Source organism: Myotis daubentonii, chromosome 2, assembly GCF_963259705.1.
Source record: "Myotis daubentonii chromosome 2, mMyoDau2.1, whole genome shotgun sequence".
Taxonomy (NCBI): domain Eukaryota; kingdom Metazoa; phylum Chordata; class Mammalia; order Chiroptera; family Vespertilionidae; genus Myotis; species Myotis daubentonii.
In genome coordinates, this window is record NC_081841.1 from 97,274,098 (window position 1) to 97,330,302 (window position 56,205).

The following is a 56,205-nucleotide window of genomic DNA, read 5'->3' on the forward strand; positions in this document are numbered from 1 at the left end:
CCCACAACCCAGGCATGTGCCCCTGACTGGGAATCGAACTGTGACCTCCTGGTTCATAGGTTGATGCTCAACCACAGAGCCATGCTGGCCGGGCAACATCAGTACTTTTTAATGGAAACAACTTGACCAAAAATCTGTCACAGAATTTTGAAATTCATTAAAACAAAGTTAATGAGAAAAAATATTTTAGTAGTTCAAGTGAAAGGTAATGAGACCTGCAGTGGAAATAAATAAGAAGATATATATTTAATAACCAACATGAAGATAAGATCACCATGATTTGCTTTTTAAAAATGTAGAGGCACCCTAGCCAGTTTAGTTCAGTGGATAGAGCATCAGTCTGCAGACGGAAAGGTCGCAGGTTCAATTCCAGTCAAGGGCATGTACCTTGGTTGCAGGCTCCTCCAGGCCTGGGCCCTGGTCAGGGCACATACAGGAGACAAACAATCAATGTGTTTCTCTCACATCAAAGTTTCTCTCTGTCTCTCCCTCTCTTTTCCACTCTCTCTCTAAAAATCAATGAAAAAATATCCTGGAGTGAGGATTTAAAAAAAAAAAAAAAGGAGGGGCCAAAAGAGAGAAATATATATTGAACCAAGGTGTCTGGGAAGATCTTGATGTAACTAATAACGAAAATCACAAAAGGGGAAAAGTCAGGTTTAGGAGACGATGGCAAGTTTCTTTTAGACATCCTTAGGTCTAATTTCAGTGAAGAGTCTCAGCTTTTCCATAGCAGTAGCTGCAGCTCTGAGACTAAAGTTTCTTTCCCCTGGCCAGAAACATTGGTTAGAGCATTGTCCTGATACACCAAGGTTGGGGGTTCAATCCCTGGTCAGGGCACATACAAGAGTCAAACAATGAATGCATAAATAAGTGGAGCAACAAACTGATGTTTCTCTCTCTCAAACAATTTTTTTTTTAAGTAAAAAAATTAAGTTCCTTTTCCTCTACCCCTGGGACACCTTCTCTTCTGGAAAGATGAAACCACAATTGGCTTTTTAGCTAGCTTATATTATTAAAGCCAAGTTTTCACATCTCAGGAATCTGCTATCTAACAAAAATAACAGCATTTATATACAGAATCCCCTGACTGTACAAATTAAGCCACAGGCCTTCTGTTGGCTCAAGACACCAGTGTACTGAAGGAGAAACTATCTTATCTTCACCTGCTTGTACGTTACAACACATAATAGTCCTGTGATCCTTTCCATGACTATGCATCGCGTTTCTGCATCATTTTTTCATGAAAACCAAGTCGTTGAGCAAAAATAAACTTGGAGGGCCCAGAACTAGTTGGTTCTGACCTCAAACATCACACCGGGAGAGCTGGCTTATAGGCTCCTTACATCCTCCGCCCAGAGAGCAGTGTGCAGAAATAAACTACATTTCCCAGCATCTCTGCGCGGTAAGAGGCGGGCAAGGGTGGAGTGGGGCGTGCCCCTATGTGAATAACCTTCCTATTGGTGCGCACACCCATGGGTGTGTAAAGTTGTGGGCGATTGGGCGAATTCGTGCACGTTCGGTGGCGCCGCGACGCTCCCCTATTTAACTTCTGTTTTTCCGTTGGGTTCTGCGACCCGGTGGCTTGGCGTGGCGTGAGTACAGTTTCGGGTTCCGGGGAGGGGGCTAGGCTAGGGGCCTTGGGGAGGAAAACCAGGTGAGGGAGAAGTAACTGCGGAAGAGAGGGGTCTGAGCCTGTAGTATGGGGGGGAAGGGGGTCGTCAGGAGGGCTGGGGACCGGAAGGGGAAAGTTACAAGATGCTAGGGTTTCGGGGTGCTAGAGCATTGAGGAGCTATAGCGACGAGGGAGTTGGAAACGGGATGGAATTGAAAAAAGAGTACAGAATTAGGACGTCCTGGAGATGGGTTCCGGTATGCCCTCACGCCAAGCTAGTCTAATTAAGCTTCAGTCTCATTTGTTAAATTAAGGGATAATAAAAAGTACTTTACAGAGTTGTTGTGGGCTTAGATAAAGTAAATGTCAAAGTGCTAAACAAATGTTAATTGTAAGTAGATAGGCTCTAAAAAATATACCTAAACAAGGGTGTCACAGAGGAGTAGGAATACAAGTTAGCTGAAACCCATCAAGCAAGGGCATTAGTTTTTTGGGGGGAGGGGGTACAATGAAGAGTGAGGCACAGTTTCTACCTGCAAGGGACGTGCACTATCATGGAAGAAATGGTAGCAGCAAAGAACTCTAATATGTTAACTTTTAGAGAATTACAGCTGCAGTCCTTTCGCAGTTAGATAATTTTGATAGATCATTTTGGATGGAGGGACTCGGGAAAGAGCTGAAGGAGGTACTATTGGAGTTTTTATGGACAGACTGGATTTCATTAAGTGAAATTATGAAAGTGGAGGGAGCTCTGTTCCAGTTGGAGGAACTGGAGGCGAGGAGGCGAGAAAGCTATCTGGAAACCAAGGATATGCTTAGAGGGAGTATAGGGAACTCAGGCAGGCGAGATAGGTTTGGTCCTTAGAAAGAAAGCAGTGACCTCTAGGCTGAGTTTGATTTAATGCATTTGGCTGTCAGATGCTACTGATGACTTTTATGATGTTTAAGATGGACCAGGGGAGACCAGGTGTGTGTAGAACAGTGAAGCCATTGTAGTAGAGAGGATAAGAGGATAGGGAGATCCTGAATTACCACGGTTATTGTCGAGATAGGATATAGATGACTATTATATGGTTGCATGAGAGGGTCAAGAGAAGTAGTAATGAAATAATGAATTAAAATTTTCAAGTTCAGGTTGCTTGGAAGATGCTGAATTTAGTACCTAAAATAGGAAAGTCAATGGAACATGTTTGGATGGAAAAGATGATATATTAGGTTTAGGAAGTGTTCCTTTTGAGGTGCTAAAAAATATATGATTTCAGTGATTTTTTTTTCCTCTTTTGGTTAAACATTTCAAGCTCCAATGGGACATAAACATGAAAATGTCCATTACATAGTTGGAAATTCAAAACAGGAGATAGAAAGAGATCTATTTGTTCATTTAACAAGCAGTTGTTATTCTATGCCAGGTAGTGTTTTAATGATAGAGGTAGTCGCAAAAGCAGTGAAAATAATGATGTTTCCAAAGAAATGGATAGAAGTAGTAAAAAGAAAGTTGAGGACAGAACCTTTGAACCAAGGGAGGAACATTTTCAGTAAAAATAATCTGTAGTTACTGAATGCCTGTTGTGTACCAGACATTGTGCTCAGTCAGCCCTTTCATTCATTAGTTTATTTAATCTTTACACTGACCTATAACAAATATGCTGTTCTCCCCATTTTCTAAGAAGTAACTGAAGTTTAGAGATTAAGTAACTTGCCTGAAGTCACACAGCTAAAAAGGGACAGACCTTTGACTCAAACTCAAGTCTGTTTGATTTCAGAATCCACACTCTCAACTACAAAGCAATATTTTTTTAAAAGGGTGATCGCCGAAACTGGTTTGGCTCAGTGGATAGAGCGTCGGCCTGCGGACTGAAGGGTCCCGGGTTCGATTCCGGTCAAGGGCATGTACCTGGGTTGCGGGCACATCCCCAATAGGAGATGTGCAGAAGGCAGCTGATCGATGTTTCTCTCTCATCGATGTTTCTAACTCTCTATCTCTCTCCCTTCCTCTCTGTAAAAAATCAATAAAATATATTTAAAAGAAAAAAAAGGGTGATCAACACTGACAAATTAAGCATACATATCAAGAAGGGAGTTGTTGGATGATAGATAGGAACCCAAAAGAGCAACGAAATTTATTAAAATTGTATGTCTGCTGACCAAGAACAGATGTAGTAGAAGTTAGATTGTTAGCGATTATAAAAAAAAAAAATGTGAGTATAAGCAACTTTTTGTAGATTTGCAATAGCCCAGAAGGAGTGAGACTATCTATGAGGGAGAAGAGATTGCAGGTTGTTGGAAGACTGTTTTAAAGTTCCAAGTTACTCTTAATTAGTTTTAGAACAGTGATATTTATCTTTAAAATGTCATCCATATTCATAAAATGTAGTGTTATTTGGACATACAAAGGAATAAAGTACTGACTACAGCAAGTACTGAAAACATTACACTGAGTGCAAGAAGCCAGTCACAAAAGACCACATACTGTATGATTGCATTCATATGACTGCCCATAATAGGAAGGTCTATAGAAACAGAAAGTAGGGTAGTGGTTGCTTCGGGGAGGACTGGGTGGAGCACAGGGGTGATAGCTAAAGGATATAGGGTTCCTTCTTAAGTGGTAAAAATGTTGTACAATTGATTGGTGATGGTTGGGCCTATCTGTGAATATACTAATCATTGAATGATACACTTTAAATTACTCTATTGTATGGAATGTGAATTATATCTCAATAAAACTATATTTTAAAATGTCACCTGTATCTATCATACCAACCCAATTACCATTTTTATTTTCTAGGTTATTTTCTACTAGAGTCAAATTGGCCTAATTTGGAGAAGTTTTGTAGAAGAACGTAAGTTTGAAGAAGGAAAATAATCTTTTAAACAAGAGAATAAATAGGGAGATTGTGCCCTAGCTGGTTTGGCTCAGTGGATAAAGCGTTGGGACTGAAGGGTCCCTGGTTTGATTCCAGGTCAGGGCACATACCCGGTTTGCAGGCTCAATCCCCAGTAGCGGGCATGCAGGAGGCAGCCAATCAGTGATTCTCTTTCATCATTGATGTTTCTATCTCTCCCTCTCCCTTCCTCTCTCTGAAATCAATGAAAATATATTTTAATGAGGTGGGGGATGGTGCTGGCTGGTTTGGCTTAGTGGATGGTGCATCGGCCTGCGGACTGAAAGGTCCCAGGTTCACTTCTGGTCAAGGGCACATGTCTGGGTTGTGGGCTTGGTCCCCAGTGTGGGGTATGCAGGAGTCGACCCATCAATGGCTCTCTCTCATCATTGATGTTTCTATCTCTCTCCCTCTCTCTTCCTCTCTGAAATCAATAAAAAAATATTTTAAATAAATAAAATCTGAGTAGATATGGCGGTGATAGAGTCATTAGGATTTGCTAACGATTGAGTATCCTACATAATAAAAGGCTAATAGGCAAATTGTCCCCTGGACTGGGAGATCAGCCATGGGGTGGAGCCGGCCGGCCAACCTCCTGCAGCCCCTCCCCCCAGCTAGCCCCGCCCCTGATGGCCCCCCACCCCAATGGGGGGGGGGCCAGCTCACCAACCACCCACAGCCCCTCCTCCCGGCCAGCCTGGCCCAATCGGCCTGATCGGGGCAGGCCGGCCGGACCCCATCCATGCACAAATTCGTGCACCAGGCCTCTGATAACATAAGACACAGATAGGAGTAAAATTTCTCTAAGTTTGTTGTCCTAAACAACTGGTGGATTAGTGTTAATCATTACTGGAATGTTGAATTCTGAGAAAAGGTCAGGCTTGGTGGTAGGAGTTATATATCAGGAGCTCAGTTTTGGACTTAAGCTTATGAGACCTGTTAGACATCCAAATGGAGATATGAAGTAGGTGGTCAGATATGTGTGAATTGAGTGGAGGGCAGAGGAAGGACTGGAGGTGTACACCTGAAAACCATGAGATTTCATGAGGTCACCAAGGCAATCCTATATAATCAAAGCCTAATATGCTAAGTGTCCAACTGTTTGATTGTTCTGCCAGTCGCTATGATGTGCACTGACCACCAGGGGGCAGATGCTCCAACTGGTAGGTTAGCATGCTGCTGGGGTTCGGCCAATTGGGACTGGGTGAGATGGGCCAGACCTGCCCTGGAGCCCTCCCGCAGTCCCTCCCCAACCCTGATCGTGCACCAATGGGGTCCCTTGGCCTGGCCTGTGCCCTCTTGCAATCCGGGACTCGTTGGGGGTTGTCAGAGAGTCGGTTTTGGCCCAATCCCCACAGGCCAGCCTAAGGGACCCCACCAGTGCACAAATCCGTGCGCCAGGCCTCTAGTAAAGTATAAAGAAAAGGAAGAATTATCAGTGACTGAAAATTAATGACCTGTGAGGAAGGTGGAGAACCAGGAACATGTGGTGTCCTGGAAGCCAATGAAAAAATGGTTTCTATGATTATGGGGAGGCACTTGAGTTCATAGCAGGAAAATGGTTACAGAATTAACAATAGTGATTATCTCTTCACTCTTTTTCACAAAAATCTTCCCCAAAGGACTGAAGATTATAAGCAGATATATACTAGGTAGAACACAAGAATAGGACATTACATCATTTTTTTTTCTTTAATATATTTTCATTGATTTTTAGAGAAAAGAAGGGAGAGGGAGAGAGAGAGAGAAACATCAATGTGACAGAGAAACATCAATCAGTTGCCTTCTGCACCCCAACTGGGAATCAAACCTGCAACCATGGTATGTGCCCTGACTGGGAATCAAAACAGCAACCTCGTGCCCTGACTGGTTTGGCTCAGTGGATAGAGCGTCGGCCTGCGGACTGAAAGGTCCCAAGTTCGATTCCGGTCAAGGTCATGTACCTTGGTTGCGGGCACATCCCCAGTAGGGGGTGTGCAGGAGGCAGCTGATCGATGTTTCTCTCTCATTGATGCTTCTAACTCTCTATCCCTCTCCCTTCCTCTCTGTAAAAAATCAATAAAATATATTAAAAAACAAACAACAACAACAAAAAAACAGCAACCTCTTGGTGCATGGGTCAGTGCTTAACCACTGACCAGCACTGGCCAGGGATACATCATCTCTTGACTGGCTCAGAATGGATTGATAAAGCATGCTTGATAAGAAAGCTTTCCCCAAAGCTAATTAAAAAAAACAAACTCCCTCTCCCCTATTCTCCCCTACTCTCTTTCTTCCCCTTCTCTCCTCCCCCTCTTTTCCTTCTCCCTCCCTCACTTTGGTATTCCTTCCCTGAGGTTTTTCTTCCTGTAAATCTCTGTGATAAGATTGTTCAAAGTAGAGGAATTTAGGATCTGTCTTCACAGCAGCTCTCCCTCTCAGTAGCACTCATTGCCTTTCCTTTCCCCTTCTTCTTTCAAGGGCTCTTTTTTGCTTCTATAACTTGTTTTCTGAGCCTACACAGCCTAGCTGGCTCCCTTCTGCTACCTCTGTAACTTTATAAATAAACTTTCTCTTAGAAAAAAAAAGATCTATCATCAATTGGAATGGGGATTGTGAATGAACCTTTTAAAGCTTATAAGTATTATTTTTTTCTTTCTCTAAGATAAAACAGTAGCTACAGCACACACTAAATAAAGATAATATCAATGGCTTTGTATTTATCTTAAATTTAGCATAATGGGTCCTCTACCTTAATTTCCACTTACTATCTCTTGCTTATTATAAACTTTTTGCATCTCCCTTCTCCTATAATTTCAGCAAAAGGATTGTAAGTTTGTTTTGCATTGTTGCAGATAACCTTCATACTCAGGAGGGTTTTCTTTTTGTTCTTATCCATTTAAAATAATAAATGCCATTCTGATTTTATTTGAAAATAATAACAAAGAATACCTTATGAAAATTCAAGAGTCATAGAACTTCAGGATTCAGAACTACTTTAAAGAATAGTACGACATTTTATTTTTATTTTTTATTTTTATTTATTTATTTTTTTTTTAATAAATTTTATTGATTTTTTACAGAGAGGAAGGGAGAGGGACAGAAAGCCAGAAACATCGATGAGAGAGAAACATCGATCAGCTGCCTCCTGCACACCCACCACTGGGGATGTGCCCGCAACCAAGGCACATGCCCCCGACCGGAATCGAACCTAGGACCCTTCAGTCCGAAGGCCGACGCTCCATCCACCGAGCCAAACCGGTTAGGGCTAGTACGACATTTTAAAACATCACATTCTACCAGCAGGCACGTGTAATGTTGGAGAGGGATCCAGTCTCTGTGTGCTATACTGTTTTGTTCTGTTCCTGCCCTCTCATTCTGAATTTTTATGTATTTGACAGGTGTGAAAAGGACAGCATGAACTTTACCCCAACATGTACCCCTGTCTGCAGAAAGTAAGACATTTGCTTATTTTTTGAGTTGTTAAAGAATCAAGACTGTCCCACCATTGTGGCTCAGTGGTTGAGCTTCAACATAGGAACCAGGAGATCATGGCCCGGTTCCCGATCAGGGCACGTGCCTAGGTTGTGGGCTTGATCCCCAGTGTGGGGTGTGCAAGAGGCAGCCAATCAGTTATTCTCTCATTATACTATCTCTCTCTCCTTCTCTGTTTCTCACTGAAATCAATAACAATATATATTTTTCAAAAAGAATCAAGCCCTGGCCAGTTTGGCTCAGTGGAAGAGCATCGACCTGCGGACTGAAGGGTTCTGGGTTCAATTCCAGTCAAGGGCACGTACCTGGGGTTGCAGACTCTTCCCCAGCCCTGGTCAGGGTTTGGGCAGGAGGCAACCAATCAATGTGTTTCTCTCACATCGATGTTTCTCTCTCTCTTTCCCTCTCTTTTTCCCTCTCCCTAAAAAAAAAAAAAAGAAGAAAAAAAGAAAGAAAAATATCCTCCGGTGAGGATTAACAAAAATAAAAATAATTTTTTAAAAAAGAATCAAGACTTCTAACCAGTGCCATCCCAATAAATTTAATTTTAAAAAATTCAAAATTTCTGTAGCCTTCGTGCAAGTTAGTTTAGGAACTAGAAGAGTTTTGGCAACATACTTCCAAACTCTGGATTTGAACTATATTTGACTCATTTCTCTATTCTTCTTATGTGGAATTTAGAGTAAAAAGTAGTGCATTTATTTTTATTTTTTAAGTAGTGCATATGAAATAATAATACCAGAATCTAGACAGTTTGAATGGGCCTAGTAGATGCCAGTGCCTCCTGGACTACAGAAGAAACAGCCAGCATACACCAGGGGCTTGGAATTCTGGTTCTGTCGTCACCCTGTTACATGACACATCTTCCTCATCCTCACTGCCACAGCCTCATCTGCAAAATCTCAGGAATGCCTCTCAGTTCATCTATTAACCTGTTCCCCAGAGTAGTTATTAGGCAGCTGCCTTGGAAACAGGAAACATCAAGTAAAATACTATTTCTGTCACTAGATTTTTTTTTTTTTTTTAAGTTTTAAAATTGATTTTGAGAGAGAGGGGAAAAGGGGAGGGGAGAGAGAGGAGAAACATCAGTCAACTGCCTCCTGCTCACCCCTACTGGGGGTGGAACCAAACCGGCAACCCTTCTATACACAGGACAATACCCACCAACTGAGAGCCACACTGGCCAGTGCTCTCACGAGCTTTTAATGATTGAGATAATATTAGATTTTTTTTCTTCATATTAGTTGAAAGTACATTTTAATATCTCTTCTATACATGCTCACTTATTAAAAGTGCTGACCATAATCATTAACTACAACTCTGGACTTCTGGTATCAAGTTTCTCCACTCTGCTGTCTTTTTTCTTACCTGATAAATTGCAGTCAATTAGCCAAAATGGAATACTTTTCACATGAGGGTTTCTTCACTTCTGCATCATTTATTTTCTAACTGTCATTGTTTTGGCTTAAAAATGCTTCTCCTTCAATCTTTGATTACCCTTAGAACTTGAATAGTCATGGTCTGTGTCATTCAAATGTCTCCAGTGGTAGAGATTAGAATTTGATGTGGTTGTATGGTTAGTAACTTGGCTATAGTTCCTAATGCTGACCCTGTACATAATGTTACTATGAACATTTTCTTGTGTGTCACCTTGTGCATATGTGCATGAGTTTCTTTAGAACAAGAGGAATTGCAATTTTACTAGATTCTGCCAATTCATTTATCTGTAGTTTCACCAAGTTGCATTTCACCAGCAGTGTATAATTATTCCTGTTAGTGTATATCTTATCGTATTAAAATGTCTAACTGTTACTATCTGGTCTTACTTTATATTCCATTTTTTAAACATGAATTTTAAAAATTAATTATACACACTTTAAGAACATAAACCTGTTTTTTTATTTAAGAAATTGTTTTATGTATGTTTAAACAGTTTAATGAATATGTCCTTTTTAATTTCACATAGGTCAAGAACTCTTCCCAAGCATGGTGCTGCGCATGGCTTCAGTGGTTCTACCAGGTGGAAGGGCGTGTCTTTCTCAGATTCAGTGGAGTCAACTCCTTTGCCTTCCGTCGAAGATCGTCTGGCTGTTCTCTGCCCTTCCCAGGAGCTTCTGGAATATTATCAAAAGAAGATGGCTGAGTGTGAGGCAGAAAATGAGGACCTGCTGAAGAAACTGGAGCTGTACAAAGAAGCTTGTGAAGGACAGGTAAAAAGAGATGATGCATTTCCTTTTAGGACTCTGATGAAGTGTAGTTATGAATGAGAGAAGATCTCAAAGTGACAGCTTATATCACAAACAGATATTTTTCAATTCCCTTCTACCCCAGCCTCGCTACCTACCCTTGGGGTACCTCATTAGACCATAATACCCCAAAACTGCTCCACCTCTAAAATCTTAAACTTTTATGTCTTGGTCTCTCTTATACTTCTAGTTCTTTCAGCCCTGTACACCTGACTATTCTTATCTCCATGGCTGCTTGACTTTTCAGTTTTCCAAATGTTGCGTGTCAGTTTCTAACATCATGTCCTTGCCTTCTAACCTGAACCCCGTCACACTTCACTTTGGTAATAACTCTTCTGCCTGCACATGACCCCTTGCTTATACTTTTGCTCCATGTGCATAACTAAAGGTCTAGCTATAATGGGATCTAGTCTCCTGGAGCAAGGTTTGTCAACCTTGGCACTATGAACATTTTGGCATTGGTAATTCTTTACTGTGGGGACTATCCTGTGAATTGTAGGATGTTTAGTAGCATCCTGGGCCTCTACTTACTAGATACCAGTAGCACACATATGCACGCACACACCCTCACCACACCCCCAGTTGTGACCATCAAAAGTGCCTGCAGACATTGCCAAATTTATCCTGGGGCACAGGAAAAATCGCCTCTAGTTAAGAATCACTGTCTTAGAAAAGGTCCCAAATTGTTAGAAAATAAATTCATGGTAAACAAATTCATCTGTATTCTCAGTCACTATACAGCAGTTTCCTTACCTATCCCTAGTCAGTTCCTTCTCCCTCCCCACCTGTGCTGCTGTATCTTCTCTACTCTCTTCCAGCCTGCAGCCCCATCTTAGCCATCTCTCCTCAGGCAGTCTTGCTTCCTGGTTCACAGAGGAAAAACCAGCTATCATGAGTGACTCCTTCCCACCTATCCACACTGTTACCTCCCCGTGTCCATCTCTTTTCTTTCTTATTACTTCAGGGATAAGATATCTCTGCCTCTTCAAGCTGAATTGATTCAACACTCTCCCTGGCCCACATCCTTTTTCTTCCTAATAAACCCTTCATCATCTCTCTTCTCTTTGTGTTTTATTCTTAACCTTTTGCTTAACATGGGCTTTTTCTCCCCAGTAGTTTAGATAAACATACTCAAGTCTTTCCCAAATTAAAAAAACAACAGCAAAAAAACACCATTCTTTTTTTTCTTCTTTTTTTTTCTAGAAGGGTTGACGTTTGAACTCCTCCATAATGTGGAGGTCTAGAATTTATATGATAAACACCATTCTTGAGCTGTGCTTCCCCCTCTATTCTGTTGTGTAGATAGCTCTTTCTTTTCTTAGCCCCACTTCTGGAGTAGTTTGACTTTATCACCCACTCATGACTCTCTGACTGCAGTTTTGTCTCTGTCCTTACTGTTCCACTAAAACTGCTCTTGTGGTCTCTAATCCCATTTGCCAAAACAATCTCTCCTCTCTGTGACCTCTGTAGTGTCTGTCACTATTGACCTCTGCTTTCTGGAAACGCTCTTCCTTTTTTGATTTCTGTGTCATTTTTCTTTTCCAGTTTTTATCTCAGCTCTCAGTCTCCATTAATGGTTCCCCTTCCTTAATCTTAAATGTCAACGTTTTTGCACATTCCACCATAAATGGTCTTATTTTTATCCATACCACCTCAGGAATAACATCCAAACAGCTAATGTTGAGTCTTTTCTCCTGAACTCCATGTTAATATGTTTATATCTGAACTAAACTCCCTTTTCAACTCTATCCACATATCCACATATACCCCTACCATTTTCTTTCCCTCCATTTCTTACCTCTTCACTTTTCTTTATTCTGTGTCTTACTCAGTGGTATGATTGCCTGTAATTATGCCCAGCCCCTGTATTCAATTATTTAATAAGTTCTATTGATTCTGCTTCCTAAATATCCCTTAATCCATTATATCTTCACCATATTGCCTCAGCCCTAGTTAAAACTCTCATTATAACTCACCTGCATTATTGCAATATCCTCTTTAACCAGTATCCCAGCCTCCAGTCTCATACCTCTTCAGCCTGCCTCTCAGTTTTCACTTCAGTAATATTGAAATACTTGTAGTTGTCCAAGCATTTAAGACTTTTTGATGGTTAGGTATATACTGTTCTCTTTCCTGAGAGTACCCATCCTCATCTTGTCTCTAGCAGTCTTCATCTTTCAAGTTTCAACTTTTTTTTAAATCCTCATCCAAGGATATGTTTTTTATTGATTTTAATGAGACAGAAAGAGAGAGAGATAAAGAGAGAAACACCCATGAGAAACATTGATTTGTTGCATCCCATACGTGCTCTGACTGGGAATTGAACCCGCAACCTAGGTATGTGCCCTGAACCAGGAATCAAATCCGCAACCTTTTGTTGTATGGAACAATGCCCCAACCGACTGAGCCATTCAGCCACGGCCAAGTTTCAACTTTTTGATGGTGGTCTCTGACTTTCCAGAAAGGCTTCAGAGATTTTACTCCTGCTGTACTTCCCCCCTCTATCATTTTACCAGGCATACTCCTCCATTAAATAATTATTTTAATTGTTTGCATGTCTGTCCACAAAATTCCTCAGCTCTAGGCAGGAAACATACCGTTTCATCTTTGTGTTCCAAAATTTCATAATGCTTATTGAATAGAAAGCATTTTTAAAAAATTGTGAATAGAACAGGTGAGTCATCTGGCATTCTGGATTTTGTAGTCTGTAAAAGGAAGATATGAGAGCTTTGACATTATATGCAAACATCATACTCACCCTGTAGCTTTTAAACTCAAGTCAATATACAACTTACTGTTGCTGTCATTTGAAGTCTATATTGGTGAAAACATTCACATTGTAATATTTCTAAAAAACTCACTTTTCCATTCCTTATAAGTAATATCTCTTATCCAATAAGAGACTCCTGTGAGGCTCAATATCTTTTCAACTACTTTTTTTTTCTTTTCCCCAGCACAAACTAGAATGGGATTTGCAGCAGAGGGAAGAAGAGATTGCTGAATTGCAGAAAGCTCTAAGTGATATGCAAGTCTGCCTCTTCCAGGAACGGGAACATGTTTTGCGCCTCTACTCAGAAAATGATCGACTGAGAATCAGGTACCAAGTAGGAGAAGGGAAATGTGGGAGTTATATTTCTAAATCAAGGTAAGTTTCTCTGTGGTAACCCTGTTAGGTTGTATTTCCAGGAAAAAGACTCTGAGATGGAGATTTGCCTGCAGGTTAGTAGGGAGACTCTCAAGAATGACATCTGTAAGGAGACTTGAGCAGGGGAAGAATTTGAACTGTGATACAGTGGTAACAGAGGCTTTAGCCAGCCCTATAGGGAGCTCTGAGGCTGGGACAGACTTTCAGAGGCGAAGGAGTCAGACTTTTGTACCTTCACAGTGATCAGTTATTTGACGTAGGCTGCCACCAGGGAGGGGGTGTAAACTTGAGAGAGGCAGCCCCCTCCAGCCAAAGGCAGTTCCTGGAGAAGGACTCAACAAATTGAGGGGTGGGGGTCTTGGTCCTGAGGTGGTATCTGGGAAATGTTCCACAGCATCCACTATAGTACACTTTTAAAAAACAAGAATTTTGTACTTTTCAGTTGCAGTTGATGTACAGTATCATTAGTTTCATGTGATCAACCCAATGATTAGACATTTATATAACTTACAAAGTGATCACCCCAATAAAACTAGTACCCACCTGGCACCATATGCAGTTATTACAATATTATTGACTGTAATCCCTGTACTGTACATTATATCCCATAACTGTTCTGTAACTACCAAGTTGTACTTCTTAATCCCTTTGTTTTTCACCCATTTCCCAAACTCCCTCCCATCTGGCAACCATCAAATATTCTCTTATCTATGAGTCTGTTTCTATTCTGCTTGTTTGTTTATTCTTCCGATTCCACATATAACTGAAATCATATGGCATTTTTCTTTCTCTGTATGATTTATTTCGCTAAGCACAGTACTCTGTAGGTCCATGTTGTTGCAGATGGCAAGGCTTCATTATTTTTTTATGGCTGAGTCATATTCCATTGTATAGTGCAACATTTCTTTATCCATTCATCTATTGATGGACACTTAGGTTGCTCCTGTATCTTGGCTATCATAATTATGCTGAATGGAACATATGGGTGCATATGTCTTTCCTTTTTTAAAAAAATCTTTATTGTTGAGAGTATTACAGATGTCCTCCTTTCCTTCCCCACTTCCAGTGCCCCCCTCCACCCATCTGCCCTATCCCAGGTCTTCATCATCCTATTGTCTGTGTCCATAGGTAATGCATATATGCATATAAGTTCTTTGGTTAATCTCTTCCTGCCTCCTCCTCCCTTCCCTCTGAGATATGTCAGTCTTTTCTATATTTTCATGCCTCTGGTTATATTTTATTCATCAGTTTATTTTGTTCATTAGATTCCTTGTTTATTTTGATTTTTAGGTTCAATTTTTTAAAAATTTTTATTGATTTCAGAGAGGAATGGAGAGGGAGAGAGAGATAGAAACATCACTGATGAGAGAGAATCATTGATTGGCTGCCTCCTGAATACCCCCCACTGGGGATCCAGCCTGCAACCCAGGCATGTGCCCTTGACTGGAATCGAACCTGGGACCCTTCAGTTCGTAGGCCAACACTCTATCCACTGAGCCAAACCAACTAGGGCTAGGTTCAATTTTGAATAGATATGTATGTATAGATATGTATTTTGATAGATATGTATTTATTGCCATGTTATTGTTCTATTTTTTATCTCCTCCTTCTTTTTCTTCTTCTCCTCCTTCTTCTTTCTCCTCTTTCCCCTTCCTTCCTCCTGCTCCTTCTCCTTTCTCCTTCTCTTCTTCTTCCTCCTTCCTCCTTCTTCTCTTTCTCCATTTCCTCCTCCTCCTCCCCCTCCTCCTCCACTTTTCAACATTTCATGTAATACTGGTTTGGTGGTGATGAACTCCTTTAGCTTTTTCTTGTCTCTGAAGCTCTTTATCTGACCTTTAATTCTAAATGAGAGCTTTGCTGAGTAATCTTGATTGTAGGTCCTTACTATTCATCACTTTGAATAGTGTCCTTGCCACTTCCTTCTGGCCTGCAAAGCTTCTGTTGAGAAATCAGCTGATAGTCATATTGGTGCTTCCTTGTAGGTAACTAACTGCTTTTCTCTTGCTACTTTTAAGATTTTCTCTTTGTCTTTAACTTTTGGCATTTAAATTATAATGTGTCTTGGTTTGGGCCTCTTTGGGTTCATCTTGTTTGGGACTCTGGATTTGTAAGTCTATTTCTTTCACCAGGTGTAAGGGAAGTTTTCTGTCATTATTTCTTCAGATAGGTTTTTAACTTCTTGCTCTCTCTCTTCTCTTTTGGGAAGCCCTATGATGTGAATAGTTGGCTTGAAGTTGTCCCAGAGGCTCCTTAGTCTTCATATTTTTGGATTCTTTTTTCTTTTTGCTGTTCTGATTGGGTGTTTTTACTTCCTCATATTCCAAATTGCTGATTTGATTCTCAGTGTCCTCTACTGTTGATTCCTTATAAGTTATTCTTAATTTCAGTCAGTGTATCCTTCATTTCTAACTGATCCTTTTTTTATATTGTTGATGTTCTCACTAAGTTCCTTGAAGTACTCACTAAGTTCCTTGAATTTCTCATTAAGTCCTTGAGCATCTTTATAACCATTGTTTTGAACTCTGTATGTGGTAGTTTTCTTGCTTCCATTTCTTTTACTTCTTTTTCTGGAGATTTCTCCTGTTCTTTCATTTGTGACATGTTATTTTGTCTCTATAGTTTGGTTGCTTCCCTGTGTTTGTTTCTATGTATTAGGTAGAGCTGCTATGTCTCCTGGAATTGGTAGAGTGGCCTTGTGTAGTAGGTGTCCTGTAGGGCCCAGTGGCACAGCCTCCCCACCTGAGCTGGGCACTCTAGGTGTGCTCCTGTGTGGGCTGTGTGCACAGTCTTGTAGTTGAGCCTTGATTTGGTGTAGGCATCACTGGGAGGAATTGATCCCCAGTCCAATTGGCTTTGAGGACCAGCTGTGACTACAGAGGAAGAGCTGCTGTGTGGGATACACCCCTATGGAGCAGGACTTTCTTCAGTGGGGCTTTGGTGCTCACTGAGTCTGTCCCTTGAGTGTGTCGCTTGTGAATGTGTAGAATTGTAACCTGGCATGTTCTGAAGCTGTCCACTGGGTGCACTGGCTTTGGGGCCCTGCAGGAGATACAAAGTCAGTCACTGCCTGTGCCCTGCCTGGGGCTACCCATGAGGAGCTACAGAGCGATCTGCCCATGGCTGCTACTTGTGTTGGGCTTGGAAGTGCCCAGGAGAGGCCAAGCTGTAAAGCAAGGTAGGCTGTTGCTAGTGCTGGGCGTGGGGCCTCTTCTTGAGTGGTATGGGACATGCTGATGCCAGCTGTTGGTTGTTTGAGAGTTTTTAGGAAAGTCTGAAGCCTGAGCCAGGACAGGCCATTTATATGGAAAAGCCACTGCAAACAGCTTGGGTGGGGCTGCAAATTGGGTGAAGCAGGGTCTCAGTGAGTCACCAGGACAGAGCTAACAGTATGAGCCAGGTTGATGGAGACTCAGATATGGCCCCTGCCAGTCAGCTCTGCGAGGGGGGGAGGTCTCAGCATAGGAACAATGACTGCTACGAACACCCCTGTCTGGGACAAAGCCACCCTCAAGTTCTTGCTCCATTGCCAGACAGTCCACTTCTTCCCTGTATGTCCCTGAATCCCCCATAGCCACTGCCCCAGCACTGGAGCTCAGAGGGAGTGAATCCGGGTATGTCCGTGCATGGTCCTTTAAGAGGAATTGTCTGGGTCTCTATTAGCCACCTTGTCACTCAGCCACAATCTCTGCTGGTTTTTATAGCCTGAAATTATGGGGGCTTCTCTTCACAGCACTAGAACCCTAGGCTGAGGAGTCTGGTGTGGGGCTAGGATCCCTTGCTCCTCAGGGGAGGCCTCCACAACATAGTGGATTAATATCAAAAATATATTTTAAAATTCTTAAATCCTTTCCAATTAAAGAAACGTATCTGGCTGGCGTGGCCCAGTGGTTGAGAATTGACCTATGAACCAGGAGGTCATGGTTCAATTCCCAGTTAGGGCACATGCCGGGTTGTGGGCTCGATCCCCAGTGCAGGAGGCAGCCAATCAATGATTCTCTCTCATCACTGATGTTTTTATCTCTCTCTCCCTCTCCCTTCCTTTCTGGAATTAATAAAAAATATATATATATTTTAAAAGATATGATTAAAAAAGAAAAGAAAAGAAATGCCACACATAGGTGTTGGACTTGCCTGATACATGCCTCCACCCCTCCTGCCAGTCTCAGTGTGGCTTCTTCTTTAATTCATTAGTTGTAGAGCCTCCATTCAGCCAGATTTCAGGTGGTTCTGAATGATAGTTCTGTATTTTAGTTGGAATTTTGATGTAGTTGTGGAATATGGCGAGTACCGAGCTTACTTATGCTGCCATCTTGGTTCTCCCTCTGTCTTTTCAATTTAGTGTTTTGGGTTTTATCAGATAAATACCCAGAATGGAATTGCTGGGTCAAATGCTGTTTCCATGTTTAATTTTTTTGAGGTACCCTAATACTGTTTTTCATACTGGCTGTACCATTTTACATTCCCACCAGCAATGCACAAGGGTTTCACTTCCTTCATATGCATACCAACATTGGTTTTCTATTTTTTGAAATAATAGCCATCATAATGGGTATGAAATAATAGCCATCATTGCATTAGGGCAATGCAAATCAAAACTCAAGTGGTTTTGATTTGCATTTCCCTAATTAGTGATATTGAGCATTTTTCACATGCTTGTTTGTCATTCATATATCTTCTTTAGAGAAATGTCTATTCAAGACATTTGACCATTTTTAATTGGATTGTTTGCTTTATTGTTGCTGTTGAGTTTTAAGAATTTTAAAATATATTTTGGATATTAATCCCCTATCAGATGAGTGATTTGCAAATGTTTTCTCCCATTCTGAGGGCTTTCATTTTACTCTGTTGATATTGTTCTTTGATGCATAAATTTTAATTTCCATATGGTCCAATTTGTATATTTTCCTTTTGTTGCTTCTGCCTTTGGTGTCATATTCAAGAAATCATTGTCTCCAATTCCCGAGAGCCGTGGTCAGCAAACTGCAGCTCGTGAGCCACATGCAGCTCTTTGGCCCCTTGAGTGTGGCTCTTCCACAGAATACCACATGCGGGTGCGCGTACAGTGCGATTGAAACTTCGTGGCCCATGCGCAGAAGTCGGTTTTCGGCCTGGGCAAGTCTATTTTGAAGAAGTACTGTTGATATTTGGCTCTGTTGACTAATGAGTTTGCCGACCACTGCCCTAGGGGAATCGGACCTAAGCTGGTAGCCAGACATCCCCAAGGGGTCCCGGACTGCGAGTGGACACAGGCTGGGCTGAGGGACGCCCCCCCCCCATCTCCCCAGTGCACAAATCTCGTGCACCAGGCCTCTAGTTTTAAATAAAAGTTGCAAATGTGGGCACCCTTGTCTTGTTCTAGATCTTAGAGGAAAACTTTGTCTTTTACCATTGAGTATGATGCTTGCTTGAGTTTTTCATACAGAGCTTTTATTTTATAGAGGTTATTTTTTTCTATTCCTGGTTTGTTGAGTGTTTATATCATATAAGGGTATAGAATGTTGTCAAATGCATTTTTTTTTTATCAATTGATGATTATATGTTTTCCCCTTTCATTCTGTTAATGTGGTATATTACATTGACTGATTTTTATGTTGAACTATGCTTGTATTCCAGGAATAAACTGCACTTAATCGTGGTATATATCCTTTTAGTATGCTGCTGAATTTGGTTTGCTAGTATTTTGTTGAGAATTTTTGCATCAGTGTTCATAACAGATATTGGTCATTAGTAATTTCCTTTTCTTACATTATCTTTGTCTGGCTTTGGTATCAGGGGAATGCTGGATTCATAGAATGAGTTAGCAAGTATTGCCTCTTTTTCAGTTTTTGGAAAAGTTTGGGAATGATTGGTTTAGACCTTTATATGTTTGGTGTAATTCACCAGTGAAGCTATGAGGTCTAGGGTTTTTGTTTGTCAGGTTTTTTATTAGTCATTCCATCTCCTTAATGGGTCTAGCTTTGACCTAATGCAGAACTTTTCAACTGAAAGCTCACCTTCCATGTCACTTGATATATGGGTCAGAGCATTATTCAAAAGTATGGAACATGTTTTCTCCAGAACCTGAAGAGTCCTTCTCAGCATTATGCTTCCTTCTTGGTGATGGTAGGTGTGAGATGCAGTAATTTTTCCTTTACTTTGAAGGGAATGTTCTGGGATGCATAGAGGGGACCCCTAAAACTTCACTGATGTGCTTTGTAAAGTTATGTCAAACCTTCTGGAGCACATGTATCTTACTAAGGTTCTAATGCATTTGCCATTTCTTTTAATTTTTTTTTTTTTTTTTTTTTTTTAGTGATTTCAGAGAGGAAGGGAGGGAGAGATGGAAACATCAGTGGTGAGAGAGAATCATTGCTTGGCTGGCTGCCTCCTGCAGGCCCCCTACTGGGGATCGAGCCCACAACCCAGGCATGTGCCCAGATTGGGAATCGAACCTTGACTTCCTGGTTCATAGGTTAATGCTCAACTACTGAACCACACCAGCTGGGCACCATTTCTTGTCTATCCAGTCTGATTTAATATATCACCAATAGTGAACTAATGTAATCTATAGCAGCAGTCACCAACTGGTGGTCCATGGCCCACTGGTGGTCCGTGAGGTCTGAAAGGTTGGCGACCACTGATCTATAGGATGGTCAGATCCTTGTCCTTTTGGACTGATTTGATAGAGAGCAGAAAAGACTTGGTCCTAGAGAAAGACTACAAAGGTACACTGTTTTTCACCACACATGAACGAGAACTGCTTATGGTCCTGTTAGGAATGGGTAGGAATACATGAGGTTAATCAGTAGCCAATTACCATATATCTAAAACCAAGTTAATCTGCTATAACAAAAATAATACATTGAGCATAGTTACTGAATTGGGACCTACTTTGTAGTTGTCTACTATTATCAATCTGGTTTTGCATAGGTCATACTTGTGAATGAAATGAGGGTTTGATAGAGGCCTTCACCTGTACATTCTTTGGATCTTTATTTACCATCTTGGGGTGAGGAAAGGGCAGTTACCGAGGCTTCCAACTTAGCATAACCCAGAAGCCAAAAAAACAATTTGGAGGTTTGGCAACTACCAAATATGTTCATTCTAATTACTCATATGGAGATGGGGGAAATGATCACTGATTGAGCCTGGATCCAGTGGACCCATTGTAAGCTGGACCTGGACTAAAATTCCATTTATTACATGGTTCCCATATGCCCTAGTGCCATGATAATGCTTCAAGTCACCAGGTATCAATGTCAGCTCAAACCATATATCTAGCAATCTTTGAAATGCCTGGGTATTTCTTTTTCCCCATTGTACAATTACTTGAATAAATGGCCATAAGCCCTTTGGGGAAAGACCAGGGAAATCATTATCATGTACACTTGCTTTGGTGTCATTGGGTGACCCAGTTCATCCTTCAGGTCATAGTCTCTGGGTCTTAAAACTGGCTGAAGTGTGGAAAATGGAGATTGTGATTTTACATAGGGCACCATGAAAAGCCTCTCTCCCTCTTTGATTTATTTCAGTTGTTTAAGTTATACCCTGTTTACCTGTTGAGCCCTCCCATCTGTTTTGCTGCTAAGACTATTATGTTCCATAAATCATCTGCATATCACTGGCTCTGAAAACTCAGTTTAGAGTTTGTGTATCTATATATATAAAAGCCTAAGCGACTGTTCAACTGTTCGACTGGTAGCTTGATGTGCTCTGACCAGCTGGGGGCAGATGCTCAAAGCACAGGCATGGAAACATGGAACAGACTAATGAATCTCAGAGGGAAGGGGGAAGGGGGGAGGGTGGGAAGAGATTAACCAAATATCTTACATGCATACTAGAGGCCCAGTGCATGGATTCGTGCACCGGTGGGTTACCTTCGCCTGGCCTGTGGGGATCAGGCCAAAACTGGCAGTCCGAGGGATCCCACAAGTGCACAAATCCATGCACCGGGCCTCTAGTCTGATATAAACTGTCTTAGGTTGGGTTCCCTGGAAAACATACTCTGCGATGGAAATTTACTTGCAGGAGGTTTATTGGGGAGTGTTTTCAGGAATAACTACTTATGAGGGAATAAGGAAAGTTTGGGCAGAAGTTGAACTGTGATTCAATTACAGCTGACTCAGCCAATGCCACAGGGTATCTCAATATCCTGAATTAAGATAAGGGGATTGGGCTTTTGTACCCCTCCTTATCGAGGCACTGGGTGCAGACTGTCCTTTGGCTAAGGCAGTCCCCCTTGACTGATATCAGTTCTGGAGAGAGATTCAGCTCTGAGCATCAGCCTGTAGTACGGCTGATAGTTAGGAGAATCCTATATAATAAAAGTCTAATATGCAAATTGTCCCCTCAACTGGGAGTTCAACCAGGGGGCGGGGCTGGCCAACCTCCCGCATCTCCTCCTTCCAGCCAGCTGGGCCTGATCGGCCCTGATCAGGGTGGGCCAGCCAGATCCCACCCGTGCACAAATTCGTGCACTGGGCCTCTAGTGACCTTATATCAGCCCTGAAGAGGAGCAATGTGCCTTCCACCCACAACGGTGCTTTTCTAGAACCAGCTAAGAAATTAGTTTCTGGCCCCTTCTCTCTGAATTCCTAAGTTTAAGTACCTAATGTTTTCAAAATTAGTGCTGAGGTCTAAATAAATCCTATTCAATTTTAGTTTGACGTTATCATTATTTAAACAGTAACTCAGAAGGGAGATCCTTTAAAAAAATTTACTTACTCTGGATATAATGTGTGCTTACTCTTTATGACAATTACAGGGAGCTAGAAGACAAGAGAAAGATTCAGAATCTCTTGGCCCTTGTGGGAACAGACACTGGAGAAGTGACCTATTTTTATAAGGAGCCTCCCAACAAAGTAAGTAATCTTTGGTATAGATAGCATGGTAAACATGGTTTTAACAAAATATGGTCTTGGGTCCATAATCAGAGATATTTTGGTGCTTGCTATAGAAGTTAGAAGGAGAATTAGTTATCATACTCCCATGTCTACGTAAGTTCTCAAAGCATTTTCTATATAGTTACAAAATGCTTTTTGATTTTATTCTTCTACTTCAAAATTTTTGGAAAGTAGCATTATTTACCCATTTCAATACTTGGAAATCTAAAGCACAGAGGAGTAGATGTTTTGGATGAGATTAGAAAGGAAAATTGGTTGTTTTGTGGTGGTTTTTTTTAATCCTCACCGAGGATATTTTTTTCATTGATTTTTAGTGAGAGGGAAGGGAGGGGGAGAGACAGAGAGAGAGACATCGATGTCAGAAAGACGCATTGATTGGTTGCTCCCACACACACCACTTACCAGAGTCAGAGATCGAGCCTGCAATTGAGGTATGTGTCCTTGACTGGAATCGAAAGTGGGACCCTTTTGTCCATGGGCTGACATTCTATCCACTGAGCCAAACTGGCTAGGGCCAGACTTAAGTTTCAGTACTCAAGTTTCTTTATTAATCTTTGTTTATGCTGACTATAAAAATAATGCATGGTCTTTATTAAAAATAAACACAGAAATCTATCATAAAAATGGCAGTCTCCCATATTGTAAACCCCAGATATAAAGCTGTTTTTCCATTCATATAGGAATATATGTGTGTATACTATTTCCTTTTTTATTTGCTTCTCTAAACAGTGTCCCAGTGAGCATCTTTATCCATATCTACATATGTATACTTCTATGTTTCTGTTACTTTCCTAAAGGCCCTTGTCAAAGACCACTTTTTAAAAAAATATATTTTTTTATTGATTTCAGAGAGGAAGGGAGAGGGAGGGAGAGATAGAAACATCAGTGATGAGAGAGAATCATTGATCGGCTTCCTCTTGCACAGCCCCAACCTCCTGGTTCCTAGGTCAATGCTCAACTACTGAGTCATACCGGCTAAGCAAAGACCACTTTTTATTTTTATTTTTATTTATTTATTTTTTTTAAAGATTTACTTTTTTTTTTTTAATATATTTTATTGATTTTTTACAGAGAGGAAGGGAGAGAGATAGAGAGTTAGAAACATCGATGAGAGAGAAACATTGATCAGCTGCCTCCTGCACATCTCCTCCTGGGGATGTGCCCGCAACCCAGGTACATGCCCTTGACCGGAATCGAACCTGGGACCTTTCAGTCCGCAGGCCGACGCTCTATCCACTGAGCCAAACCGGTTTCGGCAAGACCACTTTTTTAAAAACCAGGTATTACTAAATTATTCTGAAGGTTTTCTTTGTTTGTTTTTAGTTTATATTACCAACACTGGGTTTTATCTATTTTGTTACTTTGTCCACTTTGATCTCATATGTGTGACATTCCTATGTGAGTATATCAATTTTGACCAATTTAATTTATGAATAGTGTTGATCTGTGGCACTAAAGCTCAAAAGTAAAACATTACATATATAGAAAGGCTATTTCTTTACTTTTTTTTTTTTTTTTTTTTTTTTTTGCTTTTTCAGGTGAGCATTCTCCAAAAGACTATCCAGACTGCAGATACTTGTGAACAGAATGAATCTTCAGCTTTCAAAGCAGGTACCAACCATATTATAAATTCTCACTGGTTTAGAATTCAGAAACACAGTGCAAATAATTAGGATTTTTTTTCTTACTCTACAGTGATAATGAATGTTTATAATAATGCCTCTTGGTAAGCTTGAGGTTGTTTTTTTGGTTTTTGGTTTTTTTTTTACCTTTCCATGATATTTTTGTTTGTTTATTTAATTAGTTTTATTTATTGATTTTAGAGAGGGGGGAAGAGAAAGAAAGAGAGAGAAACATCGACCTGTTGTTCCACTTATTTATGCATTCATTGCTTGCTTCTTTTATGTGCCCAACTGGGGATTGAACCCATAACCTTGGCGTATTGGGCCAACACTCTAGCTGAGCTACCTGGCCAGGGCTCCATGATGTTCTAATGGAGTAGAAATAGAGAATATATAATTGCCCCAGCTGGTTTGGCTCAGTGGATAGAGTGTCAACCTGTGGACTGAAGGGTCCCAGGTTCAATTCTGGCCAAGCGCACATGCCCAGGTTTCCAGCTTGGTCCCCAGTATGGGCCTGCAGGAGGCAGTTGATCAATGATTCTCTCTCATCATTAATGTTTCTATCTCTCTCCTACTCTCCCTTCCTCTCTGAAATCAATAAAGATATTTATATATAGATATAGATATAGATATAGATATACACTGGCGCTGCGGGATGAACCGAACGCCGGGTTAAGGCGCCCGATGCCGACGCTCATCAGACCCCAGAAAAGGTGTTGGTTGATATAGACAGCAGGACGGTGGCCATGGAAGTCGGAATCCGCTAAGGAGTGTGTAACAACTCACCTGCCGAATCAACTAGCCCTGAAAATGGATGGCGCTGGAGCGTCGGGCCCATACCCGGCCATCGCTGGCGGTCGGTCGGAGACGGGGGCACGGGAGCAAGACCCGCCGGGCGGCACTCCGGCGTCGCCCGGCCGGAAAAAAAAAAAAAAAAAAAAAGTAGATATAGATATACACATACATTTTTTTTTAACATGCTTATGGTGACAAGTTATAAAACAGACTTAGACAACTTCTGGAAGCACAGAGTATTATTTAGCTTCTCTAAACCTCAGTCATCTTATCTCTCTCTTTTAATGGAAATCTTAATTTTCTTTTTTTTATTGAGATACTAGAGGCCCAGTGCACGAATTTGTGCACGGGTGGGGTCCAGCCGGTCCGCCCCAATTGGGTCGATTGGGCCGGGTCGGCCTGGGGGAGGGGCCGGGTGGTTTGCCTGCCTGCCCTTCCCCTGATCAGGGGGGAGAGGGGCCCTGGTTAAACTCCCGGTCAAAGAGACAATTTGCATATTAGCCTTTTATTATATAGGATAATTGAAAATATAACATTATATTAGTTTCACGTGTACAACATAATGGTTTGATATTTCTATATATTACAAGATGGTTACAACAGTAAGTCTAGTTAACATCCATCATCACACACAGTTACAAATGCTTTTCTTATGGTGAGTTCTTTTAAGATTTATTCTCTTAGCATGAGCTTCTTGAATTATCCAAGGAATTAAATTTTTTTCTGTACAATTTTAGTGTTGCTTTTTAAAATATCCTATATAATAATCCCTAATATGCAAATCAATCAAACAGTGGAACAACCAGTCGCTATGATGCTTACTGACCACCAGGGGGCAAACGCTCAACGCAGGGGGGGTGGGAATGTAAATAAAGGTCTTTATTATTTTTGTTTTCTATTTTAGATTCTAAAGTGAGCAAAAGAAAACCAGCAATGAGAGAGAAGGAAGAACATTCTGAGCAGTACCAAAGAGACATACAAACACTCATCCTACAGGTAAAGAATTTATTTTGACAGATCAGAGCAGTTTCTACCCATGAGCTTAGCTTTGCATACCATGCCTTCACTGCCATGTAAATATCTCCTTGCACACATGTTATATCTAGGCATCATGTGATTAAGAAAACTGAGGTTATTCCTACTTTACAGAAAATAATTATTCTGTATTAACCATTCTAGAAATGTTATTCTGAATCTTCATTTCACTCAGCTTGTATGCTAGGCCCTCCGAACAAAACCATCATACAGTAAGCATTCCCTTTATGGTTGCCTGAGAGATACACAGAGTAGTTGCAGTTGTGCTGATAGATCAGCCTTTGGGAGGTATATAAATTTATTGAGTGTGTGTGTTCTAAGTCTGGGAAAGTCACGGAATCATCCTCTCACTACCTAGCAATACTCTGTCATTTGAAGCCATGATTTTTTCATCTACTTGCGCTCAAGTTCCTGTCCTTATCAGGGGGGGTCTATTGATTTGAATGACAGTTTCTGTCTTTGACTAGTACTGTATCTCCATTTGTTGTCAGCCAGCCAGACTCAGAGAAGGAAGGAAATTACATTAAATTCATTTTGGTCCACTTTTTAGATGAAAAAAACGAAGAAAAGAATCATTCTGTTTCTGTGCAACTAGGAAGTATTTAAAAGGAGACAATGCTAAAAGTTTAAAAGGGGAGATAGTGAAGAGGTGAGATTCTTAGGGTAGGGGAAACTGGGCTTTCATGCTTTCTCTGTGTGATGCAGATGCTTTGCTCTGTGTGAACAGTCTGCCCTGTGTAGCCTAACCACATTTACAAGTCACTAAATAAAGAGGAGTGCCTGTTGAGGTTTTTCTTCTATTTGTTTTGCTGCTCTGCTTTTGTTTTTTTATTTATAAGTTGTTGTTTTTGTGTAAATCCTCACTGGAGGGAGTGAAGGAGGGGAAGAGGGAGAAAAACATCAATGTGAGAGAGACACGTCTATTGGTTGCCTCCTGCACACACCCGGCCAGGCCAGAGATGGAACCTGCAACCCAGGTATGTGCCCTTGACCAGGAATCGAACTTGAGTCCCTTCAGTGTATGGGCGGACACTCTAACCACTGAGTAATGCCTGTGAGGGTTGTTTGGGGAGGCAGGGTTGTTTGTTTTTTAAATTTTTCTGGAGAATGGCTCACTTTTAGAGATAAGGACTAAGAGGAGGCAGGGAAGAGTGGATACCTCACCCTAGCTGGTTTGGCTCAATGGATAGAGCGTCGGCCTGCGGACTGAAGGGTCCCAGGTTCGATTCCGGCCAAGGGCACTGCCTGGGTTGCGGGCTCGATCACCAGTAGGGGGCATGCAGGAGGCAGCCAGTCAATGATTCTCATCATTGATGTTTCAATCTCTCCCTCTCCCTTCCTCTCTAAAATCAATAAAATATATTAAAAAAAAAAAAAGTGGATACCTCACCCTTTCTGGCCTGTCTAGGTGGAAGCCCTGCAGGCTCAGCTGGAAGAACAGACCAAACTTTCTAGAGAGCAAGTTGAAGGGCTCATGGAGGATAGACGGATCCGCATTGAGGAAATACAGGTTCATCACCAAAGAAATCAGGACAAAATCAAAGAGCTTACCAAAAAGTGAGTGTTGAAGAAAGCTGTACCTAACAGATTTTTAAATTTTTCTGAGTGGCTTTAAAGTTAACGGTCTTATCCTTTTAGCAGCATAGTGTCATAGAACTGACAGGGACCTTGAAAAATTGTCTTTATCAGACACCCCTGCGCCTAGGTAGGTAGGGATCCAGGCTTTTCTAGGAATGCTATTCATTCTTCTCTTGAAGAGCTGTTGGGTACGTATTTCACATGCTTAATTTAACCCATTTTAGTACTTCAGCTTGATCTTAGTGATTAAGAACTGTACTTTATCCACTGATATGTTACCTGACTGCTGGGGTCCAGCCCCAGCGGGTCCAGGGTTCCCCAAAGGTGTGGACGGAGTCGGCAAAGAAGGAATGACACGGAGATAGTGTTCAGTTGATCAGCAGCCTAGCCAGGATCTCTAGCCCGGATCTCCAGAGAGGTTCTGCTTCGGATCTCCAGCGAGGTTCTGTAGCCATGTTCCCTCGCTAGGTTCTCCAGCCAGGTTCTGTCCAGGCTCTCCAGTCAGGTTCAGTGTCCAGGTTCCAGTCAGGTTCTCCTGCCAATCTCTGTAGTCAGGTTCAGTCCAGGATCCCTTGCCATGTTCTCCCGCTAGGCTCTGTCTCTAGGCTCTGAGGCCAGTCCCTCTCCAGGATCCTCCGGCATGCTCTCTCCAGCGAAGTTCTTCTGTCTCCAGGCTCCGTGTAGGTTCTGTCTTCTTGATTCTGTTCTAAGTTCTGAGTCTTTCTGTCTTGTTACAACTGTATTTATACCAGTTGATTTAATCCTATCAATCTCTATTACAAAGGTTAGGGCGTTTCTTATCTCCATTCCAGGGAGAAAAGATTATGTAGTTTAAGCATGATTGTTCATAGTTAAAGGGATTAATTACCCGCCTGGCACTTAGTTGAGGGGTTTTATTCCCTCCCTAACTTCAGGGGAAAATCCCTACCTGGGGATTCAACCTTTCTCGGAGAGGTGACCTTGGTTAAAACACAGCGCCAAGAAGGTGAGCAAACATATTAAGAACCGTAGGCCATATATGCCAGGTCCCTTGAAACAGCAAGGATGGACCGGCTCCCGGCACCTGACAATATAGTAGAGCCCTTTTCTTTTATTTTGTCCTTCATGAATCTGGGAAAACGTGACTTTACATTGTGTCTGTACTCACTGCTTTTGTTTCTTACCTGCCTGTCTTTCCTCACTTTTCTATAATGTGATTTCATCCCCATCCTTTTCTAAGCATACCCTTTCTAGGGTCATCACTGAGTTCTTAATTTCTCTGACCAGTTCTTTTTTTTTTTTAATGATTTAATTTTTTTAATTTCTTTTAATGCTTTCAGAGAGGAAGGGAGAGGGGAGAGAGATAGAAACATCAATGATGAGAATCATTGATTGGCTGCCTCCTGCATGCCCCCTGCTGGGGATTGAGCCTGCAACCTGAGCATGTGCCCTTGACCAGAATCGAACCCGGACACTTCAGTCCCCAGGCCAATGCTCTATCCACTTAGCCAAACTGTCTAGGGCTGACCAGTTATCTCTTTACAGTCCTCATTGTAATTAGTACCTTTTTGTATATTTGGCACCTTCCATAATTCTGTCTTTGAAGTTAATCTCTTTTGATATCTGTAGCACCTGTCTTTTTGGTTCTTCCTATCTAATCCTCCTCAGCGTTTTTCTGTTTCCAGTGGCCTGACCTGTGCTCTAAAGTCATCTTCAGTTGAATATGTTTGAACACCTCAAATTGACCATGAAACCAGTCTGCTGTGTGTTTTCTTTTTTCCCAACAAGCACCCCTTCCCCCATCTCAAACCTCCCACTTCATTCTCTTTCCCATTTAGTTTAATGACATCACATCCAGTTTCCCAGGCTTGAAACTTCAGGATTATCTTCAACTCCCCACTCTTATTCCCTATTTCCAGACCCTATTGAGTGCAAGTCTAAGAAGCCTCTCAAATCATTCTTTGCCTTTTCATTCTTACCATATTGGTTCAAGTTATATTCTTGTTTATAGTGTTGAAATAATCTAAGTGTTCTTCCTAGCATTGGTCCCTTTGTATTCATTCTATAGTCTTCCTCACTATTACTAGTAGCTCCTGCAGTAGAACTTATCAAGTGCTTAAAAACATTTGATAGTTCCCTGTTTAGCTTATGATAAAGGCCTAATACCTTAGCATAAATTATTAGGTACTTCATCTGGCACTAAATTAACCTTTCAGTCTCACCTCCTTTTCTGTTGCTGTAGTTCACCTGGTCCTTCAGCCAAAATAATAATATCTGTTGTTTATGGAAACTTGCTATGTGGTAGATACCTTATAATGCAGTGTTACTTCTTCTCTGAAGACTTCCCAAGGCAGAATTAAATTACTCCTCCTCCACATTCCCATAATGATTAACATGCTTCTACGATGACACTTATCATCGCCTATTGTAATTACTAGAGGCCCGGTGCATGACATTCATGCACTGGGGGGTGGGGGATCTCTCAGTCTGACTGTGCCCTCTTGCAGTCTGGGACCCCTTGAGGGATGTCCCACAGGAGGAGCGGGCCTAAACCAGCAGTCAGACATCCCCCGAGGGGTTCTTAGTGCTGCCTTGGAGGCAGGAGAGGCTCCCACCACCGCCATTGTGCTTGCCAGACATGAGCCCAGCTTCTGCGCTCCCCCTGTGGGAGCGTACTGACCACCAGGGGGCAACTCCTGCGTTGAGTGTATGCCCCTGTTGGTCAGTGAACGTCATAGTGACTGGTTGTGCTGCTGTCCGGTTGATTTGCATATTAAGGTTTTATTATATAGGATGCCCTTTTTCCTGCAGTGTCTTGCCCTGTGTGCATAATAGGCGCACAATAAATATCTGTTGAATACTTGGTGATGTTTATCAAGTTGCATCTTACCACTTCTTTTCTATGTTAAACATTCCTACATTTTAAAATACTTATTCATATATTCTTCATCCCTTCATTGTTTTTTTATTGTCTTCTCAAACTTACGTAGTGTCTCTTCCTTCATTTTAAAGTGTTCATGATTAGAGTTGCATATTCAAATTAAGATTTATGACCAATGCAGGCTAGAAAATTTCCTATCTTAGGTATATTGTACTTATGCATAATAGCATTTTCACTTTCCACTGGATTGTAATTGTTTTTAAAGGAACAGTATTTTTTTAGCTCTTTATTATTGAGTATTACAGATGTTCCCCCACAATTTTTCCCCCAACTGTCCCCCTCCACTGGATCCTGCCCCACTCCAGGCATTCACCAACGTATTTATTGTCTGTGTCCAGTGGTAATCCATGTATGCATGTAAGTTCTTTGGTTAATCTCTTCCCATCTTTCCTCCTCCATTCCATCTGAGATTCATCAGTCTTTTCCAGGGGTCCTCAAACTTTTTAAACAGGGGCCCAGTTCACTGTCCCTCAGACTGTTGGAGGGCCGGACTATAGTTTAAAAAAAAACTATGAACAAATTCCTATGCACACAGCGGCGGCAAAAACACCCGGCGGGCCGGATAGATGTTTTCAGTGGGCCGCATGTGGCCTGCAGGCTGTAATTTGAGGACCCCTGGTCTATTCCATGTTTTCAAGCCTCTGGTTCTATTTTATTCATCAGTTAATTTTGTTCATTAGATTTCTTGTTCATTTATTTTGATTGTTAGATTCAGTTGTTGATAGATATGTATTTATTGCCATTTTATTGTTTATATTGTGATCTTTTTCTCCTCCTTCTACTCCTCTTTCCTCCTTTTGCCTTTCTCCTTCCTCCTCCCTCCTCCTCCCTTTTCTTAAGAATACCCTTTAACATTTCATGTAATACTGGTTTGTTGATGATGAACTCCTTTAACTTTTTCTTGTCTGTGAAGCTCTTTATCTGACCTTTAATTCTAATGAGAGCTTTGCTGAGTAGAGTAATCTTGGTTGTAGGTCCTTGCTATTCATCACTTTGAATAGTGTCCTTGCCACTCCCTTCTGACTTGCAAAGCTTCTGTTGAGAAATCAGCTGACAGTCGTATGGGTGCTTCCTTGTAGGTAACTAACTGCTTTTCTCTTGCTGCTTTTAAGATTTTCTCTTTGTCTTTAACCTTTGTCATTTAAATTATAATGTGTCTTGGTGTGGGCCTCTTTGGGTTCATCTTGTTTGGGATTCTGTGCTTCCTGGACTTGTACTAGTATGTCTATATCTTTCACCAGGTAAGGGAAGTTTTCTGTCATTATTTCTTCAAATAGGTTTTTAACTTCTTGCTCCCTCTCTTCTCTTTTGGGAAGCCCTATGATTTGAATAGTTTGCTTGAAGTTATCCCAGAGGCTCCTTAGTCTTCATATTTTTGGATTCTTTTTTCTTTTTGATGTTCTGATTGGGTGTTTTTACTTCCTCATATTCCAAATTGCTGAGTTGATTCTTGGTGTCCTCTACTCTACTGTGTTTTTTATTTTATTTTATTTTACTTTATTTTATTGTTTAAGGTATTACAAATAGTACATAAGTCTCCTTCCCCTCCCCCCTGCATTGACCTCCTCCCGGCCTCCTCTACCCCCCAGCCCTCACCCTCTCCCCCGCAGTGTCTTGTGTCTATTGGTTGTGCTTATATGCATGAATACAAGTCCTTCAGTTAATCTCTTACCCCCTCCCCTTCCCCTGCCTTCCCGCTGTAGTTTGACAGTCTGTTCAATGCTTCTTTGCCTCTATCTATTTTTGTTCAACACTTTATAATGTTTTTTATATTCCACAAATGAGTGAGATCATGTGGTATTTATCTTTCACTAACTGGCTTATTTCACTTAGCATAATGCTCTCCAGTTCCATTCATGCTGTTGCAAATGGTAAGAATTCCTTTTTTTTTTTACAGTAGCATAGTATTTTATTGTGTAGCTGTACCACAGTTTTCTAATCCACTCACCTGCTGATGGGCATTTAGGCTGTTTCCAAATCTTAGCTATTGTAAATTGTGTTGCTATGAACATAGGGGTGCATATGTCTTTCTGATTGGTGTTTCTGTCTTCTTGGGATATATTCCTAGAAGTGGTATTATTGGGTCAAATGGCAGTTCCATTTTTAAATTTTTGAGGAAACGCCATACTGTTTCCCACAGTGGCTGCACCAGTCTGCATTCCCACCAGCAGTACAGGAGGGTTCCTTTTTCTCTGCATCCTCGCCAACACTTGTTGTTTGTTGATTTGTTGATGATAGCCATTCTGTCAGGTGTGAGATGGTACCTCATTGTTGTTTTGATTTGCATCTCTCAGATGATTAGTGACTTTGAGCATGTTTTCATAGGTCTCTTGGCTTTCTGAATGTCCTCTTTTGAAAAGTGTTTATTTAGGTCCTTTGCCCATTTACTGTTGATTCCTTGTAAGTTATTCTTAATTTCAGTTAGTGTATCCTTCATTTCTAACTGGTCATTTTTTATGTTGTTGATGTTCTCACTAAGTTCCTTGAAGTTCTCAACTTCCTTGAGCATCCTTGTAACCATTGTTTTGAACTCTGTATATGGTAGTTTTCTTGCTTCCATTTCATTTACTTCTTTTTCTGGAGATTTCTCCTGTTCTTTCATTTCTGACATGTTTCTTTGTCTCTGCATATTGGCTGCTTCGCTGTATTTGGTTCTATATTAGGTAAAGTTGCTATGTCTCCTAGAATTGGTAGAGAGGCCTTGTGTAGTAGGTGTCCTGTAGGGCCTAGTGGCTCAGCCTCCCCAGTCATCTGAGTTGGGCACTCTAGGTGCACCCCTCTGTGGGCTGTGTACACCGTCCTGTTGTAGTTGAGCTTGATGGCATCACTAGGAGGACTTGACCTCCAGGCCAATTGGCTGTGCAAACCAGCTGCAACTGCAGCAGAAGATCTCCTCTGCAGGAGATGCCTCTATGGAGCAGGACTTCAGTGGGGCTTTGGTGCTCATTAAATCTACCCCTTGAATATGTCACTGGTTGATGTGGTAGGGTTCTAATCTGTTGTGGTCTGAAGCTGACCACCAGGTGCTCTGGCTGTGGGTCCTCCTGCCTGGGGCCACCCAGCACGAGCTACAGGGTGATCCGCACATGGCTGCTACTTGCATTGAGTTTGGAGAGGCCAAACTGTGAAACAAGGCAGGCTGCTTCTAGTGCTGGGCCTGGGGCCTCTTACTGAGTGGTATGGGACATACTGACACCAGCTGTTGCTTGTTTGAGAGATTTTAGGAAAGTCTGAAGCCTGAGCCAGGACAGGCCATTCATATAGAAAAGCCACTGCAAACAGTTTGGGTGGGGCTACAAATTGGGTGGGGCAGGGTCTCAGTGAATCCAATCAGGGCAGAGCTAACAGTGTGAGCCAGGTTGAGGGAAACTCAGATATGGCAACTTCCTGTCGGCACTGTGTCTCAGCAAAGGGACAATGACCTCTGCCAGCACTTTCGTCTGAGAGAAAGCTGCCCCCCAGTTCTTGCCCTGATGCCAGACAATTTAGTTCCTCCCTGTATGTCCCTAGATCCTTTCAAGCTGCTGCCCCAGCATTGGAGCTCAGAGGGAGTGAGTCAGAGTAAGTCTGTATACCAGCCCTTTAAGAGGTACTGCTTGGGACTCCAGCAGCCCCCATGTCACTCATGGTTTTTACAGCCTGGAGTTATGGGGACTTCTCTTCCCAGCACTGGAACCCTGGGCTGAGGAGTCTGGTGTGGGACTGGGACCCCTTATTCCTTACAATGGAGTGAGAAAATGAGGGGGGGCTCTGTGGCCAACATATCCCTCTGGATTAAAAAAACTCTACACCCATTCCACACCTCCCTCCTTCCTACCAGTCTCAACGTGGCTTCTGCTTTAATTCTGCAGTTTGGGGCCTTCCATTCAGCCAGATTTCAGGTGGTCCTGAATGATGGTTGTTCTGTGGTTTAGTTGTAATTTTGATGTGGTCGTGGGAGGATGCAAGAGCCGCTTTTACCTATGCCGCCATCTAGGCTCCTCCTCCTGGGAACAGTATTTTTTAATTGTCATAGTAATTTGTAATTTTATATTTGTTTTTCAGAATATTAATAACCATCTCGTTTAGCATCATCTGCATGTCTGACTGCATGATCAGTTCCTTCCATTATGTCATCCTAAGGATATTAAATGGCATGAAATCCAAGTGCCCTTTTGGTGTCACGTTCAAACCATTGATACATTAACAAGACCATACTTCCCAGTCTGTAATTGAGAACATAATGTCAGATAGAATAAAATAACTCATTGAAAGGAAGAGATAACTTTGTGGTAACTCAATCAGTCTCTCCCTCTTTATACACATACATATATCTAAATATATATATTTTAACTTACTGACAGTTATTCTACTTTGTGCCTGGCGTTAGGCTATCATTTTTCTCTTTTACTCATGAAAAGAACTAAATGGATCTGACATTATTTGTTCTGTGGAAAATTATAGTGATTGTCTCACAGTATTTAATATTCTTTGCAAACAGCTATATTATTTGATACAGTATTTTTCTAGGTGTTGCTATTAAATCAATGGGTTGCTTACTTCTAGGGATATTTTTTGTTATAGAGAGAAACATCATTTTTCTATATCTCAATAATCAGCAGGAATCTGTTTAATACCTTGTGTATGTCTATTAGTTTGGTGATAGTGGGACAAAGATATGTGATAAGTAAGTATGTGCTTTCACTCAGGTTGGAAAACATGCATGTTGATAGTTAGAACCTGACAGTTTATAAGCAAGTTGAATTATAACACAGGAGACTAGATTTTTTTTTTAATTGATTTTAAATGCAAATCATTTACTCTTTTTTAAAAAAATATACTTTATTGATTTTTTACAGAGATGAAGGGAGAGGGATAGAGAGTTAGAAACATCGATGAGAGAGAAACATCGATCAGCTGCCTCCTGCACATCTCCCACTGGGGATGTGCCCGCATCCCAGGTACATGCCCCTGACTGGAATCGAACCCGGGACCTTTCAGTCCGCAAGCCAATGCTCTATCCACTGAGCCAAACCGGTTTCGGCAAGGAGACTAGATTTAAACTGATAAAGAATTTCAGACAATGGAGAAATTAAATGGCCTGAAGTTGTCTAGATGACTGCAGAGAGGAAGTTGATCTTGAAAACAAAACAAGATTTAATATTGTGCTGTTTACATGTGGAGCACAGCATAAACACAAAGCTGTTTTTGATATTTTAGAATTTGTGTTAACCCTCAGTCAGAATACTGTGAGTTACTTCTTTATCTTAGTCTAGTGTCTTGGGATAGCCCATACTGATGCAGGCTATGTATAAATATTTCTGTAGTCCTAATAATTATATAACCTGCAATTAGTACTCGGAAAAATATATGTAAAGACCAGTTTGTGAAACAGTGAGCATGGGTACATACATTACACTTTGTTCAATAAAACTTCTGTGGTTGTCAGTAATCAGATTGTATTTTTTAAAACTGCTAATTATATTTTACATAACTTATTGTATAATTTTTAAAGAATCTATATCTTTTCTTTGTTTGGAATAACTGTGTCGTATGTGCTATGTAAGCATCTTCATGTCCACTTTTGTACTTTCTTTCATAGTCTCCATCACATCCAAGAACTGCTCTATGAGAGCACCAAAGACTTTTTGCAACTTAGATTTGAAAACCAAAAGAAGGAGAAGTCGTGGATGCTTGAAAAGGATCAGTTGATGTCAAAGATTAAGCAATACAGGGCACAGTGTAAGAAGAAAGAAGATAAAACTGGAAAAGGTTGCCCAGTTGTTCATGAGAATCATCGCAAGCAAAATGAATATATTAAGGTAGTTTCTGTATATATACAGAAATTCTTTTTTGTTTTTTCTGCAAGAATTTGAAAAACTCAGAGAATTCCAAAGAACCCCAGAATTATCATATAAGATCCATTTAGTCCAGGAGCTGATGTAGCAATAAACTCAAGAAACAGGTTTCAAAGAATAGCTCATCATTACAGTGTTTAGAGATTTAGAAAATGAAATGTTTGATTGATCGATCAATCAATTGATTTATTCATTCATTCATTTCTTTTTTCTTTTTTCTTTTTTTTATTAAATCTTTATTGTTCAGATTATTACATTTGTTCCTCATTTTTCCCCCCCATAACTCCCCTCCTTCCAGTTCCTACCCCACCCTCCACCCTCACTCCCCACCCACTGTCCTCATCCATAGGTGCACAATTTTTGTCCAATCTCTTCCCGCATCTCCCACACCCCTTTTCCCCCCAAGAATAGTCAGTCCATTCCCTTTCTCTTTCTCTTTTTTTTTCTCCTAAAATATATTTTATTGATTTTTCACAGAGAGGAAGGGAGAGAAATAGAGAGTTAGAAACATCGATGAGAGAGAAACATCGATCAGCTGCCTCCTGCACATCTCCCACCGGGGATGTGCCCGCAACCCAGGTACATGCCCTTGACCGGAATTGAACCTGGGACCTTTCAGTCCGCAGGCCGACGCTCTATCCACCGAGCCAAACCGGTTTCGGCCCATTCCCTTTCTATGTCCCTGATTTTATTATAATCAACAGTTCATTCTGTTCATCAGATTATTTATTCACTTGATTCTTAGATTCCCTTGTTGATAGATGCATATTTGTTGTTCATAATTTGTATCTTTACCTTTTTCTTCTTCCTCTTCTTAAAGGATACCTTTCAGCATTTCATATAATACTGGTTTGGTGGTGATGAACTCCTTTAGCTTTTCCTTATCTGTGAAGCTCTTTATCTGACCTTCAATTCTGAATGATAGCTTTGCTGGATAAAGTAATTTGGTTGTAGGTTCTTGGCATTCATCACTTTGAATATTTCTTGCCACTCCCTTCTGGCCTGCAAAGTTTCTGTTGAGAAATCAGCTGACAGTCGAATGGGTACTCCCTTGTAGGTAACTGACTGTCTTTCTCTTGCTGCTTTTAAGATTCTCTCTTTGTCTTTTGCTCTTGGCATTTTCATTATGATGTGTCTTGGTGTGGTCCTCTTTGGATTCCTTTTGTTTGGGGTTCTCTGCGCTTCCTGGACTTGGAAGTCTGTTTCTTTCACCAGGAAGGGGAAGCTTTCTGTCATTATTTCTTCAAATAGGTTTTCAATATCTTGCTCTCTCTCATCTTCTGGCACCCCTATAATTCTGATGTTGGTACGCTTGAAGCTGTCCCAGAGGCTCCTTACACTATCTTCGTATTTTCGGATTCTTTTTTCATTTTGCTTTTCCAGTTGGGTGTTTTTTGCTTCTTCGCATTTCAAATCTTTGCCTTGATTCTTGCGCTCCTCTAGTCTGCTGTTGGGAGTCTGTATAATATTCTTTATTTCAGTCAGCGTACGCTTAATTTCTAGTTGGTTCTTTATCACAACATCGAGGGTCTCATTAGATTTCTTGTAGATCTCAATAAGTTTATCCGCAGCTTCTAGACAGTTCTTGAGAGACCTTGAAAGTGTGGTTCTGAACTCAATATCCTCCATTGACAGTTTTGTCCTGTTTCTTTGTCTCCGTATTTTTTATGCTTTCTTGGTGCACCCCCTAGTGGTCTTTGTGCACAGTCTTGTTGTAGTTAAGCCTTGATTGTCGTAGTTAATACTAGGGGGATTTGACCTCCAGGCCAACTGACTGTGAGAATCAGCTATGTCTGCAGTGGGAAAACTTCTGTCCTCTAGGGAGGTGCTAATCTAGCCTTTGCCTGAGGCTATCCGGCAAATGGCTCTGTGTAGGGCTTGGGTGGGGCGGGCGGAGGGAGCAGTTATGGCTGCTCTCAGTCCCGTCCCCAGAGGCTCTGCCTCTCATCGTCCCAGCAACCGCTGCAAACCTCGGAGAGAAAGCTGCCCTTGTGTTCTGACCGATGCCAGACAGTCCTGCTTCTCCTGTTTGAGTCTGGGTCCCTAGAGACTCGCCCAGAACTGGAGCTCAGAGTCTGCAACTCCCTCCCAATTGAAACCGACAACCGGACAACTAGGAGGAAAGAGAAATGCATACGGACACTCAGAGGAGGCGCAGTGCTGAAGTCAAATTCTGAGGTGCGGAGTGCGCGGAGCGGGCTGGCGGTGGAGGGCGCGGTTGTTGTTTTCAATCGGGAGGGAGTCGCAGACTCTGAGCTCCTGATCCGGGCGAGTCTCTAGGGACCCAGACTCAAACGGGAGAAGCGGGACTGTCTGGCTTCGGTCAGAGCGAGGGCAGCTTTCTCTCCGAGCTTTGCAGCGGGTGCTGGGACTCAGAGAGGCAGAGCTCCTTGGGACAGGACTGAGAGCCGCCATAACTGCTCTCTCCGGCCCACCCTGTTGATCCTGTGCGACCCGCCCCGCCCAAGCCCTGCACAGAGGCATTTGCCAGATAGCCTCAGGCAAAGGCTAGATTAGCACCTCCCTAGAGGACAGAAGTTCTCTCACTGCTGACACAGCTGATTCTCATAGCCACTTGGCCTGGAGGTCAAACCCTCCCTGGAATTAGCTACAACAATCAAGATTTATCTATAAGACTGCGAACAAAGACCACTAGGGGGTGCACCAAGGAAGCATAACAAAATGCGGAGACAAAGAAACAGGACAAAATTGTCAATGGAAGAAATAGAGTTCAGAACCACACTTTTAAGGTCTCTCAAGAACTGTTTAGAAGCTGCCGATAAACTTAATGAGATCTATACGAAAACTAATAAGACCCTCGATCTTATATTGGGGAACCAACTAGAAAGTAAGCACACACGGACTGAAATAACGAATATTATACAGACGCCCGACAGCAGACCAGAGGAGCGCAAGAATCAAGTCAATGATTTGAAATGCGAGGAAGCAAAAAACATCCAACCGGAAAAGCAAAATGAAAAAAGAATCCAAAAATGCGAGGATAGTGTAAGGAGCCTCTGGGACAGCTTCAAGCGTACCAACATCAGAATTATAGGGGTGCCAGAAGATGAGAGAGAGCAAGATATTGAAAACCTATTTGAAGAAATAATGACAGAAAACTTCCCCTACCTGGTGAAAGAAATGGACCTACAGGTCCAAGAAGCGCGGAGAACCCCAAACAAAAGGAATCCAAAGAGGACCACACCAAGACACATCATAATTAAAATGCCAAGAGCAAAAGATAAAGAGAGAATCTTAAAAACAGCAAGAGAAAGTAACTCAGTTACCTACAAGGGCATACCCATACGACTGTCAGCTGATTTCTCAACAGAAACTTTGCAGGCCAGAAGGGAGTGGCAAGAAATATTCAAAGTGATGAATACCAAGAACCTACAACCAAGATTACTTTATCCAGCAAAGCTATCATTCAGAATTGAAGGTCAGATAAAGAGCTTCACAGATAAGGAAAAGCTAAAGGAGTTCATCACCACCAAACCAGGATTATATGAAATGCTGAAAGGTATCCTTTAAGAAGAGGAAGAGGAAGAAAAAGGTAAAGATACAAATTATGAACAACAAATATGCATCTATCAACAAGTGAATCTAAGAATCAAGTGAATAAATAATCTGATGAACAGAATGAACTGTTGATTATAATAGAATCAGGGACATAGAAAGGGAATGGACTGACTATTCTTGGGGGGGAAAGGGGTGTGGGAGATGTGGGAAGAGACTGGACAAAAATCGTGCACCTTTGGATGAGGACAGTGGGTGGGGAGTGAGGGCGGAGGGTGGGGCGGGAACTGGGAGGAGGGGAGTTATGGGAGGGGAAAAAAAAGGAACAAATGTAATAATCTGAACAATAAAGATTTAATTAAAAAAAAAAAAAGAAACCGACAACCGCACCCTCAGCCACCAGCTCCGTGCGCACCTCCGTACCTTTGTATTTTCCGCACTGCGCCTCCTCTGAGTCTGGGTATGCTGTTCTCTTTCCTTCTAGTTGAAGAATTTCCCCTCAGCCAGCTTTCCTGTGGTTCTGGGTGATGTCCATTCCGTCTTTTATTTGTATTTTTGAAGTGGTTGTTCGAGGCAGCAAACTCCGGTGTTTACCTATTCTGCCATCTTGGTTTCTCTCCATTCATTCATTTCATTCAACAAATATTTTTTTTTATAATTCTCACCAGAGGATACCTTTCCATTGACTTTTGAGAGGGTAGAAGAGAGGAAGTAAGGAAGGAGAGAGAGAGAGAGAGAGAGAGAGAGAAACATAGATGTGAGAGACACATTGATTGGTTGCCTCCCACATGCACCTTGACTGGGGCAAGGATTGAACCGGTACCCAGGTACGTGCCCTTGACTGGGAATCAAACCCACAACCCTTTAGTCCTTGGTCCGATGCTTTCCCACTGAGCTACACCAGCCAGGGTTCATTCAGCTGATATTTAAGGCACTCCTATTATGGGCTAGGCTCTGGGTCTATAGCAGTAAATAAGCTTGACCAGGTCTGCTTATCATGGCATTTACATCTCTTTAAAAAATATGTTTTTATTGATTTCAGAGATAAAGGGAAAAAGGGAGATAGATACACCAATGATGAGAGAGAATCATCTATTGGCTGCCTCCTACATCCCCCCACTACCTGGGATGGAGCCTGCAACCTAGGCATGTGCCCTGATTGGCAATTGAAGTGTTACTTCCTGGTTCATGGGTGCAGGCTCAGCCACTGAACCATTCCAGCTATGCATCGCATTTATATCTTAATGGGTGAGAAAACAGAAGCATTAACAATCAAAAAAGGGTAGCCAAGACCTAGCTGGTTTAGCTCAGTGGATAGAGTATTGGCCTATGGACTGAAGTCTAGTTTTATGGAGTAACAGAGACACTCTCTTAAGCCTGGTGTTTTTACTGAGGCCTGAAAAATGGGATTTAGCTTGCCGTTAGATCTAGGAGGGAGCATTCCAGGGAGAAGGAAGAACAAGTTTAAAGGCCCTGGAGTATGTATGTTTAAAAAGGAAGTGTTATACAGGGAGGTTGGAAGGGTGGCCCTCCATGACTGGCTGCTACACACACCCTCAACCTCCTGGTGTACCACTTCCTCCTTGCTTATATCTCTTTAACCTTATATTCTTCCTTTTGCTTGTCCATACTCCAGGACCTTTAAACTTAATCTTTTCTCTGCCTAGAATGCTCTTTCCCCAGGTCTGTATTTAAGCAAGTAACACGATCTTACTTAGCTTTTTTTAAAGATCATTCTGACTTCTCAGTGTGACATGTATGAGTATTGTTGATGTTTCTTTCTTTCTTAAAGAACTTCAGTAATGTGCCCCAAACATGTACAGTAGTTCCTTGGTATCTGCAGGGGATTGGTTCCAGACACCAAAATCCATGGTTGCTCAAGTTCCATATATAAAATAGCATGGTATTTGTATTAATCTATACACATCCTCCCATATACTTTAAATCATCTCTACTCATAATACCTAATACAGTGTAAATGCTATGTACCCCGGTTGGTGTTGCTCAGTGGTTGAACATTGACCTATGAACCAGGAGGTCATGGTTCGATTCCCAGTTAGGGCACATGCCCAAGTTGTGGGCTCCATCCCCAGTAGAGGGTGTGCAAAAGTGGCAGCCTATCAATGATTCTCATTATTGGTTTTTCTATTTCTCTCTTCCTCTCTGAAATCAATGAAAAAATTATTTTTTTAAAGAAATAACTATGTAAATGCTATGTAAATGGTTGTTATACTGTATCATTTAGGGCAGCGATTACCAACTGGTATGCTGCAAGAATTTTAAAATATTCAATACCTGACTCTTTGGTCAGGGCACTGACCTCTTTTCCTTTAGGTTGTCAAATTAAAAAATGACCATAGCCGCCCTAGGTGATTTGGCTCAGTGGATAGAGCGTTGGCCTGTGGACTAAAGGGTCCTGGATTCAATTCCGGTCAAGGGCACATGCCTAGGTTGTGGGCGTGCAGGAGGCAGCCAATCAATGATTCTCTTTCATCATTGATGTTTCTATCTCACTCTCCTCTCCCTTCCTCTCTGAAATAAATAAAAAAATATTTTTAAAAAAATGACAACAGCCAACACAACAATCGCCGTCTGATATGAATGAACCAAAATTATACCTTTTTTTTTCAAATCGGCAAAAAATATATTTTTGGTGTGATGCAGAATTTTAGTTAAAGTTTATGTGTGCCATGAGATGGAAGAGGTTGAAAATCATTGGTTTAGGGAATAATGACGGGGGGCGGGGGTTGCGGAGGAATCTGTACATGTTAAGTAGGCCTAACTACATAGTATGTGTCAGCAACAGTGTACCTTTTGTTTGTTTGTTTTTGTTTCCTGTTTGGTTGAATCCATGGATGTGGAACCTGCAGATAGGAGGGTCAACTATATTATTATGCCTTACTTGGGACAGTTCTGAACTTCATTACCTATTCTTCAAAGAGCCAAAAATATTTGTTTTATTTTAAAGGATTTCTACTGTGTATACTTTAGAAAAAGGCTAACAGAATCGTCTTTCAAATGTTCTCCAAAGTCCCTTGCTGTCTTGTTACTTAACTCATTTGTACTGGAAATCCTTTCATTCCTTTTTCTCTTTACCTAAATGCTATTTGAATTATCTAAATTATAGAACTGAGTGTTGTTTTTCACTTTTGACCTGCAGTCCCTAAGGGATAAGTTAATACAAGAGAAAAAGCTGTCCAACATGTACCAAGAGCAGTGCATTTCCCTAGAAGAAGAACTTGCCCGAATTCGTGAGGAAGAAGGAATGAGGAGAGAGATCTTCAAGGTACCAAATTCTCTGCCACTTATGATAGTGTGTGAAGTCTGATGGCTCAGGGAATGCTCCCCTCATCTTCATATGCCTTTCCATTTCCCTGTATTTAGGATCGCTCTAACAAGATGGGGAAGCGTTTACAAGTAATGACAAAACGCTATGAGGCCTTGGAGAATCGGCGTATCTTGGAAGTAGAAGGCTTTAAAACAGATACTAAGATTCTCAGGCAGAAACTGAAAGACTTGGAACAAATGCTCTATAAGGTAATTCCTGATCCTGAATTACTAAAAGGGGTACAAGTGAGAAAGCATGGTCAACAGGGCTCCTCAGAAGAAAGATGTGCTGTTTCCCTGATAGTAGGTACTGATGGATCAGCATCCTTTCAGTCTCACTAAAATTAGTTTAACAAGTACATACTAGCCCGGCTGGCGTGGCTCAGTGTTGAGTGTCTACCTATGAACCAGGAGGTCATGGTTTGATTCCCATCAGGGCACATGCCTGGGTTGCAGGCTCGATCCTTAGTGTGGGGTGTGCACGAGGCAGCTTACCGATGATTCTCTCTTATCATTGATGTTTCTATCTTTTTATCCCTTCCTCTGTCTCTCTGGGATCAATAAAAAAATATTTTTAAAACAAGTACACACTAGAGAGAAGACAAAAATAATTGAATGACTGCATCATTATACTTTTATCTAAGCTAAAATTAACAAATTTTCATCCCTCCCAATTCAAGAAGTAGATTAAAAGAACCATGTTTTTTTTGACAAGCAAGGAAAGTGAGTAATTGAATAATAAAGTAATTTTTCCCTACCAGACACAGCTTTATTTAGAAACAAAGTTGCCTCAAGAACCTTTTTACAGAGACTTAAATTAGTTGTCCACCTATCATCAATATACTCCAAAGTTGATTGTAAAAAAGAAGAGGTACTTTCTTTGACAAATTTACCAGTGATGTTTATATTGGTCTCTTTTATTCTACATTACTATCTTTTTGTTAGTCACTAAAACTAAGAACTGAATTTACCTTGTGTACCAAATGTGTCATAAACTATGATGTCCCATCATAGTTTGGTCTTTATGACTAATTCCTCTCCTCTGGCATATGCTGTAATCCTTTCTTCTTCTTCTTCTTCTTTTAAATCTCTAGGTAACAGTTAATTCCCGGGCAAACCAGGATCTTGCCATTCTGTGTGAGGTTCGTGACAGCAATAAACGAGCACATAAGATACAAGGAGAACTGAAGAGCCTAAAGTCCAAAGTATTTGGTCTGGAGAATGAACTTAGACTCTGTTGATACTTACTTTTAGAAATGGCCCTGGTCTGTAGTGAGTCTTTTTTGTGAAATCTGAGAAAAATGTCATCTTCTCCCAGAAACTGTGGGCAGAGTTGACTAGAATGGTGGTACCCATTATTATAAAGACAGGGTGAAGAATCAGGGACCACTAAAAAAAAAACCATTCTTGCATACTAAACTGTATCATTTTTGCTGTCCTACTCACCGTTTTTGCTTTTTTGTATGTGTGTTTTGTTAGTCTGGATTATAACCTAAATTACTTAGAGACCACATATTTTTCCCATTTATAATGAGAGGTTTTTGTTTTTTAAGAAGACAGTGACCGTGAAAACTTAAGAAGGAAGGATGTTTGCTATGAGCATGGCTGAGTGTCATTAGGAGGAACACTTTCCTTGAGGAGACAAAGGAGTGTGAATAGGCAGTAATTCTGCTATGTAATTTTCTTCACTTGCGAGTTGGGAGGCCTGAGTTACTTTTATGGACACCCAATCTCAAAGTTTCACCAGAGGGCGATAGAGACCCTGCTCTTAGGCAAAATGTACCTAGGAAAATAAAGTTGCCACTTTGGTTAAGAGTGAGTAAAACTTAAATAATCCTTGTATGAAAAGTTAAGTATTGTACCAGTAACATTTTTAAATAATTTATATATTTTAAATTATTTTTTAATAAAATATGTAATGAAAATATTGTCTTTGAGTTTTCTATAATTTCGTGTTAAAAGCACATTTATACTTTATTAGTGACTTGGTTTACTTACTTGTTCCATGGTCTCTACAGTTCTGTACAAGTAAAGTTTTCCTAAATGTGTCCCTTGAAGTTGTCTGGTATTGGAGGTAGCAAAGATAGTACTAAAGATGATGACACTAATACTTTTCCATTTTTCCATCTATATCCTCTTTTAGGAAAATTGCTATGCATTTGAGACAAAGTAATTGTGTGTGTACGTGGACAGCCTCTGGGAAATTAGTTGGTCTTAGCTTAGTATGGCATCTTATGATTTACCCAGGACAAACCCATAGAAAGAACTTGGGTTTTCATATTTGTGTTAAGGAAAGGGGTAATTAAGTGGTCGGTAGGAGATGCTACCTTAAAAAAAAAAGAGCTGATGATAGCAGATCAGGTTTTTTTCACTAATAAATTGAGACAGAAATTCCTAAAGGGACCAGTCCTATGCTTTAGAGCAGCAGTTCTCAACCTGTGGGTCGCGACCCCTTTGGTGGTCGAACGACCCTTTCACAGGGGTCGCCTAAGACCATCCTGCATATCAGATATTTACATTATGATTTATAACAGTAGCAACATTACAGTTACGAAGTAGCAACGAAAGTAATTTTATGGTTGGGTCACAACATGAGGAACTGTATTTAAAGGGCCAGAAGGTTGAGAGCCACTGCTTTAGAGGGATGTACATAGTGGATGGTTCTTCCTTGTGTCCTAATACTTTAGGAATTGGCTTTTCATTACTTACGCTTTTGATGCTGGGCAAAACATAGACTCTACTGAATCATAATTTCAGAGAAAGAAGGAATTAAAGATCATCCTATCTAATAATAGACAAACATGGTAATTGACCATACCTTCGCTACGCCTCCCATGGGCTAATCAGCACAGTATGCAAATTAACCACCAACAAAGATGGCGGTTAATTTGCATACATAGGCTCTGAGCAGTGGAGCGAAGCCTGATGGCCCGGGGCCAGTGGAGCAGCTAAGCCTGACGTTTCCAGGGCCGGCTCCAGCCAGAACTTGGCCAGAGTGAAGGCCTGGGCCCCGGGTGCCAGAGGCAAACCGGTGCCAGCAGCCAGGGGGAAAGGAAGGCCTATTGCACGAATCTCTTCATGCAACAGGCCTCTAGTCTATATATATAAAGGCCTAAGTGACAAAATGACCGAATGACTGAACAACTGGTTGACTGGTTGCTATGATGTGCACTGACCATCAGGAGCAGCCCCCCAGGGTGGTCAGTGCACTCCCACACAGGAGTGCCTCTCAGCTGACCTATGGGTGCCAGACGCAGGTCTCACAGCTGGCCACCTCAGCCCAGAGACCACAGCAGAGCAGCAGCGTGCCTACCAAGCAATGGTGGCAGCAGGCACAGTGGGACCAAGATGAGTAGGAGTGGCAGTCGGCGTTGGACTGCCGGTTTTGGCCCAATCCCCACAGGCTATGCCAAGTGACCTCACCAGTGCACGAATTCGTGCACGGGACCTCTAGTATAATGTAACTTTTTAATTTTATGTATGACTCTGAGGCCTACCACCATTGACTTGAGCTATCAGTTGATAGTTATTAACACCTGGGCCTCAATTCCAAAGACATTCATTTTCATATTAACTACCCACTAGTGTAGTCAATCTCTAAACATCATCAGTTAAAACTACACCATCATCAATAGACAGTATAGAGTAGTGGAAAGAGCCTGCGTGGGCTTTGGAGAATCACACATGTGGATTCAATCATGCCTCTTCTTAAAACTCAAGGGTCTAGTCCAGGGTCCTCAAACTTTTTAAACGGGGCCAGTTCACTGTCCCTCAGACCGTTGAAGGGCCGGACTATAGTTTAAAAAAAAAACTATGAACAAATTCCTATGCACACTGCACATATCTTATTTTGAAGTAAAAAAACAAATGTTTTCGGCAGGCCGCTTGTGGCCCATGGGCCATAGTTTGAGGACCCCTGCGTCTAGTCTCTTCACCTGTAAATTAGAGGTGAATCTACCTACTTCAGCAGGATGATTATGAGGATTAAGAGAAAATCTAGTATCCAAAATATATAAAGAACTCTTACAATTTAACAATAAGAGGACAACAACAAAAAATGGCCAAGGGATCTGGATAGACATTTCTTTAAAGAGTATATATAAATGGCCAACAAGCACATTAACAGATGCTCGCCCTGGCCAGTGTGGTTGGGTTGACCATCATGCTGTGCACCAGGAAGTTGCTAGTACGAATACTGCTCAGGGCACTTGTGCAGGTTGGGGGCTCAATCCCCAGTAGAGGCCGCGTAGGAAGCAGCCAATCGATGTTGCGCTGTCACATTGATATCTGTCTCCCTCTCCCTCTCTCTAAAAATCAATAAAAACTTATTTTTTAAAAAAATTATGCCGAGCCCTGACTGGTTTGGCTCAGTGGATAGAGCGTCGGCCTGCGGACTGAAGGGTCCCTGGTTCGATTCTGGTCAAGGGCATGTGCCTTGGTTGCGGGCACATCCCCAGTGGGGTGTGTGCAGGAGGCAGCAATGAGATGTTTCTCTCTCATTGATGTTTCTAACTCTCTATCCCTCTCCCTTCCGCTCTGTAAAAAATCAATTAAAAAAATATATTTAAGAACATTATGCTAAGTTAAAGAAACCAGACACAGAAGGCCACACATTGTATAAGCCCATATACATGAAAAGTCACAATAGGCAAATCTATAGAAATAAAGTAGGTTAGTGGTTGCCAGAAGCTGAGGAGGGGGGTTTAGAATGAGGAGTGACTGCTAATAGGTGTAGGGTTTCTTTTTGGGTTCACAAAAATGTTCTAGAATTAATGGTGATGGTTACAAAACAATAAAAGCCACTGAATTGTATACTTTAAAAGGGTGAATTTTATGGGTTGTATATTTTTTAAAAGCTTAGTGAAATAGCTTAGTTTTGTGCCTAGCATATAGTGGGTATTCAATAATGGTTAACTATTATCTATATTTTGGCTTGAATTGACTTCCTATCAAGAGCCCACCATTGTTAGTCAGATTCCAATATGCATTTATCTTTTTCAAAAATATGTTTTTATTTATTTTTGAGAGAGAGGAAGGGAGAGGAAGAGAGAGATAGAAACATCAATGAGAGAGAAACATAGATTGGCTGCCTCCTCCACAGCCCCCACCAGGGATTGAGCCCAAAACCCTGGTATGTACCCTGACTGGGAATTGAACTTGGTGCATGGGTCGACACTCAACCACTGAGCAACACCAGCTGGGTGCAACATGCATTTAATACCATTCATTTCTTCATTCAGCATCTTATTCTGAGATGTTTTGTATGTACTAGAAATTGTGCTGAATCTTAAATTTATAGAGAACTTGAAAACAGTCTTTGGTTAGGGCACATGCAGGAGGCAACCAATCAATGTGTCACTCTCACTTTGATGTTTCTCTCTCCCTGCCTCATTTCTTCCCCTCCCTCCTTCCCTCCCTTCCTTCCACTCTCTCTAAAAATCAATGGGAAAAATATCCTCAGGTAAGGGTTAACAACAACAAAACACACACACATAAAACAGGAGAGAAGGAAGAAACTAAGATGGCGGCATAGGTAAATACCGGGAAATTGCTGCCTCCCACAACAACTTCAAAAATACAGCGAAAAGACAAAACAGACATCATCCAGAACTACAGGAAGGCTGGCTGAGTGTAAATTCTACAACTAGAAGAAAAGAGAAAAGCACACTGAGAGCCAGAGGAGCTGCGGAAGTAAAGTGCAGAGGTACAGAGGCTTGCGCGCGCGGAAAGGGGCTGGCACCTGAGGACGCAGCTGTATTTTTGAATTGGGAGGGAGTGACAGGCTCCTGACTGCTCTGAACTCTGGTTCCGGGAAGTCTCTGGGGACCCAGGACTCATACGGGGAGAAACTGGACTGTTTGGCAGCAGGCAGAACTCAACTTGAGTGCGGCTTTCCCTCAGAGGTGCTTGCAGCAATTAAATTACCGGGACACTGAGACACGCGGCCCCTTAGGGCAGGGCTGAGGATCCACCATAGCTGCTTGCTCTGCCCATTGATTCCCTGAGACCCCGCCCCACCCAGGCCATGGCAGAGGCTTTTGCATATGAATGCCCCGGCCCTTTGCAACCTGAAAATTACCTAAAAAATTGCAGCTGGGCCAGACAGACCCAGAATTTCCAAGAGAAGCCCCAAGGCCCCACAGCAGCTTGCACTGCTTCACAGCTGGGCCTCATCAGGGCACCTCCAAACTCCAAAAAAAAGAAGGGGAATCTGCAGTTCTCTTCATAGCTCCTGCTTGGTAACCGCAGGCTGAGGCTAAATTAGCACCTCCTTAGATCCAAGAGCCAGTGTACCCAGTTGTCAGAGGGGGACCATCTGGATTACAACTCCTCAGATCCATGGGGGACACACTCAGGGGGCAGACTCAGTGAGCACCAAAGCCCCAATGAAGCAAGTCTTGCCCCAGAAGGGTGTCTTCAGCACAGAAGTTCTCCCAGGGCAGACACAGCTGATTCTCACTGCCAATTGGCCTGGAGTTCAATTCCTCCCAGTGATCTTACAGCAATCAGGGCATAACTACAACAAGACTGTGCACAAAGCCCACAAGGGGGTGCACCAAGAGTGTCCACCTCAGGTAACTGGGGAGGCTGAGCCACTGGGCCCTACAGGACACCTAGCACACAAAACCACTCTACCAACACAGGGAAGCATAAAAAATGCGGAGACAAAGAAACAGGTCACAAATGACAGAAATGGAGGAAAGCAAACGACTGGATATAGAGTTCAAAACCACATTTATAAGGTTTTTCAAGAATTTTATGGAAACCGCCGATAAATTTAGTGAGACCCTGGAGGATATGAAAAAAGACCACCTAGAAATTAAGCATACACTGACTGAAATAAAGAATAATATACAGAGATCCAACAGCGGACAAGAGGATCCCAAGAATCAAGTCAAAGATTCGAAATACAAAGAAACAAACAATACCCAACCGAAAAAGAAAAAAGAAAAAAGATTCCAAAATGATGAAGATAGTGTGAGGAGCCTCTGGGACAACTTCAAGTGTACCAACATCAGAATTATAGGGGTACCAGAAGAAGAGAGAGGGCAAGATATTGAAAACCTATTTGAAGAAATAATGACAGAAAACTTCCCCTACCTGGTGAAAGAAATAGACTTACAAGTCCAGGAAGCGCAGAGAACCCCAAACAAAAGGAATCCAAAGAGGACCACACCAAGACACATCATAATTAAAATGCCAAGAGCAAAAGACGAAGAGAGAATCTTAAAAGCAGCAAGAGAAAGACAGTTACCTACAAGGGAGTACCCATACGACTGTCAGCTGATTTCTCAACAGAAACCATGCAGGCTAGAAGAGAGTGGCAAGAAATATTCAAAGTGATGAATAACAAGAACCTACAACCAAGATTACTTTATGCAGCAAAGCTATCATTCAGAATTGCAGGTCAGATAAAGAGCTTCACAGATAAGAAAAAGCTAAAGGAGTTCATCACCACCAAACCAGCATTATATGGAATGCTGAAAGGTATTCTTTAAGAAGAGGAAGAAGAAAAAGGAACTCTTACCATTTGCCACAGCATGGATGGAACTGGAGAGTGGATAAATACCACATGATCTCACTCATTTGTGGAATATAATGAACAACATAAACTGATGAACAAGGACTGATCCAGAGACGGAGAGGCATTGATTGGACTGTCGGGCCTTGGAGGGAAGGTAGGGGAGGGTGGGGGTAAGGGGGAAAGATCAACCAAAGGACTTATATGCAAGCATATAGGCCTAACCAATGGACACGGACAACGGAGGGGGTGGGGGTGAGGGCATGAGTGGGGGGGCGGGGGGGTAGGGGGTAACGTGGGGATAAGGACACATATGTAATATCTTAATCAATAAAAAATATATTTTTAAAAAAACAGCAGAGAAGGTGACTTAAATGAGGTCATATTTGAGCTGAATTGTAAAAGTGAATTTGGAGTCAGCCAAGAATTTGGGCATTCTAGGTAGAAGGACAATATGTATGAAGGCATGGAAGAATGGAATGTTTTGGAAAGTGTAAGGACAGGAGACAAAGTTATGTAATATAGGACAAAAGAAATACATGAATTTCATTTAATACAATAATGTGAAGTCAAATATTTCATTACCTTTTGCATGAATTGAAAACTTAAAATGGGAATAAACGGCATCAGAAATATTTAGTGATATTCATGCATTGAAATAATTTGAAGTGCAAACTCAGTTTCTTAAAAGTTAGGGTGGAGCAGAAGCATCACACATTAACAAATAAATGAAATGTTTATTTCCTAGGAAATCCTTATACTGCAGATTAAGGCAAGGAACAGTCACTTAATACCAGGATTTACTGCAGGATCTGCAGGAACAAAGCAAAGGATGGTGCAAAAGATCTTTACAAAAGAGCCATCAGTGTCATCTACTTTGCCTTTTCAATTTTGTCTTCTAGCCTACATATGAGTAACTTAATAATAAGTCACCTTTTTAAAAAATATATATTTTTTTATTGATTTCAGATAGGAAGGGAGAGAGAGAGAGAAACATCAATGATGAGAATCATTGATCGGCTGCCTCCTGCACGCCCCCTACTGGGGATGGAGCCAGCAACCTGGGCATGTGTCCTTAACTGAAATCAAACCCGGGATCCTTCAGTCCCCAGGCAGACGCTCTATCCATTGAGCCAAACCAGCTAGGTCAAGTCACCTTTTTATCCATTGAAATATATGTGATTTTTTTCCCAACAGAATAGCCTATTACTATGTTATTTTTGGTCCAGTCTAATGCTTCTCACTGCCTCTCCACCCACACCACACTAATTGGACTACTAAGATTTACTATAATATTTGCAACAGAGCAGACAGTACTGTTACAGCTCACTGCATACAGAAAACAGACAAGAGAAGATGGCTAACGTCCCTATCCAGAACAGAAATTCAAGGCCTGAGCTAAAGGGACATTGGGAATAGAGAGGAAGGGACAGATTTAGAAGTAGAGTGAACATCGCTTCCCTATAATTGATAAGATATGAGGGTTAGGGAAGAGTTAAGGCTAATTCTCTAAATCCAAAGTTTCTGGCTTGGGGAACCATGTGTAATGACAGCATTAACTGAGATATAGCATATCTCAGTTGTGAGAAGCAAATTTCCAGTAAATTTGAAATGAGGTATTAGTGATAACGGAGGTCAAAAGAGAAGTTAAGATTAAAGATAGAGATTTGGAATTATTGGTATACAGAATTTAAATCATTGATTCAAATTAGGCTGTGGATGAGTCAGAGAAGGGAAGCATATAGAATAAGAAGAGGGCCAAGAGAGAAACCTAATGGTCAGAGGAGATACCTAGTAATAAAAGAATGGTCTGAATAACAAGTTTTCTGGAAACCTAGAGAAATGAAAATCTCAAGAAATAAGAGGCTGGCAGTATTGTTACTTTGGGGAGGAAAACATAAATTAGAATTGAGATTTGGCAATTTAGTAACAGGTGAATTTAGAGCAATTTCAGTGAAGTGGAGATAGAGGTCAGCCCATATTAAGTTGAGAGATGAGACAAGGAGGAAGATGGAAGTAGCTTTAGAGTTGATAAAAACCCAGGAAAGGAGTTTTGATGGTTTTTGGTTGGAGAAGATGTAACATACTTATAGACTGAAAGGAAGAAACAGAGGAAGGTATTGAAAATAGAGTAATGAGAGGGGGTGTTTGGGGAGAAGATGCTGGAGGAGAATGAGAGCCAGTGTTGAAGGAGGCAATAAGAGTACATAAGGGGTGATTGTGTCATTTTTTATAGAGGAAATAAAATCAAGGCCATCCACTGAAAGAGAGATGGGCATTGATGTGATGGGGAACTTGATGAAAAGAGTGAACATTTGGAAATATAAGAGGGACCTGATAAGGGGCAAGTGATAGAATTATGAGGGATAGGTCTTTATGAGGGAGGGATTAATTGAATTAAGTTGACTGCCAATGGAAAAATGTCTAGGATTGCAGCAAGTCATAGTTTGCTTATGTTCCTTCCTCACTTCCCAAGAAGGTAGGGACACAGAGGCAAAATGAGTCTACTAGTAAAATAGGCAAACCAGACAGCCAGTTGGCCTGGAGGTCAAATCCCCCCAGTACTAACTACAACAATCAAGGCTTAACTACAACAAGACTGTGCACAAAGACCACTAGGGGGTGCACCAAGAAAGCATAAAAAAATGCGAGACAAAGAAACAGGACAAAATTGTCAATGGAAGATATAGAGTTCAGAACCACACTTTTAAGGTCTCTCAAGAACTGTCTAGAAGCCGTCGATAAACTGAATGAGATCTACAAGAAATCTAATGAGACCCTTGATGTTATGATAAAGAACCAACTAGAAATTAAGCATACACTGACTGAAATAAAGAATACTATACAGACTCCCAACAGCAGACCAGAGAAGCGCAAGAATCAAGGCAAAGATTTGAAATGCGAAGAAGCAAAAAACACCCAACCGGAAAAGCAAAATGAAGAAAAAATCCGAAAATACGAAGATAGTGTAAGGAGCCTCTGAGACAGCTTCAAGCGTACCAACATCAGAATTATAGGGGTGCCAGAAGATGAGAGAGAGCAAGACATTGAAAACCTATTTGAAGAAATAATGACAGAAAACTTCCCCTACCTGGTGAAAGAAATAGACTTATAACAAAGAGAACCCCAAACAAAAGGAAGCACAGTGGCCCTAACTGGTTTGGCTCAGCGGATAGAGCGTTGGCCTGCGGACTCAAGGGTCCCAGGTTCGATTCCCGTCAAGGGCATGTACCTTGGTTGCGGGCACATCCCCACTGGGGAGTGTGCAGGAGGCGGCTGATCGATGTTTCTCTCTCATCGATGTTTCTAACTCTCTATCCCCATCCCTTCCTCTCTATAAAAAATCAATAAAATATATTATTTAAAAAAAAAGGAAGCACAGAGAACCCCAAACAAAAGGAATCCAAAGAGGACCACACCAAGACACATCATAATTAAAATGCCAAGAGCAAAAGACAAAGAGAGAATCTTAAAAGCAGTAAGAGAAAAAAAAGTCAGTTACCTATAAGGGAGTACCCATACGACTGTCAGCTGATTTCTCAACAGAAACTATGCAGGTCAGAAGGGAGTGGCAAGAAATATTCAAAGTGATGAATAGCAAGAACCTACAACCAAGATTACTTTACCCAGCAAAACTATCATTCAGAATTGAAGGTCAGATAAAGAGCTTCACAGATAAGGAAAAGCTAAAGGAGTTCATCACCACCAAACCAGTATTATATTAAATGCTGAAAGGTATTCTTTAAGAAGAGGAAGAAGAAAAAAAAAAAAAGAAGAAGAGGAAGAAGAAGAAAAAGGTAAAGATACAAATTATGAACAACAAATACACATCTATCAACAAGTGAATCTAAAAATCAAGTGAATAAATAATCTGATGAACAGAATAAACTGGTGATTATAATAGAATCAGGGGCATAGAAAGGGAGTGGACTGACTATTCCCGGGGGGGGGGGGGGTCGGATGTGGGGGGTGTGGGAGGAGGCTGGACAAAAATCGTACACCTATGGATGAGGACAGTGGGGGGGGGGGGGGGCGCGGTAAGGGCAGAGGGTGGGGTGGCAACCGGGTGGAGGGGAGCTATGTGGTGAAAAAGAGGAACAACTGTAATAATCTGAACAATAAAGATTTAATTTAAAAAAAAAAGAGTCAAGACTGCCTGGCCAGTGTTGCTCAGTAGTTGAGCATTGACCTATGAACCAGGAGATCATGGTTCGATTGCCGGTCAGGGCACATGCTCAGGTTGTGGGCTCCATCCCTAATAGGGAGTGTGCTGGAGACAGCTGGTCATTGATTCTCTCATTATGGATGTTTCTATCTCTCCCTCTTCCTTCCTCTCTCTGAAATCAATTTTTTAAAAATGAGTCAAGGTTGAACTGTTCAGTCTAGAGTTTTTTTACTTACATTAGAGTGATTTTCCCACTCTAGCCCTACACCTCCTGAACCTGATAGGCTCCTGCAGAAAATAGCTATGTTCTCTATGTGCAATCAGTTCTGTTCTTTTTCTTCATATGCCAAAGTAGTGAACTCCTTTCCCCCAAAAATGACCTTATAAGAAAGTCTTCTTTCTCTACATGTTCTCTGCTTAAATCCTCTATAACATCTTTGGGGTTCTGCATTTTACATCAACTCAGTCTCACTAGACCCCTCTTGAGTTTACCCCTCCTGTCTCCTGGTGCATCAGAGTCTTACCTTCTGGGCACTGACATTTGGGGGTGCTGCCCTGTCCACATCTGCACGGACATTGTCCCTGCTCTCCTGCTTCTTAGCTTTCTGTGCTCATCTGACTCCTGTGTCTGCTGGGCATGCCCAGTCCTTATCTTTGACCTCTCTTCCACTTGTCTCCTCAATGTTGCTGTTCCCAGGATTCTGACTTAGACTCTCTCCACTAGTCACCCGTGTCCTCTCTCTACATGATCTCATGCTTTTCCATGACTTCAACTGCTAATGGTTAGAATGTTTTGGGGTTTCTTTTCCTAAAGGTCTCTAAAATCAGGAGTAGAGAAGAGGCAAAGTGTGGGTGGCAGCCCAGAGCGATGTGGAGAGGGCTGTGGCTGGGGCTCTGCAGAGGCACTTACTGTTTTCCCCCCTTGATATACCTCAGGGGCACTGGTAGGGAAGTGAGTGCCACATCTGCCCTGGCCCCCAAGAATGGCCCCCTTGGCCTGTCTCCAAAAAAGGTTGGTGATGACATCGCCAAAGCAACCGGTGATTGGAAGGGTCTGAGAGTTACAGTGAAAGTGACCACTCAGAACAGACAGGCCCAAATTGAGGTAGTGCCTTCTGCCTCTGCCCTGATCATCAAGGCCTTCAAAGAATTGCCAAGAGACAGAAAGAAGCAAAAAGAAGAAGAAGAAAAAGAAGAAGAAGAAGAAGAAGAAGAAGAAGAAGAAGAAGAAGAAGAAGAAGAAGAAGAAGAAGAAGAAGAAGCAGCACAATGGAAATAAGCATTTTTGATGTGATTGTCTGCATTGCCCGACAGATGCAGCACCGATTTTTTAGCTAGAGAACTCTCTGGAACCATTAAAGGGATCCTGGGGACTGCCCATTCTGTGGCTGCCATCCTCATGACATCATAGATGATATCAACAGTGGTGCAGTGAAATGCCTAGCTAGTTAAGAACTACAAAGGAAAATGTTTCCATTAAAGATTATTAGACAACCAAAAAGTAATAAAATAAAATAAAATCAGGAGTAAGGTCTCTTGAGAATACTATGGAATTTAGGGGAAACTTACCTAAATGCAAAATATTCAACCTAGACAGCCAAAACACAGGGATTGGACATTGTATAGCAAAGGGTAGCTGACCTA

At 41.6% G+C, this 56,205-nt stretch overlaps 1 protein-coding gene across 1 annotated transcript; it reads left to right on the forward strand.

Moving 5' to 3' along the window:
* Positions 1-1,502: 1,502 nt before the first annotated feature.
* Positions 1,503-44,767, forward strand: CCDC77 (coiled-coil domain containing 77). Its single transcript, XM_059683912.1, has 13 exons — positions 1,503-1,595; positions 4,401-4,455; positions 7,878-7,931; positions 9,938-10,181; positions 13,172-13,314; positions 22,106-22,202; positions 23,783-23,855; positions 25,566-25,657; positions 27,105-27,253; positions 35,776-35,995; positions 42,708-42,833; positions 42,932-43,084; positions 43,969-44,767. The coding sequence occupies exons 3-13, from the start codon at positions 7,894-7,896 to the stop codon at positions 44,113-44,115; spliced, it is 1,482 nt and encodes a 493-aa protein (XP_059539895.1). The 5' UTR covers positions 1,503-1,595; positions 4,401-4,455; positions 7,878-7,893; the 3' UTR covers positions 44,116-44,767.
* Positions 44,768-56,205: the final 11,438 nt, after the last annotated feature.

Excerpts from the sequence above, each read along its gene's own strand:
- CCDC77 (XM_059683912.1), top strand. The coding sequence starts at position 7,894 with ATGAACTTTACCCCAACATGTACCCCTGTCTGCAGAAA. Across the intron at positions 7,932-9,937 it reads TGTACCCCTGTCTGCAGAAA|GTCAAGAACTCTTCCCAAGC; the intron begins GTAAGACATTTG and ends AATTTCACATAG. Across the intron at positions 13,315-22,105 it reads AATGATCGACTGAGAATCAG|GGAGCTAGAAGACAAGAGAA; the intron begins GTACCAAGTAGG and ends TGACAATTACAG.